Below are 60051 nucleotides of genomic sequence, written 5' to 3'. Positions count from 1 at the left end.
AATTGGCACCTGGGGATTCAATAGGGGGATTGTTGGACGCTCCATGATCGGCCCCGACGAAGTAAAAGCAAACAATCCAACTAGTGTCCTCCGCTTGTTAAGCCGTTTTTCTGGAAAAGGAAATGGTCCCCTTCAGTTTAAAAGCAAACCATCATTGCTTATCTTATCGTTTTCACCTTATTGCTAGTCATTTTGGCGTTTCGGGTATGTGATGACATCTTGTATGGTCCTGGAATGGTTGCGTGAGAGCAACCATTCTGCGATGTAGCAGTCTTCTCTCACCGCACCCCTGTAGGCTTAGGTCTGGGCACGGGTATTTCACCTTACCTGTGCTCAATGCAAGGAATTTTATGAACTCAAAAAATAGTGGTTTTGGTAAATGGGGGGCGGCTGGTCCTGGAACGTTCGACGCTTAAAAGACCGATCATGATCACACTGATCGATCTGACTTAGCCACTTACATTAGATCCCAATCCCGTTTTTCAAATGTTGAATTTAGCTACCATTGTGCGGCAATAATGAGCATCCATGGCCACCCTTACTGATGCCTGGTTGCTGTCTTCTGTTTTTTTTCATGTGTAGGTATATTAAAGGGATAATGAATCAGCTTGGCCTTGCAGTTCGAGAAGATGCTGTTGGTAACATATTTGGCCGCTGGTAAGTTGGTTTTTGACAGCTCTAGGATTCTGCTGAAAACATCCAAGGATGCTGGTGTAACATAGCACTACCTTTGATTCGAAGTCTCTTCTTTTTGTTTAAAATTTGTATGTCTTGGAATTCTCATTCCGATTTTAACATTTTGAATTTTACAGGGAGGGTTCAGAAGCTGGACTAGGAGCAGTTGGAACTGGTTCTCATGTTGATGCCATTCCATTCTCAGGAAAATATGACGGTGTTGTTGGTGTTCTTGGTGCTCTTGAGGCAATTAGCTTGCTAAAAAGGTAAATATAATACTGCCTAAAAGCATCTTTCACCTTTTCCTAAAACAAAACTGTGCCTCATCTCATTCTCACATGCATTAGAAATGTGCTCTAGACCTGAGATATAATAGGTTCAAAGCATAGTCCATAACCTGTATGCTACATTGTTATTGAGCATTGGCCGCTTTACACTTCTTTGGATTTCAACAAATTGATGCTTTACATTTTTTTTCTTTATCAATAAAACTGACATCTTTCGCTGTTTCATCTGAAAAGTAGACTTAGATATATTATTCACATAACCTTACATATTTTTGTTTAGGTTGTCACACATTTTGTGGTCGCAACTCTGGTCCATGTAAACATTGGATTGGCTTTGTTTTTCATCTTGAAACGAACCTTACCTGTTTGGCCTGCATGTGTTATACAGATCTGGTTTCCAGCCAAAAAGATCTTTGGAGGTCATTATGTTTACATCAGAGGAGCCTACACGATTTGGAATTAGCTGCTTGGGAAGGTGCACCTTTATAACTAATAAGATTCGTTTTGCTTGTGTGAATCACTGCATGACTCTGTTTTGTTGGTTCTTATCTTTTCCCTCCTTTAAAATATGCAGCCGCTTAATGGCAGGGATTGAAGAACTAGCTCAATCCCTCAGAATGGTAGTTGACAATCAGAATGTGTCATTTTTAGATGCTGCAGAATCTGCTGGCTATAAGATGGGCCCAGAAGACCTGCATAGTGTGTTCTTAAAGAAAGACAGCTACTCTGCTTTTATAGAATTGCACATCGAACAGGGTCCCATCTTGGAGAAGGAAGGTAGATTTCAAGAAAATTAGTATGTCTGCGGTTTAAAATTGCTCTTACTCATCTATTCTTACAACAGGTATCCCCATTGGCATTGTTACTGCTATTGCTGCTCCTGCAAGCATTACTGTGGAATTTGAAGGGAATGGAGGTCATGCAGGGGCAGTGCTCATGCCTGCAAGGTTAGCATTTCCATTCATTTGATTACATTCATGAGGAAGGATCTCCACGTATATGTATGTAAAAAGTGTCTTTTACAGAAATGATGCTGGACTGGCAGCAGCTGAGTTAGCATTAGCAATTGAGAAACACGTCCTGGAATCAGGATCAATTGACACTGTTGGCACTACTGGTATGTTTTATGAATCATATTTAACTTCTTATACCAAACCTATAACTCCTTCATGCTTGTGACATCATATTTTCCTGCAGTACATTTAGACTAAATATGTATTGCTCAGCGCATTGTTTTCTACATGAAGTTTGTGGTTTTCCTGCTGCACTTGTGCGTCCATCCTTGTTAGATTATATCTTATCTGCGTGTCAAACAAAATGTATCATATTTAGCCAAGGCAATAGGCATGCAACTTAGATATTCTGAACTTTAAATAATGAAGATACTGTAAGCACAATTTTTCAATGTTTTATCCAATTATAGGCTAGGTGCTTAATTAGACAAGTTGAGTTCTATTTCAAATTTTAAAGGATATTTATGATGCTAATGGTAAACCAACATACCAACAGGATTTCTTCCAAAAAGAAAAGGTCGAACATTTGAAGCAAACTGTCAAGATATGCTCACCTTGCATTAATTTGACTAAACTATTCTTCTCCAGGTATTCTGCAGCTACATCCAGGAGCAATCAATAGCATCCCAAGTAAATCACACCTAGAAATTGGTAGGAGCCTATTTCCTTTCAAACAAATATGATTGTTCAGGAAACTATGATAATTTTTCCATTAACAAAGTCATGGTATCTTTGATACAGATGTAAGAGATATTGATGAGAAGAGAAGGAATGATGTCATTGAGAAGATACGCCGATCTGCAACAGAGATATCAAAGAACCGTGGAGTCATGCTTTCAGAATTCAAGATCATCAATCAGGATCCACCTGCTCTATCTGACAAATCAGTTATTGACGCTATGGAATTTGCTGTGAAACAGTTGAACCTGGAGTATAAAAAGATGATTAGCAGAGCTTACCACGATTCACTCTTCATGGCCAGGTGAATTACTAGCCCCCAACAGTGAAACAATACCATTATCATTCCCATCGCTGAATTTTTCTTGTTCATTTCAAACTGAAACAATACCATTATATGTTCCTTTAAAAAAATACCAGTTTTTGCATCGACTTTCTTCATGTGTACTAGATGCTTTAGTCCCATGTTTGCATAGAATAAATAGGAAAAATAAAATAATGAAAATTCTTACCAGGGAAAGGTAGGATAAATATTTAGAAGGAAAAAAATAACCTCAGAACGTGTCACAGTTCCATTTTCTGATTCTATTGATCCCTCAACTGTCCAACTGAGACAGCCTCCATCATTTCTAACATTTATCTGCTCATGATTTGTTGGAGATGTAGTTGCATAGGAAATAAAATTAGAGTAGCTGTTTATAGTTTTACACAGAACAAACTAATAGAAACGATGGAACTGAACAATTACAAAATGTTCAGAATACCAGATTAAAATTCCATAACTTTCATGCAGAAAGTAAACACTTGACATATTTCTCTGAACTATCTATAGCTCTATTTAGGCTATTTCTTTCTGGAACTAAATTTCCAGTGGTAACAGTTTACATTAGCTCAGGAAAGCCGAAACCCATGCTTCCTACAATTGTTTCCTATGGACTACACTGTTCAAGCAGAAGATCATAAATTCCTTTTCATCTCCATCACCTATCATAAGAGAATGGACATCACAAAATTTTCGTCCAAAAACATGAAAAATTGAAAAAAAACATGATGACGAGTTCATCTTGATTCTGGCATTCACTACACTGCCTTCGAATCTTCGATGGTTTCATCTGCTGAAGCCTGAAAATGTTGCCGTCACACGTCAGGGAGGGGAATTTCTTAGTTTGGCAGTTCAGTTGTCCCATGATCTAAACATTCTTGTTCACTTCAATGCCAAAGAGGTATTTTAGCACATTTCAATTGAGCTATATCTCAACCCATGGATGACCATTGTACTTGAGGACTTGAGGTCATAGGCAAACATGTTGAGATTCAGATGTTAGGAGCTGCCATTTTTTTTCTATCTATGTTACATATATTTCTGGCTTAGTGACTTGCATCATCATACTAGCGTATTTATTATCAACTAACATGTCTTATGTTTTTGATCTGCAGAGTATCACCGATGGGTATGATCTTCATCCCTTGTTACAAAGGTTTGTAGTTCATCTTTTCAATGAGTCAAAATAATAACATTACCTTTCATACATACAGAGAAGTAAATGTGCTAAATAAAAAATTCTTATAAATATTTGTTTAGGTGATGTAGGAGCACTATGTCATTATAGTGATGTAGGAGTAATATTCCAGTTTTAATACACAAACAGCTTGCAAATGAACAGGCTGGTAAAAAATGAATGGCTACTGAAATCATCTATCCTCCTGCAGGTTACAGCCACAAGCCTGAGGAGTATGCCTCGCAGGAGGACATGGCAAATGGGGTCAAAGTTCTAGCCTTGACAATGGCTAAGCTATCCCTGGAGTGACTATTGAGCATGCGGAGGAATCAATTCATCCGGTGCCAAAACAAACACCTGTATACTTGCCAATAATAAGCTGCACGGCAGCAGCACCATCATCCCTGCACAAGACCTGCATATAAACATTCATCAGGTTTTATTAGGAATAAGGTTTGTCATCTGGTTGATCTGGAAAAGGCGGTCCTCCAAACTGTTTCCACAAGGATATGCAATCTGGCTGACTCCATCCATCCATCGATCATAGTGTGCCACTTGTCCTAGATGGTTGATTGGTGAACGATTCACTGATAATGGGGACAGAGATCTGTAAGGAGCACTGTATCTGAAATGAATGTGCCATGTACTGCTGGCAGCATGCTCTGAAAATTCTGAAACGATAACCAGCTGGGGGCTGTTTCAGATTTTTACAGTACAACATTCTCCTGGGTTTACAATGCTCTACGGCTCCATGCAAAGTCTCGTTAACATTAGCTGTGCGCGTCCGTCGTTGACGCATTTGGTTTAAAAATCAGATCCATCCAATATGAGATGGCAGCTCAATTTTCTGATTCTATTGATCCCTCAACTGTCCAACTCAGATAGAGCCTCCATCATTTCCAACAGATATCCATCCATGAATTGTTGGACGATGTGGTTGCGTATAGGAAATAGAATAGAGTAGCTGTTTATAGTTTGTACACAGCAAAACTAATAGAGACGATGGTACTGAACAATTAGAAATGGTTCAGAATACAGATTAAATTTCATAACTTTCATACAGAAAGTAAACACTTGACACATTTATTTGAACTATCTATCGCCCTATTTAGGCTATTTAATTTCTTTCTGGAACTAAAATTTCAATCTACATCCTCAGCGATGACAGTTTACATGCTTCTTGCAATTGTTACCTTTATGTTTGAGAACGTTCATTCAATTGTTTCCTAGGAACTAGGACTATGCTGTTCAACCAAAAGATCGTAAATTCCCTTCTCATCCTCATCCCCTGTCATAACAGAATGGATAGCAAATTTCGTCCAAAAACTTTATGATGACAAAACATGATGATGACTTGATGAGCTAAAGACTGAAGAACAGCAACCCACATTGCAGCGCTAGAACCTTTCCCCTTGGTGGTGCCAATATGTGCGCTAGAACCCACATGGCAAACACAGCTCATCTTGACTCCCGCACTCACTGCAGTACTGCACTGCTTTCGAATCTTCGATGGTGTCATCTGCTGAAGCCTGAAAATGTTGGCGTCAGGCAGGGGAAGAGCAGGTAATGGCCTAGGTTGAAGCAGCTGTCAGAGTTCCGGCAAGAATCCGTCGAGCCTCCATTCCGAGCTTGCTTTCAGTTTCCCTTTTGGTTGTGTTGTTCATTTTCAAATGTAACTAAGTGTGTTGGACTTTCCGTGTGCGAGTGCTCGTTTGGTCCGCGTTGTAACGTTTCTAACCGTTGATGCTTTTTTGGGCCAACACACAAACAACACTCGAACGTGTGGCGCGCAGAGGAGCTCCTTGCAGCACATCTGCACGGGTCGGTCAGACCAATTAGGGTGACCAGTCAGACCGGTTTTCGCTGGCGATGCCCGACAATGTAAACCAAAAAATGCTCGCCCGGGAGGGACCATCAGGGCAGGCGCACCTTGGGTTGGCACTGGAGTGGCAGCGCTCCCTGCCAGGCCTGTGCCTGGGCGGCTGCCTGCAGTTGGAGGCCTGGAACGCCTGGAGTTGAGCCTTCTGTGCGGGCGCGGAGAATTGGGCAAGCATGGTGTGAGGAGGCACCCCGACCTGCTGAACGCACGAACCGGGCCACATCTAGATGGCCCCGGTCCACGGGTTCTGGAAGGAGGGCCAGGGGGGCTGGGAGGCGCCCTGCTTGGCGTCGCTGGAGGGGCGCCGTCCGATGCCTCCCCCACCGCCATTGCAGCTGCCGGAGTTGCGCTTGCTGCGACGAGGCTTGGAGGAGCCGCCCCCAGAATGGTGCTATGGCGATGGCTGGGACAGCAGGTTCAAGTGCGTGGGGGCGCACGAGCCAGCGGTGAGGAGAGCGGTGGAGTGCTCCGAGGACGGCTGCACAGAGGTGGGCTCCTCAAGCAGCAGGTCGTTGCGGGCCTCTAGGAACGTCGGGAATGGGCGCCTGCGACGAAGATGGAAGAACACAAGAACTCCGCCCAACCTTCAAATCTAAAATCCTCCCTCAAAAGTTGTGGATTTTGGAGAAAAATGAAACCCTACCAAAAACACGGTTTTTAGGAAAGCTTCAAATTCACACCGAATCCGTGAGGGATTTGATGGAGGATCATACCAAAGTTGCTCACTAGGATCCTAGCAACAAAACCCACCAACAAATTTCACCGGATTTGGAGCCAAACATGAAGAAGTTATTATTGTAATTATTATGCAGTAATTTGGAGATAGAAGTTTGAATTGTCTGTAGAAGACAATTGAATTATTTTATATATCTCCAAGGCATGGGCTAGCATTTAACATAAGCCTAAATATAATTTTTATGCATTTTTTTAATCTTATTGGAGGTACATATAGTTCAACTTGGAATTACTTTCGATAAGCACGTAGAAATTCATTTAAATGATAGAAAATACTAAATCTGTTAAAAAATTCTTGAAACTCCTACATGAAAATTTAGATGTTGTCTATTACATGTAAAAATGTAATTAGGGGTATATAAAATAATTATTTTGCAAGTTAAGTCACAAGGGTGTATTAATTAGTTAGTTAAAAAATAAAAAAATAACTTTTCGCACAACAAGTGGCAATGTAAATTCACAAATGTCACGAAAAAGGTAAATGTAAGGTTGTGTCCAATTTTGAGGTGCATACGAGTTCGAACATGTAAAATGCTACTTAAGTCTCAAAGTTTGACTTGAGTTAGTAGAAACTATGTGAGAGATGTATCCATTTGTAAATAATATATAGTACATTTTTAATAAAATCTTGTAAAACTTTTATGACAAGCTTATAGACCCAAAATATGTTGTCATGTCAATTCGTAGAATTTTCTAACCAAATTTAGATATTATTGTAATTATTATGTTGTAATTTGGAGATAGAAATTTAAATTTTTCCTAGAAGACAATTGAATTTTTTATCTACCACCAAGACATGGGCTATAATGAAACATATGAGCCTAAGTATATTTTTTTTGTAATTTTCAAATCGTACCGGAGATACGCATAGTTGAACTTGGAATTACTTCCAATAAGCACGTAGAAAATCATTTAAATGGTAAAAAATACTAATTCTATTCAAAAATTAATAAAACTCCTACATGAAAACTTAGATGTTGTTTATTACTTCCTCCGTTCCTTAATATAAGTCATATATAACGCACAGCTTGGGAGGAAAAAAATTCGTTGCTTTTGTACGTGAATGGCCCTTGGGGAAAGACGTGAGATCGAGGAAAAAAAGGAACTCAGGCCATCTTCTCTCTCCTGATCAGATTGCTTCCTAACATATCGTAACAAACCCCACAATTTAACTAAACATACCTATATTTTGGAATTTTCCTTAGATATCTATATGGCTTATATTAAGGAACGGAGGGAGTACATTTTAAAAATATATTGGTGTATTTAAGATAATTATTTTTGTGTGTTACTCATGTAGCACCTCATGTAGTACTATGACCCCATCTAAAATATATCTTCCTGGTGTAAAAGCGGTTTGGTTTTTATTGATCAGCTTGTCTGCAAATGGAGTCAATCTTAGGGTCACAACTTTGGTGAACCATTTATAGTCCACATTGAGAAGACAGATTGGCCCATACTGGTTGATATTATTTGTTTCCTTCAATTTTGGGATCAAGGATATCATCATTCCATAATTTAGTCTACGCAAATTTAACTCTCCTCTATGCAAGTCTTGAAACATCTCTAACATAGTGTCTTTGATTTCATTCCAAAACTCTCTATAGAAACCTAGCTACTGGAAGTCCATCAGGGCCCGGCGAGGATCCTGGATCCATATCCTGTAATGCATTTTCCAGCTCTTTCATTGTGAAAGGTTTAATTAGCTCATTAGCTTCCTCATCAGATAGTCTACCTTTTTGATCTCTCCAAAAACTCTCCCCGACATTTTCTTCTCTTCCAAATAGACTTTTGTAGTACTCCTCGGCATGTTGTTCTTCATGGTTATATCTCTCCTGCCACTGTACTGGTAAAAGTGTGCCACTGCCCGCCTGTTGGTCTATGTGTTGTAATTTGTTTAGCAGCTCTTTCTTATTATCCTTGTTGAGTTGACTGTTCAAGTTGGCGCTCCAGCCTTTGCAAAATCTCCTGATCGCAGCTTTGAAATCCTTCCTTTCATTTTGTTTCTTGTAAAGTCTACCGTTATTGTTTCTTGTAAACAAATTACATGGGCCTTAATAGTATCTTCATTTTGTTGTTTATGAACTGCGGCGCTTTCCTCTGTGCTTTAACACTTGTTACATTCTGTTCCTTCGTTTTGAGATTTGACAGCTTCCACTCTCAATTTTGCAGCTAACAGCGCTGCTTTCCTGCCTGTTCCCAGCCCAGCTCGCAAAGCCGGCCCACGCGGCCTGCTCCTCCTCCACCACGCCCCTTTTTTACCGCGGGAATTGCATGCATACCCGACCCGTTTGGCCATTTTGCTGATCGATCAAAGCAGCCTAGGTTGATGCCGATGGGAGATGGCAAGCAACTCCAACTCGATCGATCTAGCTAGCTGTGCACGCGTGTCGATCGGTCGAGCGCCGGCTGAATGGAACGTGCATGCATGTGTGGTCGGTTGCATCGCATTAGCCGATTGATGATCCATCGACGATATCGTATAGATAGCTAGAGCTAGCTATCCATTATTAGGTGGGATCGTAGCTAGGGTTCGGTCGGAGCCTAACTATAAATTTGCATCGCCGGCCGTTTACCGCAAGAAATTGATTGAAACGTACTGACGTGCCTCGCTTGAGCAAATTATTCGTTTCCTCCTACGTTTGCCACTGTGCTTTCCGTCGCCCACGTTTCGACGCTGCAGTGGGCGGGCCTCCTCGCGGGGCGCTGCCGCGCGGTGCATGCAACCAAACACGCTTCATGCCCAACAATATACCGTAATTATGAAATTTCAAGCATGCAAGCTATATGCCTCTATTTTGCTCGCCGATCCACGTACCCCAAGTCAAGTCGATCTAGGTGCGCATGCATAGCCTATACAAAGTGAAAGATATATGTGTGTGGGTGGGAGAGGGCGGAGGCACATGCATGGCAGCTAAACGTGCTTGGTCTGTTTGCATATTGGGCGATTGGTGATGATCCATCTTATAGGCATGAAATGGATGGATGCCTAATAGTTAATAACGTAGGTGGAATTAGGATCGCAAGACTCTGTATGTGTCTCTCATTTGATGCATGGGAACGGATTATTGAACAATACGATGCAAGCTAAGACGGCGATCATTATCTCATCGATTTGCACGGGCCCTGGGTCCACAGGTCCACGCGGCCATATATGAGAAAACGGCGCCGTCCTGCACCATCCCTGTTAACACCCTTCTCTCCTTGATTTGGGATCCAGGAAGCTAAGTTCGGTGGCGCGGGGACCTCTTGGTTCGATCTGGGTGGCCACAACCACAAGTCCTGTTGCGGATTCTCAATTAGGGAGGTGCATAGTTCAATTTTGGTGTCGATTTGTGCAGCACCAACGCCAATTCTTGTTGCATGCATGAATTTCGATTTGGATTGCCAGGGTTCAAGACCTTGATTTTAACTTTTTTTCTGCATATATAGTTCAATTTTGCCGTCGTTGAATGGTTAAAATCCTCCATAGCTCTCCATGTACACGCGTACAAAGATAAGCACTTTTAATTGATCTCTAAAAATGGTGGACAGCTGTATATATCTTCGTGGGGATGTATATAGCCATCCTTCCAGCTGGCCACCCATTTGGGTCTATATATACGGCGGGCGGGCGGGCGGTCACCACGAGTACGTCCATCCAACTAGCAAAGCAAAGGTAGCAGCAGCTAGTAGCTAGTGCGCGAGCTGAGAGTGAGAGAGCTGAGAGTAGTGAAGCGCGCGCATGGCGCCGGCGGGAGTGATTGCGCTGACGAGCGGAGGAGGCGGCCGCCATGCTGCGGCCGAGCAGGAGGAGGCCGGCCGGCATGCCGCGGTGGGTGGAGCCGCGTCTCCGCCGCCTCGTGGGCACCCGGCGTCACAAGGTGGACGCCGTCGTGTCCAACGGCGGCGGCAACCACTACGCCACAATCAACGAGGCGTTGGCCGCCGCGCCGCCCCCAGCTGCCGGTGCAGCGTCCGCTCGCCGCTACGTAATCCATGTACGCTCCGGAACCTACGACGAGATTGTCAACATCACGCGGAGCGACGTCACGCTCATCGGGGACGGGATGGGGCGCACCATCATCACCGGTAACCGCTGCAATCACACCGGCCACGACATGCCCCATTCAGCAACCTTAAGTCCTGCTCATCACTCTAGCCTTCCTGCATATGCCTGCAATTAACTACATTAGACATGACACTGTTTAATTTGTTTATTTGCAGGCGTTGGTGGAACTGGTTTCATGGCTCGAGATCTGACGACCAAGAACACCCACCGGGTGGATGCGGGTCCAGCGGTCGCCCTCATGATCACGGCGGATAGATCCATCTGCTACAGGTGTGAGATTGACGGTTACCAGGACACCCTCAACGCAGACTGCAGACTACAACCGCTAATTTTATCACACTTGTAACATTTCAGGGACAGTGGACTTTATTTTTGGGTATGCAAAAGCTGTTTTTAAGCAATGCAACCTTCTGGTCCGCCTTCCGGCGGCGCGTGGCCACTGCGTCGTCACGGTCCAGGGCCGTGACGCGCCCGATGACCATTCCGGTCTTGTGTTCCAGGATAGCACCGTGGCGGCGCTGCCGGGCGTCAACCTTGCCGGGGTGCCCACCTATCTTGGGAGGCCGTGGAAGAACCATTCCCACGTCATATTCATGAACTGGTTCCTCGAGGGAATCATCCATCCTGCTGGCTGGAAGAGGTGGGGAGACAACGACCACCTGGACACCATATTCTACGGTGAATTCCAGAATTGGGGGGACGGCGCCAACACCCAAGGGCGCATCAACTGGCCGGGATTCCACATAATCAAGGATGCTGCGGAGGCGGCGAACTTCACCGTCCAGAGGTTTATCCAGGGCGACGAGTGGCTTCCTGAGTTCGGTGTAAGTACAAGGGAGGCCTGTAGTAGCATGCAGCAGCTTATGCGTGTGTTCGTCGTCTGTGTGTACTCCCGTCCATGTATACTCCCATCTCATGTATCGCCGACGCGCGCCGCTATAATAGGCATACCATGTACTCGATGACCATCAAGTTAACCAAAACTTGCTGCTACTACTATGGGACTCCGGCCGGCAGCACGTGCCCATGGCTCACTCAGTGCCTCTAAAATTAGGGGGTGTTTGGTTGACTAGGATCTCCTAAAATTCCTATCACATCAAAGGTTTAGATACTAATTAGAAGTATTAAACATAGACTAATTATAAAACTAATTGCACAGATGGAGACTAATTTGCGAGACGAATCTATTAAGCCTAATTAGTACATGGCAATATGATGCTATAGTAAACATGTGCTAATGATGGATTAATTAGACTTAATAGATTCATCTTGTGAATTAGCCTCCATCTGTGTAACTAGTTTTATAATTAGCTCATATTTAGTCCTTCTAATTAACATCCAAATATTCAATGTGATATAAATTTTGGTCCGGACTAAGGAACCAAATATCCCCTGACCTGCCGGAAACCGAGTAACACGAAGTGAGGCATCAGGGCCACCTGCCGGCACCAAAGATCGCATGGTGACACGAAGAGGAGGGGGGGACACGAAGATTAGCGAGGCGAGTCGCCCAATTAGGCTTTTTAGTAGTAGAGATACATTTAGCTGGTTTAGGGTGCCTTTGGTTGGATTTTCCAACCTGTTTTTCTTTTGCGAAAGTCAAAAGCTAACCAAAAGGTCTAAAAGTCACATGTGCTTAAGCCAAAAACAGCTTTTGTTCTAGTACAAAACCAAAAGCACTTTCTCCCCTACTTTCAGCTGCTTTTGGGGTAAAAAATTTACCCAACTACCACTAATTATGAAAGATACCGGTTCGTTTCTATTTCCCGTCACCCTTCTCGTGCGCACCGCCGCTCGCCGCACCGCCATGGGCGGACCCACGACATACTTAGGGCATAGGCCCTGTTTGTATTTGCTTATTTCCCGCTTATCAGTGGAAATAAGCTATAAGCCCACCCAAACACCTTGCTTATTTTTTGCTTACCACCCAAGCTGCTTCTCCCACAATCTAGAATACTACTAGCAGTTCGCTTTTCCTCTAAGCGGTCTCGGAGGCGCTTCTCCCGCAAGCCATCCGATTTTCCCCGATACCCCTCACCCCCGCACCATCTACCGCGTCCGCCGCCGGCCCCGTCCGCCGCCCACCACCCTCCACTGGCTCCCTTCCCTCCGACGGGCGACTCCGTCCTCCCTGCCACCCACCGGCCATCTTCCCCAAGAAGGCCGGCCATGGTGCCGCAGCTCCCGCCGGCCCCCTCTGCGGCCAGCACCTTCCGCAGCCGGCCTCGCCGCCGCTGCTCCCGCCAGCTCCCTCCGCGGCCGTCTTCTTCCGCGACGCGGCCGGCCATGCCGCCACAACTCCCGTCGGCCCCCTCCGCGGCTGTCTTCTTCCCCTCCGCGGCCGGCCACGCCGTCGTAGCTCCCGTCAGCCCTCTCCACGGTCGGCAGCTTCCGCGGCCGCCCACGCCGCCACAGGTCCCGCCGGCCTTCCGCGGCCCCCCACGGTGCCGCAGCCCGGCAGGCCCCTTTGCGACCGTCCCACGCTGCCACAGGCATTGGTTCACGAACAAGCAACTCTACCAACTCTACCGAGAAATTCACTGAGAGAAGATAAACCTGAAAAAAAATAAAGGAAAAGAAAAAATACTTACTATCAGCCTAAAATGAGCTTATTAGCCTAAAATAAGTGGATGATATTAGAATTATTATCTTCTCCTCAGATTCACAACAAAAATGGGCTATTATCAGCCTCAGGGGTATTCAGGTCATTTCATCAGTCAGGATAGACAATCGATACATAATAATTAGGATTGCCAAATACCTAGCTTATTTAGACAGCAGATTCTCCAGACAGCAGCAGGCTTATCAGATAAGCCTGCTTGCCAGATAACCGAGTTCCAGAAAAACGTATACAGGGCCATACTCGTCCTCAGCTCTAGTCTTTGCGAGTTGTGCCACGCGGTCGCCGCCTCGTGCTTCGCGTCGCCGCCTTCGCCGCCTCAACTCTACCGATGCACGTCGGCGGCCGACCGGCTCCGTTCCTCATGCTCCTCTGCTCATGCAGCCCTGCCCACACGCGCCGCTGCGCCAGCTGGAAGGAAGCAGGCAGGTTGCAGGCAGCCACAGCCGGCCGGATGGAGGCTGCCAAGCAAGCGCCTCTCAGGTGTTTATCTAATTATCTTCGAACCTCTCTCTAATCTCCAACGATTTGTAGTTTCAAGTTTCTATTCAATACATTGATTGACATTTTGGTAGTGCAATTTCAGACCTACAGTCCTAGACTTGCAATTGGTAATGCAAATTGCAAAATGAAGAGGAGCGGGACTTTAGCATGTTATTTCCCTTGTGTTCCTGTTAGGTATTTATTTTTGCGTGTTTTCTTAACAAGCCATTTTTCGTGGACGAGAGCTCCGCCGTGGGGTGGACTGACCAGCGGGAGGAAGAAGAAGGGGCTCGTCGGTGAGAGAGGAAGAGAGTTGAGTGGGGTGACCGTGAATGACATGTAGGGTCCACTCGACAGTTTATTCAAAAATTACAAAAACGGCCTTCTACTTTTTTCCACAACTACTTTCTCACAGCTGCTTTTCAACGGCCCATAGCTCACAACACTTTTTCAAAAGCCACAGCCCAACCAAACACACCCTTATCTGGGTCCAAAAGTTACGAGAGGTTAAGCTAGTTCTCTAGCTCAGTTAAATTACGTAGATAAAATTTTGTTGGTCGATTCAAACAAAACTAATTAGAACTTGCTGCCGACTTTTTTTTTCGTTTCATTTACAGTTGAACTTGTCCTGTTTGAATAAACTAGAAAAAAAATAAATGAACGAGAGCCAGAGGTATTTTTCCGGTTTATTTACAGTCGAACTTGTCCTGTTTGAATAAACTAGAAAAAATAAATGAAAGAGAGCCAGCGGTGAATTGTGTTCGTTTTTTGAAAACTTTTTTGCCTCGGCATGTCTCACCGGCTCGAGAGACCATCCATCAACACGTGGCAAAACCTGCCCCGTCCGCTTGCACCAGCCCCGCATCGGATCCAAATCCAACGGCCACGGTTAAAGCCCAGGGCGCACTCGGCTGGCCGGGCACGGGAGTGGGTGGAGGGCTTGGAGGCAGCTTTTGCCGACTTCCGGTTCCAGAAGAGGAGGGGCGGGGGAGGTTCTTCTTGGAGAAGGGGGCGGGGAGCCGAGGAGGAATGATTCGAGAAGAGGCGGCTTGCTGGCCGTGCAAGCGGGGGTCGGCGCCTCCGGGACTGCGAGGTGGGTTGGATTCTTCGACGCACGCACACGTCTTGACCTTGAGGGTTTTATTTTGCTGGAATCAGTTCCGAGAGGGGGATGGGGTTAAGTTTGATCGGTGTTCTCACGAATGCAGTGCGTTGCGGTCGTCTCGGGGAGGGATTTTTTTTTCCTGCGGTGGGTTGAATTCTTTGACGCACGCACACGCGATGAGGATTTTATTTTGCCTCGGGTTGTCGTGGAATCCTGTTCCGAGAGTGGGATGATAGGGTTCGGTTGTGGAATCTAGTTCCAAGAGGGGGGATGGGGGATGGGGGTTCGGTTTCATCGGTACTCTCACAAATGCATTGCGTTGCGGTCGTCGTGGGGAGGGATTTTTCTCTTCATACGTGTTTCTATCCTTTTCCCGTGTTCATTGGCCTATTTTTTTTTCGTATTCGTCCATTGTGTAGGGAGCGGATTGTTGGCACACTTATTGGCCTATTTTTCCCGTGTTCGTCCGTCGTGGGGAGCAAATTGTTGGCATGTTTATTGGCCTGTTTTTTCCCGTTTTCGTCCGTCGTGGGGAGCGGATTGTTTGGCATGTTTATTGGCATGTTTCTAGTGAATTCAAGTTCGGTTTTGTGCATGCCATTAAGCTATTTTTTGTTTATGTTTCAGTGCCAGCTGCCAGGTCCCAGCTTCGCCGACCAACCGACCTATTTCAGTGAAGAAGCTTCAAGGTATAATGCTTATTTTGCAAGTCACTGCAATCATTGGAGCTAATCGCCTTTCCCTGCATCATCAAGCGCATTTTGATGTTTGCGGGCCTCAAAGCAACAAGTTGTTGCCTTCTATGATCTAAAGTTGATGAAACTAGAACTCCATCTGTTTGTTGGTTCGTATATTTAGTAAATCACACACACGTTATGGACCCGGCATGGCTCCCCATGTTCTACAGCAGAGATCCTTGTGAGCTTCCCATCCCAAACCTAGCTGCTGCTGAAGAACTCTTGAAGTATGCTCGTGAAGAGGATAACAGGAAGAGAAGGTTTAAGAAGAGCCAGCGGGAGCATCCAGGACCAGCACCTCGCATAGAAATTTTCGACGCTCTGGTTCGCAGATTACGGGCCGCCAGAGGTGAAGCTAGAGTATGGACGACCTGAGTGCATACTTCAATATGTATATGTGTAAAAATTCATGTCTAACCTATACAATGACAAAACGGTAACGGTAAAAATGCTTACTAAAATAATGTATCTGACCAAATATGTACTTGACTAAAGTTTATCTTAACTAATACTTTTACATCTTTTTTGACTTAACTAAAGTTTATCCTAGCTGATGCTTTTACAGTTTTTTAGGTTTAACTAAAGTTTAGTCCACCGATTAACTCTCTTGTTTGGTTGAATTAGTGCTAAACTTTAGCCTTTGAATGCAAATATAGTGATAAACCCAAAGGCTTTTGGTGGGTCCTGTCTCTCAGCTGACTGTTCGGTCTTTATTAATTATACTACGTTCTGCATGTATATGTTAATAATTGGTCTCGCTCACTGTTGAGAAATCAGCTAGGAGGGAGGGGAGCACCTCTATTTATATGTGCTCATGATCATTGTGGTGTTGCCATGTGGCAACTTCCACACTCTTCAATACAAAATATCCTAACTCTAGAACCATCCTCATATTTACCTAATTTCTTATATTTCTAACATACTAAAATATCTAGTTTTAAAGTATTCTACACTTCACCATGAAGCATGACAATTATACCTCATGCATTATTTCCAATTTTCTAGAACCTTCTTACTTTGCCATGATCTTATCCTTATACATGGAAAAGTTAGTTTCTTGAGATCTCCACAATCTTCTAGAATGTTTCAAGTATGCATTGCATATTTCAACACTCACCTCCTGCATACACTGCATTGAATTAGCTGCGTGCAGCAAAAAAACTTGTTGGATCATATATTTATTTCGTGTCTGACTCTGTAGCAGCTACGAGCTCCCAACCCGCACCCCGTGCCGACCCCAGCGACATCGTGGCATTAGTGGCCATGACACCAAAAGGAGGTATGCAATTGTTTCTATTCCTGGCCAATAAACAAGATGGAGTGTGTAGGATCGGTATGCAATTGTTCATTACAGTAGTAGTTTATTCTTTTTGCCATGGATCAATAAAAGTAGCTAGAGTAGTCGGTCTGCAGTTAGTTGATTTCATTTGATTTAACTGTTACCCACAAATAAAACACATCTATCTAATTAATGTAAATGGTAATGACATGCATGGGCAAGAATGGCGTCGAAATGCAACAGCTCTACTCTTGTGGCAAGGCTGGTGGAGCAGTGTACATTCTTGACAACCGTTGCTCCTCCAGGCTGCTACTCGGCGTTGCTGGACACTGTAGACAACCCGGACTCGGACCGCGGCTGTTTCTGCAGCGTCGGCGAGTACGTCACCTTCGCCGAAGCCAACCTCGGCATCGATTCGGTGTGGATGCTTTAAGGCACGTGCGGGGGCCGCAAGGAGGCGGTTCAACCGCCGGCTGCTGCCCCTCTCCCCCCTCCGCCGCCATCATCCCAACTCCTCCGCTCCGCCAGCCGCCATCGCCTAGCCCTCCGCCGCCCGAGGCGCAGCGGCCTACTGGACTGTCTGGTGGGGTGTTGGTTGGGATCGTGGTGGGGAGCATCGTCGGAGGCACCCTTACGATTGGTGGCGTGATGTGTTTGGTGTACAAGTGCCGGGTAATAGGTGAAGCAGTTAATTTTATTATGTATACTCTACTGTATTCACTTGCATTGTTTTACTTTACTTTGTGGTGCGTGCAGAGGAGGTGACGCCCACTGTCGAGTGCAAAGCTAGAACATGGATGACCTGAGTGTGCACTTCAATATGTATACGTATAAAAATCTATGTCTAACCTATACAATGATAAAACGGTAATGGTAAAAATACTTACTAAAATGATGTATCTGATCAAATATTGTAGGAAAAAGTGTTAGGACGTGGATGATTAGTGCATCGATACAATAATATTAAGGGATCGATTTGCACCAATTAAAATATGAGGGACACTTCCAAAATACTTGAGAGATGAAAAATACATATTTCCAATATTATTACACCAATTCCCCAATTCGATGATTTTGTATATTACTCCAATACCTCAAGTCTCAAATATCGATGGATCTTTTCTTAGTTGCTTATTTGTTGCAATTTGCAAAAGCAAAACCTCTAAATGCAGACCCTAATATTGCAATTTACATGAATGAATCAGAATTGGTGACCAAAGAAATTGAAACACTACCCTATTACTTCAAATAAATTGATTTGCACTCAAAACATTCGTGAGGAAAATCAGTTACATACCATTGAAATTTGGAGCAAAACAAGATTCCGAAAGGATGCTGTAGCGGAGAGAAATAGAAAAGAAAGTTTATGAGCAGCTCGAAGCCGTGGGTACCGATTTGGCGAGTAGGCGTGCTGCAGCGACCGGCGATGAGCGAATGATGCCTCCCCATCTTTTGCGACTTGCAATTTGGAACCTGGACGATGAAGTTTTTGCGTTTTGAGCAACCGCAATTTCGCGGGTGTCGTTTTCCCAACCGGGACTAATTAATCAGGACTAAAGGTCTCCATCTTAGTCGCGTATCTTTCACTCGGGACTAAAAACCTCCTTTAATCGCGGTGGGTAACACCAACTGGGACTAAAGGTGTCTCCACGGACTACAAAATTTAGACCAGAACTATCTTTAGTCCCGGTTTCAAAAACAACCGAGATTTTTGTTGAGAATGGAATGTCGTTTTTCTATTGGTGAAACTCTTACTTGTCATGCGCGTGACACACTTAGGCTTGTTAGCAAACGACCATTGGCCAGTTCGCGTAGGTTTTTTCTAATACAATGCTTTGAACTACCCCGTTTATTTATTGCGCTATCCTGCCTGAAAAAAAAAGTATGCAAGCGCAGCAAGCGTGGGTTGCTGAGCTGGATGGTGGTGCACACATCAGAGTTTAGGAAGTACACAGTGGTGGAAATTAAGTTCTAATCTCTAAAATTTTATTTTTTTCATGAGCTGGCCGGAGCGGCTGCTCCAAGGTCGAGGGCGCTAGCGGGAGCAGCCGGGTGGTGTCCCTGCCTGGGCGCGACGGCGTCGACGGTGTGATCATCATCGATGGCGTCGACGGTGTGATCATCCTCAGCGCTCCCACGCGTACCATCTCCGACGGGACCATCCGGTTCGACCCACCTCGCCGCGAGGGAGTCGGCCTCCTCGGCGTGATCTGGCGTGGCGCCGCACAAGGTGCTGGCGAGGGAAGGCTGGATCCGCTCCACCAAGATGGCATGTTCGGCAGCACGGCGGGGCTCGACACCTACGAGGTCCTTGGCTTCACCGAGACCGAGCCCTGCGGCTGCGGGCTCCCTCAAGCCCGCCCCCCGCTTTGCTTCAGCTGCGAGCAGAGTTCCTCTGCGGCTGCTTCCTCTCCTCTGCGCCACCACCTCACCGCCACGATCAACTGGCTTCATTCACTTCTCCAGCGAGTGAGCGCGAGAAACCAGGGGCCCGGCTTCACCGCGCACGAGGACGCTGTCTGGAGCAGCCGGGCACCCCAGCCTGAGCGCGATGGCGTTGCCGGCTACGAGGTCAGCGCCGACGCCGACCTACTCGATGCTGGTTCGCGCAAGGACCTGCTCACTGGCGTCGCATCCTCAGCCCACCACCCCGCGCACGCCATGAGGACGACACCGTATCACTATCATCAAAGGAGGTTGATGTCATCTGGGAGTGGGAGAGGGGGGCACGCCCCGCCGCCCCAAGGTCCGTACTGGAAGCATGGCCGCATCATACTGAAGCGGCCGACATTCCAACCCACCCATGTCCCTGGTCACCAGGCTAGCCTGTGAGTATCCAAGCATCCATTTCACAAAGCTAATGACATTGCTTACTTGCGTTTTTATGCGTGAATTGGAACTCATTAGTTCAATCCAGTATCATACATGGGTGAATAAATGTTGGTAGGATCAATTGGCATAATGGCATTTTAACTACGAGGTCAAAGCTTTGAGGTCATAATGATAATATTGTATTCAGAGTGAAAATTCATGAAACTTTGGCCAATTTGCCACTACTGTCCTATTCTGTCATTATTGTGTTTTGTCAGATTTAGTCCAGGTTATCGCAATTTACATGTATCTCCTTGCATATTTGTTCAGTTACACATTAGAAACATCAGTATTATTTAAGTGTCTTTCTTCATTTTTAATCCCCATGCATTCTTGAAATAAAATAGTAAAGCCATCAAGAATATATACGATCAGTACTCACTAGTATGCTTTTGCCATTCAAGTTTTTGCAAAATTAGTGAGAGGTGGCAAGTAGTGTATAGTATGTAGTACTGGTCTGAGATCATTAAGCAAAGAATATAACAATGGCATTGCATTTGTAATTCATTAGCATGCATTTGCCAGTCAAGTCTCTGCAAATTTAGTTAGAGGTGGCAAGTACTCCTTTGTTCCAAAACGTAGGACATTTTAGTTTTGTCCTAAGTCAAATTCCTTTAACTTTGATCAAGTTTGTAGGAAAATATATCACATCTGCGATACCAAATAAATGTACTATCAAGGTGGATTTAATGGCAGCAATTTGATAAGTGTTAATTCTTGTGGTCTTGTTCTGTTGTTCATACACTCAGAAATTTCAATGCCAAATTCAGACTATTGACTATAGATTATCTTATTCCATGAAGAATGATCAACTACTGAAAATAATATACTTCCATGCCTAAAATTGGATCTAATTATCACTATGCAAAACATGAAAACACAGAAAGAATAGTTCACTCAGATAAAAACATTTCAAACAAGGCAAATGCAGCCTACTCTCTAATTCCAAAATTGATCATTTATTTTGTCTTTCGTCTATACTATCAGGTGATAGAAGCGATAGGCAGATGCATTTGCATCTTCTTGCATCTCAAAACAACGCAATGTTGAAGCATCACAGCTTTCAGCTATCACAAAGCAAATGAATATACCTTGCAGTCATTCCGTCGAGCAGGTTGTGTGCATCCTTCACTCTAGAGTTGGTGAAGGCAGTGGCTGCTGCTTGCGGGAGCTACAGGTTGCACAAAAGAGGATGCTGGGGTTGATGCCGGCTTCATGGCGTTCAGCACCTTCCTGCAGGCCACGCCAGTGGGGGCATCGAGCTCGCAGCATCATGTCGTGCTAGAGCCATAGCGGCAGGCGACGTCGTGGCCGTGCTCGCAGGCGGCGGTCGGCCTGGAGGTGGCGCCGCGGGACGGGCAGGGCGCCAGCAGGGAGCTGTGAGGGCGCCGGAGACAAGGACAGCCGCGTAGGCGCGGCTGCTTGTGGACGGTCGGATTGCGAATTCAGACCGACGTGTCCTGTGTCATTGGGCGTGACAAACGCCCCGAAATACCTAGTCTCGATGTGTGGCCCAGGAAGGCACTGCTCTGCTCGAGCAATAATCGTGCAGGAGGTGCCAACCAAGATATACCTTCGACTGGTCGAGTGCAATTTTTTGTGGCCTTTTCTTCTGTGAGATCAAAACTTCATCATCTCAAGATATAAGAAGCCTATCAAGTTCCTATCTTCAGTACAATGTTTCATTCCATCAGCGCAGAGCAGTTTTGCATCAGTGCCTTCTGATATACCAATGATTCAGCGACGAGACTAGCGTAAAGAAACCCAACACGAAGAAAAACAACAATCTTGAGCAGTGCAGAAATTATGTTACCGCCCTTTGAGGATATTAATCTTAGTTATCAGTAACGACTCAAAGGGCACAGTAGAAAAGAAGGAAGGCATGCCTGGAGGCTGGAGGAGTAGAACTTGCTTTGTGGCTTATGATCATATTGGACCCCCAATGGATGAGCAGGAAGGCATCTGTGGGTTACAGGCTTGAGCATAGAAGCAGCAGTACGAGTCTTGCGAACCATGTAGCATTCCCTTTGCTCTTTCTTAGAAGTTAGAACATTGTGCGTTTACACAACTCTGGACGCTATGTTACCAGTGACCAGTCCAAAATCATCAGCGCCAGTTCAATACTGTTAATTACACCCTGGTCAAATTTTGTTCTTTTAATGCAGACAGCTGACTGCTTGCGCTTGGTGAGTCGTGGTGTGGAGATAATCAACCTGAAGTTCTGAAGGGTTTGCAGTGGATTACTTTTGAGTTTTAACCAAGTTCAAGGTCATTATATCTGCCAGTTTCCCGGGTTAGACTTTCAGAAGCCAGCAGTAGCTGAAAGTCAGCTGATGCTGAGCCTACAATGAACTCCAGTTGATGATTTTGCAGCGATCGTCGACGAATCTTGTAAATGATGAGCTATTGAGCTGGGTTTTGTTCCCAGCAGTTGGTATATTTCTGTTACCTGCATAATGTACATGCACCATTGATGTATTAGTAGTTTTGCTACAAGCTATGGTTATACTTCTCTCCATTTGAAGTTTATCGGTCCGCATGATCTTAATTTCATCGTGCATACAAAGTTTGATGATATGAAGAAAATACAGCATAATAGCAATCAGGGCTATATGAAACATCACTAGATTACACAAAACGTGGCAGTGATGCTGTTTTTTATGAAGAAAAAATAGAGCATTAGCTATGTGAAAGACAAGGATCAGTGTCTCAGAAAATTGGTGATACTGTTCACCAGGCAAAGCAACAGCTCATACTTGGCAAGGTAATATCATGACTGTTAATTCATATATTCTTCTGAATTAATAAGGCAACTAAATTAATGCTACGTCACCAGAAGATTACAAGTGATTTTCCCCTCAGCTGAATTTGGAAATTCCCTTCCTAATGTGTCACGGCGTCACGGGCACGGGCACAACCGGGCGTGTTCGAAATTTCAAAACCCTTCCGCGATTCGCTTCCTCAATTTTGCTTTCCACTTCGCAATTAATGGCGCCGCTGCCCGCCGACGACGCCCCGTCGCTCACGTCCGCGCTGCTCATCACCGGTGGCGTGCTCCTGCTTGCCATCGCCGCGATCGTGCTGTTCCGCTACCTCCTCCGCCGCTGGGCAGCTTCGTCGTCGTCGCGTCCACGGCGCGCGCCGTCCGAAGCGGAGGCGGGGGAGGGGGCGGCGGGGAGGGAGCAAGCGGAGGCAGGGGAGCCCACGAGGGCTACCGCTGCGGGGAGGGAGCAGGTGGAAGCGGTAGGGGCGGCGCGGAGGATCGCTGCGGCGGTGAGGCGGGCGGAGGCGCGTCCGGCGACGGAGCGGGTGGAGGTGGAGGGGGAGCGGCGGGAGGCTGGCGCGGACGAGGACATGGAGCTCCTGATCGCGTCTCTGCCGTTGTTCACCATGGCGTCGGCGCTGGCGGCGCTGCCGAAGAACTCCCCCGACTGCGCGGTCTGCCTGTCGCCGTTCGAGCCCGACGCCGGGCTGCGGCTGCTCCCGACGTGCCGCCACGCGTTCCACGCCGCCTGCATCGACGCGTGGCTCCGCACCAACCCGGTCTGCCCGATCTGCCGCAGCGCCGTCTCGTTCCCGCTCCCGCCGCTCCCCGCCCCCGCCGCCGCGGCGGGACAGGAGCCGCTCGGCTCGCGGACGAGCAGCAGGAGCTTCCGCGTCGAGCTCGGCAGCGTCAGCAACCGCCTCTCCTGCTCGGCCGCGGGCGGCGACGGCGACCACCGCCGCACCTACTCGCTCGGCGGCTCCTTCAACTACCGCGTCGACGAGGAGGTCGAGGCCATCGTATCCCGCATCGTCCGCCCCGCGGCGGCGCCCAGGCTGAGGCCGGCGGCCCCTGCGGCGCCGGCAACGGCAGCCCACATCGAAGCTCTGGCGGAGGCGGTGGGGTCCCGCGGGTGGCTGGGCGAGTACCTGGACCGCGTCGCCGCCTCGGCGTCGTCCCTCTCCGGGCGGTGGAGCGGGCGTCTGAGCCAGGGCCGCCGCAGCCACAGCCGCCGGCACGACGACTCGTGGCGGTGGGACCCGGAGGCCGCGGTGGCCAAGACGGCGACGCCAGCCGCGGTGACAACCCCCGGCGAAGAAGAAGCCCCCGCGGAGGCTGCGAGGTCCCGCGGGATGGGGGAATCCCGGGACCGCCGCGACAACCTCGCCTCCTCGGCGTCGTCCCTCTCCGGGCGGTGGAGCTGGCGCTGGAGCCTGGGCCACCACGGCCAGCGGCGCGACGAGTCCTGGCGGTGGGACCTGGAGGCGGCGTGCCGCGCGCCGCGGGAGGAGGAGGAGGAGGAGCGGGAGCCGGCGGTCGTGGCCCTGGGCCGGTGGTGGATTTTGGGCTTCTAGCCGAGATCATGACTTGCACGACTGTTAAAGCACTCGCTCGAGTTAGGTTACTAAACCCAACGGCTAAGCCCTGTTTAAACTTTGTTTAGCTTGCCTCTTTGCTTAATTGAGTTTTAGCTCAACACCTGTTACTGTAAAGCCTCTCTCATGCTTTGTAACTAATTACTCTCTCCCTACCCGTAGAACGGTACATCTGCAAATTTAACAGAATAAATTTGCAGCCATTTTATATTTTATATAAAACATAACAACCTGCTTGATCGGTAGTTAGCACTTAGCACTAGAGTTCGTTACGGTTGAAGAAATAAAAGCCATCACATGTATCCTAAACAATTTCTAAAAAAATCCGTGTGATTCTTTAGAGATTAACCTGTAAATTTCAAGCTATGGATCTTAAAAAGATACAGTGATGACCAAGTCGTTAATAACGTTATTGTACCGAAGATAGCAGGTATTGATTTTATTGAAGCATGGTTTTTATTGAAGCATGGTCCTGACCTAAGCGTATCTTTTTGTTAAGAAGAAAAATGAACAAGTTCTTGCAACGCGGGTCTTCCCGAGCACACGCACACGGATGTTTTACATATTGGATGCTACATTGCGCAAACCAAACACAACTAAGGAAAGGGCAGGGGTACTAGCATGGAGCTAAGGTGGTCGCGCTCCATCAGCTGCAGCCGGCCATCCTAGGACTGCCATCAGTGTAGCACCGTCTTCAATCCAGAGCTGTGAAGTCTAATGAAATGGATATCACACTTAAAATAAAAATCGGACTACAAACCATTACCTTGGTATCTCTACCTCTCTTGCATCTGAAGGCCGGCTAACACATGGTCGCGTGGATTCGGTCACGCGTGGCCACCGCCTTGACTTTGCGTCTCCCTCCCATCGCATCATCATCCTACCACACTGACGGGTCGCATCGGTGTCCTGTCGTGTCAGCCTGGCGGACTAGCCTTCCTTTGCACTAGATGCCGGAGAGAAGGGAGAGGAAAAAAAGGAAAAAATAGATTACTCACCGACGGTGGGACCTACATAATTCGGTGGAAGGGAAGGGAAACAGAGAAGTCACTTGTCTTCTTGGGAACGTCTACGGAAACCATCTACCATGTGTAACTTTAGAAACTATCAAGATCACAAGATGCTAACTAATGGTGTGATTATTTTGCGCTTAACTCCCGCCGGCCGGCCACTTTTCTTAATCCTAGCGAGGCGTCCGTTTCCCCTGCACCTCACCAAATATGTTCCCTATCTTCTCTGTGTTGAAAACGTGTTTCTCACTCTCCTTTAACCAGTAATAGGGAACAATTGTTTTTTAAATAGGAATAGGGAACAATTGTTTCTTAAATACATGTGGAATATGCTCTAGGGCCAATTAGGTTGGAAAACCGAAAGAAAAAATAAGTAAAATTTTTGAGAAGTTCGATTAGAGTTGGATGCTGTCCGCTTGGTACAATGGGGTTCATATTTTTTTCACTTTTCTGTCGATTGAAGAATAACAGAAATCCAACCCCGTAATCAGATAACGGTCCGGTTCGCGGTCTCGCATTTCGTCGAGCAAGCTGTGATGCCGCCGTCTCCTCTCCTCGCCCCTGCCACCGCGCTCCCGGCGGCCCGCCTCGCCAGGGTGGTGGCCGCTTCCTCCGGCAGCGGAGGAGCGACGCAGAGGGGACCCCCGCGACGGGGCCGGCGCGGGAAGCCCGGCTTCTCGCGGCAGTCGGCCATCAAGAAGAGCTTCCACCAGGAGCAGGTGGTGTTCTCCACCCCTGTCCCCGCCGACCCCACCGTCGCCGTCATCGGCGGCGGCGCCTCAGGCCTCGCCTGCGCGTCCGCCCTCGCCGCACGCGGCGTCCGCTCCGTCGTCTTCGACACGGTTCGACCCGCCCCCACTTACCTTCCCTCCCCTCCCCTCACTCCCATCCAGCGCGCGAGGCTCACCGCACAGGCTCGCTGCTGATGCAGGGGATGCATGGCTTAGGGGGTAGGATGGCGACCCGGTTCGTCGAGGGCGGCGAGCAGCTGGTGTTCGACCACGCGGCACAGTTCTTCACCGCGAGCGACGAGAGGTTCCAAAGGCTGGTCGACGAGTGGCTCGATAGAGGGCTGGTCCGTGAGTGGAGTGGCTTGATCGGGGAGCTCGAAGCCGGTGGCCGTTTCAAGCCCATACCTTCGTCAACGCCAAGGTACATCGGCGTGAATGGGATGCGCTCACTTGCAGATGCCATGCTGCCTGAGGTATATCCAACTCCACCTTATGCAAGCTCCGGGGAATGTAGTTTGAACTTTGAAGTGATTCGTAATTATCCAGTTTCCTGAGCTATGATTCAGTAAATATTGCACCCATCATATCCTGCCAAAGAGGTTTGTTCTGATTTTATTTTCTTATAGTTCAATCCAATTAGCATGAAGTACAACTCAATTGTCTGCTGAACATTGGCTGATGAATGCCCATTCAATTGCTGAATCGCATGTCACATTGTGCAGTCTGATATGATTAAAGTTGTGCGGCCTTGTTGGATAAGCAAACTTGAGCCATTCAATGGCCTGTGGCGCTTGTTTGAGAATGAAAAGCCTCGTGGTGAATATGATGCAATTGTGATAGCTCATAATGGTCAGTACAGATTCCTTTCTAATAGGAAAAATATTGTTTCTTTAGGCAAAGCACAATTGCATAATTTTGCTCATTTTCTAAAATTAGGTGGTAAACTTCTGCAGCTCAGCCTTTTCCACTCAGTCTTTGTTTATACTCTACATGTTTTGGGCAACCCTGATGGCTCACATTATTAAATAAAGTAGCTCGATGTATAAAGAGAATAGCATTGCTTAAGTATCACATTTGCATTATAACATATATATATATATATATATATATATATATATATATATATATATATATATTATTTCACACGTCCATAGACCATAGTTATGCCCTCCCCTGACTTCATTGCAGGAAATGTGTGTCTTTTTTGGCAAACCAAATTTCTAATCTTTTTAGTGGCATCGTATTCCTAGCTGATCCTTCTGTTACACTGATCAGGGAAATGTGCGAACCGTCTGCTCTCTACATCAGGATTGCCATTGCTAACAAAACAAATGAAGGTATTGTGGTTCACTATTGCACAAATTTTGGAATCACGAGACATATACTTATCTTCCATTTCTTACTGAGTCTTATACCTTCAATGATCAGAGACTAGAGCTCAGTTCTGTCTGGGCACTCCTTGCGGCATTTGAAGATCCTCTTCCGATCCCACATGATGATTCTCATGGAGCATTTGAAGGAGCGTTTGTGAGAGATGTTGATTCCCTCTCTTGGATGGGCAACAATACCCTTAAACTTTTTCCAGCGCAGACGGGCACACCTGAGTGCTGGACATTTTTCAGCACTGCTGCTTATGGAAAGAGAAACAAAGTCCCGCAGGTGGCTTATTTGCTGAAATCTGTTAGTCGTATAATTTGGTTGCACCACCCAATATTATAATTACTTGACAGACAGCAGATTAAAAGCCTAGAGATTCCAAGATTATTTCAGCTTTATATGTTTTGAGCTCTCTAATGGATTAAACTTTTAATTTCAGGAAAATATCCCAAAAGTCACAGCAGAAAAAGTGAAGGAAGACATGCTTGAAGGAGTAGAACATGCTTTGGGGTTATCCAAAGGATCTCTTCATCAACCAATTTACACAAGGGTGCAGTTGTGGTATAACAAAATGCATTTCTTGAATCTCTTCTACTTCTCCACTAAGTTGAAACACAGTGACAAACTAATGTTGAAATCGCAGGGGTGCAGCTCTGCCCATGAACACTCCAGGAGTATCTTGCATATTTGATCCCCTTGGACGAGCAGGCATTTGCGGTGATTGGCTTACAGGTTCGAGCATAGAAGCTGCAGTTTTAAGTGGAATGTCTCTTGCAAACCATGTAAGATTCAGATGTCCTTTGCTATATAGAACATTCTACAGCACATATTTATCATTAATGAGAAGCTAACTAGTGCTACGGCTGACTAAAAGAAAATAATATGAATTACATTGGTAATGCAGATAGCTAACTACTTTATGAGTCAAGGTGAAAGGCCTGAAGAGTTTGCGATCGGTTTGCATGAAAACCTAAGCCAAGTTGAAGGGCATGATATTGGTCAGTTTCCCGGGTTAGACTCTCAGAAGCCACAAGTAGCACAAGCGAAGCTACTAGTAGCACAAGCTCAGTTGATGCCGAGCATATGATGAACATTGATTGGCAATTTTGTACTGATAGTCTGATGTAGTTTGTAAATGATGAGTTGATTTTTATTTCTTCTTTTTTTGTTACAAGGAACTTATATATCGTAACATGCAGAATGTACATGTATCATTGATGTAGAAAATTTGTTTGAAATTTTATCTGGCTAACGCATAATTCCTCATCATGAGAAAATACAGCATAACAGCACCACATACATGTAAGAGCCAGAGAAATCGAGTACAATTCACATCTACCACATAATTTGTAGTTTTGTGAAATGGCTGGTAGGAGTCGTAGTTTTGTTACAATTAGGGCAAGAATGTTGTATTTTAGTGAAATTTACTTAAATATTTGAAAAAGATATTTGGAGATAAAATTAACTGAGAAAGCATCAACTCATTCTTGGCGATAAAACAAGTATCTCATTACTCATATACAACAATTCGAGAAAGTAGACACACTATTTCCCTCGATTTGGCAAGAGATATATATAACTGAAATTAACATTATAATCCAATGCTAGAACGGCAGCAGTAAGTATATAGCCGAAGACGCCCACCTGCAAGCAAGAAGTTTGCACAATAGACACTAAGTTCTAACTTGTCTCAGTAATACTGCAGCTATTTGGGATTTCAACACTGCATGTATGATGACATTGTTCATATTGGAGCAGCACATGTAGTTCTGAAGTGTCCTATCTGGTTGCAGCGACTGCAGTGAACGACTCGCTTGACTCGCCCACGGTCCTCCGCGCGGACCCTCTTCTTCCTTGGCCTCCCTAGGGGCCTCAATGACTTTGGTGGGTTGATGATTATCTCCAACTTGTTCTCTTCAGCCTGGCCTTGGCCTGCGGTTTCATTCCAGAGGGTCTTGTCTGGGATTGGGTGTATGGTCTGCGAGTATGTCTTGCGGTATGTTGCTACGGTGAAGCAGCTCTCAGTGTAGCGGTGGACGTTCTGTCTGCAGGAGAGGAGCGCCGCCACACCATGAGCACAGGGTACCCCGTAGAGCTGCCATCCCCGGCACAAGCAGCATCTGTTGCGGATGTCCACGATATTTGTTCCCTCGTGAGCCGAGATGACCTCGAATTCCGCCTCATTGGCTCGGGCCACCTGGTAGCCCCGCGCACGCTCAATGGCCTCTTGGACACGGCGCTCAGCCAGGGGCACAAGGATTGTTGTCCACTGCATGCTTGCTTCACGCCGTTCGTTGAACCACGTCATTAGCTGGCGACGGATGCATTCCATCATCTGAATTATAGGAAGGCTAGATGCATCCAGTATCCAGGAATTTAGTGACTCGGTGATGTTTGCTGTTAGGTGTCCGTACCTTGTCCCCTCAAAGTAAGCTGTGGCCCAAAGACGAGGTGGAAGATGCCTTATCCAAACAACAGCTTCTGGTGAGGTGTCCTCTATCTCCAGCAGCTTAGTTTCAAACTCTATCACAGTCAGTGCATGAGCAGCTTCCCAGAGAAGGTTGACAAGCTGCGGATTGCTGAACTCCTTTTTGAAGGTTTCACTAACATGGCGCATACAGAACCCATGGAATGCAGTTGGAAAGTTGAATTCAACCCCATCAATAATACCCTTCCGTCTATCTGATAAGATGGTGAGCCTTGGCATGTTCTCTGTGTTCTTCTCCAGCAACTCATGCAGCTCAGACAAGAACCATACCCAGTTCTCATCAGTTTCCTCATCAACCACGCCAAATGCCAAAGGAAAGAGAGCACCATCGCCATCAAAGCCAGTTGCAAGAAGCAAGGTACCAAGATACTTGTTTTTCAGAAGGACCCTGTCAAGCCCAATGAGTGGACGACATGCATTCACAAAACCAAATATTGAAGCATTGAATGATATGAAGAGCCTCCTGAAGCAATTGTCATCTGGGTTTCCATAGACTCGAGCAATACTTCCTGGATTTGTTCTTTCCACCTGCTTACAGTACTCAGGCAGGAGACGATAGCCTTCCTCAAAAGACCCTCGAACTGCAGCCATGATGCGCTCCTTCCCTCTCCAAGCTTGCTTGTAGGATAGTGTGATCCCATGGGCCTTGTGTATTTCTTCCAGAATTTCCTTGGGCTTGCATTGTGGGTTCTCACGTAGCCTTTCTTCAACAGTGTTTGCAACCCACTGAACAGATGCCTGTTGATGGCCAAGATGGTTGATCCCCACGCAGCTGTGGTTGTCATGTATGGTTCTGATGGAGAAGGTAGGCACACCAGGGAGCTTTGCAGCATGTATGCGCCACGGGCAGCCCTCAGCAGCACACTTAGCAGTGAACCTTGTCTTGTCAGACTTCACTGTCTGTATCTCAAAGTGGCAGGCGATGGCAGTGTTGCGGATGGCCCTGCGGCAGCTCATAACTTCCGGAAACTCCTGCCCCACTGCAAGCTGAAACTCGGGGCTCACAACCATGGTCCGTGACTGGACAACAGGAGCAACTGCGAGAGGAGCCTGGGAGAGGTCATGTGGATGCAGTGCGAGTTCATGAGCCTGCTCAAGTGTGAGCTGGTCATCCAGATTCTGATCGACGCCAAGGTGGTGCGTCTCAGCAAGAGTCAACTCGTGGCTGTCCGACAACTCAAGCTCATCGTGGTGGTGGCCCTGCACATCCAGTGCTCCGGAGTCCCCCTCATGGCCCTGCCTCAGAGCCAGCTCCCCACCATGGTGGTGGTGGTCGTGCCCGAGTACCAGCTGGTGATCGTCGTCATGGTGCCCCAACCCCAGGTCATGGTCGTGCGACTGGCCAAGTACAAGTTCATGGTCGTGTTCATGGGACTGGCCCAAGACAAGGTCGTGGTCGTGGTGGTGGCTGCCGAGATCGAGCTCGTGGCCATGGCCGAGGCCCAGCCCATGGTCCTGGCCGAAGTCGTGGTGGTTCTGCCCCAGCGCAAGCTCCGCGTTCTGCCCGTGCCCGAGGACGAGCTCGTGGTTCGCCATCGCCGATCAACGCGCCAGCAAAGACGCAGCTTTTGAGTGATTCCTGACAAAGCTGCCAAGTCAAATCGACCCGAATCAGTGACGAAACACATGGATAAACAGTGAATCCCACGGACAGGATCCAAGAACAAGCTCAAATCGCAGAGACCAAAGTCAAGAACTCACCGGAAATCGCAGCGGCGGCGACTATCCAGTCCCGGCGGACACAGCGGCGTCGCAATCCGGCCTCCTGCAACTCCGCCAAGATCCAATCCCCTCTGCCGGGAAAACCAATCCAACCTTTTACGCAGCCATCAGCTCGGGACTAGCCACAGTCATCACCCCCCAGCAAGCAGCCCGAATCGCCAGGAGACGCCGAGACCAAGGCAACCAGGCAGGCAGACACCCCGCGAGATCCAAGAAGCGTGACCCGCCCACCGAACGGCGCCCCGCCGCGCCGGCGCGGCGTGGTGAGGGAGCTGCGCGCGAAGGGAAACAGCGGGCGGATTTGAAGGCCGTGCAGGGGCAGGGGGTGGTGGCAGCGCGGAGGGCAAAGAGAGGAAGAAATTGGGGGACGGAGAGACGAGGGGCAATGGTGGAAGACGGGGGCGGCGGGGTGGAGGGGATGAGACGGGAGGGGAGGGGCATTTAGGTCAAAGCCGGGGCCGGAGGGATGCGGAGGGTTGGGTGATTTCCCGATTTGCCATTGGCGGAGTTGGGCCTTTTTGGGAACCCAATTTGTGTTGGGTAACTCGGTACAAAAGGAAGAAAATTGACAAGTTCTCCATCCATTCTCCACTCAAACAAAAACGTTCGGCTAATTGACGCTATTCTAACATGCCAATGGTACTTGGTTTCATGCTTTTTTTTTCTACTGTAGGAAGACATTACATTTTACCGGTAAAATGTAATTACCGTCCACTTCCCTTATGTTTTGATTTTGCCACCACGTGGTGCATTGTTTGTGGAACGATATGGATAGCCAATTCATATTTGAAATTCACCTCGAAATTTCCGATTCAAAAAAATGAAATTCAAAATGCCTGAACTCAAAATGATATATAATTTGCTTTGTCGGTAACATATGTAGTAGTACTAATAATGATAACAAATAGCCAGGAGTTTATCGGGGTCAGCTGACCCGATGAACTTTGGTTAATTCAGTGGAAAATCATTGTTTAGCACCGAAAATCTCATCTGGGTTTGCCACTGCAAATAGCATCGCCCCAAGCATATTTAAAGCTGGCAAAGAAATCATGTCATGCAAATACATTTTCGAAGATAGAAGAATTTGCGAATATCATGTGACTGCAGTATATGGTACAACCATAAAACAAAATCGCAACTAGCCAAACAGAAAAGGAGAGGAGGGATTTGAAGTCGTTTTATATCATGTTTTAGCGCTCCTCCGATAATCTGTTTCTTAATTCGCATTAATCTATTTTTTTTTAACTTCCATGAAATTTGTGTTCAAAAAAAAATCTCGTAACAAAGTTTTTCAATTTGCCCGGCCGCCGCCTTCTTCCCCACCTCCGACTCCTCCTCCCGCCAGTGCCACCAGCCGCCGCAGCCCTCGCCCCTTCTCCCCTCCACGACGTGCTCCTCCCACCCGCCACAGCTCCCATCCCCCCGCGTGCCGCCGCTGCTCCGCTCAACCCAACCGTCGCCCCGGCCACCTTCTCGCGCCGCCGCACGCTCCATTCCCCAGCCGGGATCCGTCGACCGACCTCCACCACCTTCGTAGGCGCCTTTTCCTCCTCCTCCCCTGCAGACCTCCTCACCGCGGCCTTCGCCTAATGGCTTGGACTGGATTCGAGTAGAGTGGAGTGGAGTGGGGAGAGATCCATCCGGGCCTGATTTTCCATGCTGGTAAGCCCTAACTTGCTCCGATTCCTTCCCCATTCCGCCTAATTTTCCCTCTCTTCCTTGATTTAAGCAATCGATTCAGAATCCCTACTTTTGGAAACTTGCAGAATCCGCGGCACTAGCCGTCGTCGGGCGATCCCGTGCGGCCAGTAGTGGAACCAAGCATGGTTCTCCCACAACGAACCACGAGATTGGTGGATGGCGATGATGCCCAAAGCTTCGTGCAGAAGCTTCAGCTCAGCATCTCGAAGGGCCTTCCTCATGCGGTGCCAGTGCCAGCATTGAGAACAGATGAGCATGGACTGGTAGGTATTCCATGGCTTTGCAATATGATTGTTCGGTTCCGTGCTACACTTCGGCAAGTTGATGACCATCTGCTCATGCTGTGTCCTTGTGCCATTCGCAGGTTAAGGCTGTTTTCCAGGTGCTGCAAGGTTTCGAGACGTCCTTGCTCTATTGGGACTGTAATGTGCCTGGGTACCGTGAGAAGGCGGGGATATATGTGGCGCACCTGTCGCTAACTGGCCTCAGGTCTGTGCTGAGTCCACTCCTGTTTGCGGCGACATGCTTGAAGGAAGTGGAGCTCTTTGTTGGGAAGGTTAGGATGCGCAGTCATGGGATCCCGACGTTGGATGCGTTTGGTAGCTCAGTTGATTCTTGGCTTAAGGTGAGTTTTCATTTCAGGATGTGCATAGATTTCTTGAGGTTTGATTTTGTGTCATCTGAATAGATGGTATCTGTCCAGTCCAAAATTCCAATGACTGTTGCCATGTTAACGTCAGAGGCTCCGTGAAGCAGCTCTGAAGGAGGAAGAGCAGCAATTTATTTCGCTCAACAGGACTATAACGTTACTGGGATTAACCGATTCTATGTCAAGGTCGTACTTCACCGTGACACTTTGCTAAATTTCTTCCTCATTTGTATGTTCTCAGAGCTTTGTATACAAGTTTGTAATGTTTTACTAAACTAATGACTAGGTTAACTAGTGATGAAATACACATTGTTTTTAAAGAGGTCAACAATTGCGTGTAATGTGTGCTGGTGACAATTTTTATGTTGAATATAGCACATGGGTTTCTGATGTGCGTAGCACATTTTGTAACAATCAGTCACTCACTAAATAAAATCTCTTGCAGTTTATCTTCTGGAGCAGAACATTTGTATCAAGTTGTGCACGGAGCTGTGCCAGATGGCTTTTGGGATTCTGGTGCACAGATGGCATCTAGTGAAGTTTCAGTACATATTCTCAACCATCTCTTCAAGAAGTTAAATGAAGTCTGCCTTGTGGAAGATGGCGAGGTTGCAGCAAGATCCAGTTGTCTCAATATCTGTTTCTTTTTCAATCATTATTATTATAATGCTCACTACTTTGAATTTTTAACCCTTATACAATCCAGGGCGAACCATATCATATGCTGCTGGTGCTATTCGTTGGAAGCTTGCTACCTTATCTTCAGTGTCTTGATTCCTGGCTTTATGATGGTATCCTTGATGACCCTTATGAAGAGGTATTGAAGAAACAGTCCTTTATTACTTGTTTTTCATAGGAATTCATGTTACTGTGCTAAACACTACAAAAGTAGCTTGTCTGGTTTGATTGACTTTCTAGCTAAGTCCAATTTCATGATTATGTTGTGTGCCTTGAAGAGCTTAAGCATATATGACCATGATTATTTGGTGGGCAGGCAGAGATCCTGATCCTGTTCCATGTATATCTTGAAATCACACTTTCCATAGTTTTGCCAGAATAAGATGCTATTTGCATACCAAGTGGTCAGTTCTTTGCAGTATAAGGTTGTTGCTCTTGCAAGTTTGAAACGACCATTTCCTTCCCTATTATTTAGTTCTTCAACTGTTATAAACCCTTTGATTTATATCACACAGTTCTACATTGCCTTAATTATTACCAGCTTAACATAATCCTGTCGGGATTTGACGATGGATTCTGTTTAGTTTTTCTGATGTGTACCTTAATTTTTAAAGGTTCAACCTTTTCTAATTCAGTCATTTTTCTGTTCTCTAGATGTTCTTTTATGCAAATAGTGCAGTTACAATAGATCAGCCGGCGTTTTGGGAAATGAGCTATATGCTCAGAATAAGAGGTTCAAGAGCCGACAGTTCAACAGCTTCAGCTGATAATGAATCTATCAGGAAAAAAGAATCAAGCAACCAGGAATCAACTACTGCAGGAACTTGCTTGAAAGTGAACAATCAAGGTTGTCTGGATATATTATGCCCAGTGTTCTTGAAGGATATTGCAAGGGCCATTGTTTCTGCTGGAAAATCCTTTCAACTTGTTCAGCATGTTCAAGACGTGCATCAGATTCAAACTCATAAAGTTACATATGGGTCCAATGTTTGTCAGAATACTGATTGCAGTAGTCAACAGAAATTCTGGCCAGATACCTCAAGTTTAAGAATCCAAGATGGTCATCCAAAAAGTGAAGATGCTCTCGAAGAATCCACAAGTCAGTTCGGAAATGATTCTCGTGAAATGGGACTCTTAACCTTGTCTGAGATTTTCTTGATATGTCTATCTGGCCTGTTAGAAAATGGTGACCATGTTTATGAATATTTAAGAAGACCGCATGCTGATAATGTTCCAAATAATAAAACTTCTGTGGAAAGTGAGAGCAATGTACATGAAGCAAAGGATATATGTGCAGAGAACAGCACTGAGAAGAATTGGGTAAAGCTCCTTAAACATGCTACATCAGGAAGGAAATATGATGGTATGGAGAACAACATATCCAGAAACACTGTTATGGATAAGCCAATATTTGTCCCTGGTGACCCACAAGATGCATCTTCCAATGCAATAGAAGGGTGTTCCACTTTATCTTGTTATGAAAATCCAGCCATCACTGCTTGCAGAGAAGTGCTACTGAGCAATCCAAATTCTTGGAGTGAACTGAATATCTCTGAAAGCTTTCATCTCCCTCCATTGAATGACGGAGACATGCGAAGAGCTATATTTGCTGATGGACATTCTGTAGGAACTAGCACCAGTGGTGATACACAACCTACAACCTCTTTCCCCAGACTAGATGGCACTGATTATAAGTTTGGTTTCCATTTTGATGATTTGGAATATGTCCGCCAAGAAGATGACAGAAGGACCTTGGAGGACCTTTATGCATTTCCAACTCTTCTTCCTTGTGCAAAAGTAAGTCTTACATCTAGATTATAGTTTGTTATTCGTATTCCTAGTTATATCTCTAATCACATTCCCTTCAGGAAAATGTCCCTCTGTCGGAGATCTTACCAATGCAGAAAGATAGTACATTAGCGTCGAGAGTTCTGAAGTTTATTCAGAATATGAGTTTGAAAGATCCTCTTCAGCCAGTGAGTATCATCCAAGAATGCCTTTCCCAATGCATAAAGAGACAGGTTTGCTCAAAAATTATATTATATTCGTTTTCTTGTTAATCCATATTATAAAGGGCTTTTGCTTTTGTTCCCCTTTTAGGTGGATCACATTGGCAAGCAAATCCTGTTCAAGCTAATGGGTGAATGGAGATTAATGGATGAACTGTTTGTGTTACGTGCTATTTATTTGCTAGGATCAGGTGTGTCATCATTCAGCTTAAAAAAACCACCAAAAAAATGCTTACTTATGTTTCCCTCAAACTGCTGAAAATGAGTAAATAAATGAAATGTGATTATACTAATCCACTTGAGCCTTCAGGTGACCTGCTGCAGCAGTTTCTGATAACAATTTTTGATAAGCTTGATCGAGGGAGTTCCTGGGATGATGATTTTGAGTTGAATAATTTGTTGCAGGTGATTTGTGTGGCAAATTTACTATCTCATTGATAGTTTGGCTTCATCACTATTCAGTTTTCTTATATTAATCCTTTCGTGCAGGAATCCTTAAGAAACTCAGCTGACAAAATGCTTCTGACAGCACCAGATTCTTTAGTAGTTTCATTAGCAACACACAATGGTGAGGAAGGTGCATCAACTTCCAAAAAAGGCCGTGCACTTGGTTTTGGCATCGATGCTCTTGACATGCTTAATTTTACATATAAGGTATGCACCAAATGTGAACAAGCTTTATGTGCATTATTCTTGTATTTTTATGTATTTTTGTAATGGCAGGTGTCTTGGCCTCTTGATTTAATTGTTAATACAGAGGCACTGAAGAAGTATAATCAGGTAATGTCTTACTTTCTACTGTAAGTATCAGGCAGGGTCCCATATTTACTAATGCCTTTGGTCATTTTGCTGTTTTCTAGGTTATGGGATTCTTACTGAAGGTCAAGCGGGCAAAGTTTGTTTTGGATGAAACCCGAAAGTGGATGTGGAAGGTACTGGTCCATATGAGTTTTGTGTGTTTTGCTTATCATGCCATAGTACCCTTTGTTGTAAATTCTCTTTTGATGAAGTTGGAGAAGTTATAGATTGATATGTTGTTGTCTAGAATGACAACTTAATTGCCACAAAATCAATCATTTTTCTGTTGGCAGGCCAGAGGCAGAACTGCACATAATTTCAAACAACACTTGATTGTAGCACAGAAGCTCCTCCATTTTGTCGAAGCGTTCCATCAGTACGTCATGGACCGAGTGAGTTTGAAATATGTTTGGTTACTCCGTTCAACCATTGTATGTCTTGTACTCATGGCAATCTTTGAGTAGGTATATCATAGTGCATGGACCGAACTTTGTGATGGCATGGCATCTGCTACTACGTTGGATGAAGTTATGGAAGTTCATGAGGCATATCTTTCATCTATTCAGCGACAATGCTTTGTGGCCTCTGATAAATTGGTAAGCATCTTGCCATTCTAATATGAATCAATACATCATTCCATTATTTAAATTTGGATAAGAATGCTTGTTGCCTGTGTTTTTCAGTGGGCCCTCATTGCCAGTCGAGTTAAGACTATTCTTGGATTAGCTCTCGATTTTCACAACGTAGAACAGACTCTCAGTACTGGTGGGACTGCTCCAGCTGTGAGGACACGATGCGAGATGGAAATCGATCGGATTGAGAAGCAATTTGATGAGTGTGTCGTATTTCTCCTGAGGGTAGGTTTCTAAATCCTCTTGCTACGTTAGTAAAAGATTGATCGTCTGTAATGGCAGCTATACAGGATCTTTACCTTTAGATGCACTAATTCTGATTTTTATGTCCGTTGCAGATCCTTTCTTTCAAGCTGAATGTGGGTCATTTTCCCCATCTTGCGGATCTAGTGACAAGAATCAATTACAATCACTATTTCATGTCAGATAATGGGAGCTTCTCAGCTATTCCTGGGTCCCGGCCACGGTAGCAGTTGAGCAGCACGTACACGGATGGTGGTACTCTCCATTAGTGAAGAATGTATATTCCAGAGTTTTGTGTCTTAAAGAGTTGTTTTTTAGAGGGGGATACCAGAGTTGTGTTTTGTTAAACTCAAGATTTGGATTTTCGAGTGCTATTGTTTAGAGAGGCAAAGATACGTCTCCCAGTTTGGGTTCAAATCCTTTACACAAGTTTAGGTTCAAAGTGAAAAAAAAAGTGTTGTCAGAACATTGCTTTCGTATTTCCTTCAAAAATTGAAAGCACGAAAATTTTGATCCTATAACATTCTACTACTTCACAGCTTGTCCATGTTTATATCATCAACCATATCTCCAAAATCTTCAGAAGCTCAGATATTAGCAAGGACAAAGAATCAGCATGCGAGATTTAAGGGTTTATGTCGCTATGTCCATAGGATGGTTCCAGAATGTACAGAATAATTGAAGAGACATATTCCCTATCATTAATGCATCAGCTTAAGCACTGGCATTGCTTTAAAAAGCCGCTCTACCATTGCTTGCATCGTCCACATTTCGCAAATGCGATTGACTAGATTTACCAGACCATTTTAACCTACTTAGATTCATTACCATCGGGCAAAACTGATCTATAGAAAGTAAGGGGAAAAGATATAACTATTGAATAAGGAAACTGAGGAACCATCTTTATATGACTGCTATGGGAACTATTACAATTACACTCAGCTCAGAAGCGAACAGCATGGACTCACCACACATTATTACCAATGCAATCACTAAAATTCTCAGTGCCCATTGGCAGGGCGATAGGATGGGTATCTGCTTACTCCATTCACCGGGAAATCCTGCGGCTGATAGGTGTAGCCACTTGCGTCCGACATGAAACTAGTCATGGAGATGTCAGAGCTGTATTGCCACTGGTTCATCATCAGATCATCAAACTGGCTGCTGTTGGAGTAAGAAGGGAGATCGAAGTGTGAATAACTCCGGTCCCTAAGCCCTCGAGGAGCACTGCTCAATGGGCTATAAAACCTTGGAGGCTCGTCATCAAAGTATGGCTCGGACTGATCCAACAGGTATGGCTCACCAAACAAGCCATAATCAGGTGTGCTGGCATCATTGGGCATAGAGAATTGTTGAGCGAATCCAGGTCGAAGAACCCTTCTCCTTTCGCTCTGCTCCTCGTCCAGCAAGTCATTGATGATGTCTAGGTGTGGGAACTCATCAGCAACCAGGCCTTGCGGTTGATAAGGAGTAAATCTGGTAGAAATTTCTGACAACAGCTGCCTGCTTCGTGATCTACCATTCAAATTGAGCTTCGCAATCTCACTTCTGATGTTTGAACTCGACGGAGCACAATCACTACTGTTACTGATGCTGCTGCTGCTTGTTGCTTGCTGTGAGCTCTGTTCTCTGCACTGATACTGGTTCAGTGACTCGGGCTTGACAGTGCCAAATGTGAACCCAGGTTTCAATGATGTTTCCTCTTTACCAGACAAGGTTTCTGATGACAGAATGGAAGGTTGTGATGTAAATATTGGTTGCGAATGTGCAACTCCTTGCTCCGATGAACCTGGCTGGTGTGTGAAACTGCTTCCACCAGCAGAACTTGTCTGCATCATGGCATTGCGATATGTTCGTGACCGGGGAATGAAGCTAGGAGCATTAGCCGAGGGCTCATTTCCCAACCGTCCGACCGCACTCATTGAACGAGAAAGAAGTGGTACACTCTGAGATGTTGAAGTAACTGGTGTACTTTGTTTTCCTGCAGGGACTTGCGGGGCACTCAAGGGCCTTGATACTGTAACGGCCTGGGTTGTTGCACTGCCATCCAGGGAAGCCTGTTTCTGCGCTTCCGATTTGGATTGTATAGGCACCTGCAGGGGTCTACTTGCAATTGGAAACGACTTCTCATGGTGGGTCGCAGGACTGGACAGAGGTCCTTTATTTGATAGTGACTGAGCTGCCGGGGTTGGACTGACACCTGCTGTCGTAGTGCCAGTCACAGCACCCGAAGCTTGGCTTGCACGGTAATTCGAACTATTGGTGCTTTGCTGGGATACGTTAGGTTGCTTCTTAGCAGGGCTCACAGATGAAAAGGAAGACTCTGCCATTCTTGACTTGGAGGGGCTCATGACATCAACATGCCGTTGTGCATGTTGCTTCCTCTGCGAGACAACTTTATCATCCTGCAATGAATCAACTTTCATGCTTATTCAATCAAGTGGAACACACAAAAAGATTCATGCAAAAATCAAGAGAAGGCTATTTTTAACACCTTTATCTTAGAATTGATTGCTTTATGGTGCATTTCCCAGTAAAGACACGAACATCATAAAGTAAAAGGTCTGGAGGCCGGTATTATCTGAGACATCCAAGAAAGTCATGTACCTCAGATTCATGTCTAGCATCCTTGGAGTTGACAGAAGCATTGCTGCCAGATCCTACAAAACCATTATACACTGAGTTTGGTCCGCCTTGTCCAAGTCCTGCCCGTGTATCAGTATCCTTATTCCTCCGGTTGTTTCCCCTGAATCACAATGCAGCATGATAAATACCAAGTAACAGTATGATAGGTGAAAATACAAGTGAAATATACCTATTTGATGAGGATCTGACATTTGTCCAGGCACCTCCTGATCCATTCAAGATAACTGAAGGAACTGAGTCTGACGAACAAGTTGATGAGCTATCATCCACAAAAGAGGTCCGCTTCCCTGCTTGGTCATTTTGCACCTCACCACTTCCAGGTACAGTGGCTTGAGTTTCTGAAGCATCTGTCTCCCAATTAACAGGGCTAGATTCACGCTCTTCAATATCAACATGAAGTGCATCTGAATTATCATCTCTGTTATCAGACATATCAGAGACTTCTTCAGGGTTGTCAGCATTCGAGGACATTTCTTCTGCTTGTCCAGAGAAATCATCCAGAATCCTATCATCAGATGGACTGCTGTCCATAAGTATTTCCTTGATGTCAGACTTGCCATTTTTTCCTTTATTACTTTTTCGACTGTTTTTCTTCTGTTTTGCCTGGAGAATGGAGTACACTTAACATTATAGAAGTCCACAACAAGTGCAAAGAGGATAACACAGAATCATGTCAAACACACTGGTATCAGCAGTGAGGACACAGAAGACAACACACCATCTATAATTTCATATAATAAACAAATGAAACAAACAAGAAAGGAGAGCATGACAGGAGAATTTTTTTCAATAGATATTAACCTGCTTTTTCTTGGCACGTTTTTCCTTTTCAGCGGCACTACGCTTTGCCTTAAGTTCAATTTCAGCTAGCCCAGCAGCTTCTTCTTCACGAATCAGCTCCTCTTGGCGTTTCAAAGCCACTGCCTCTTGGTATGCTACTTCTATTCGGCTGTTTCAAGACATTACATGAAGATGAGCATGCAAGGCCATAGCAAAAGTGGGATTTGAATTTACGTATTTCATCAGAAGATTTATGTTTTTCCAAATAAAAGAATTCTAAAACATATTCATCAAAAGATGAAAAAAAAAGGTTTGGCAGCGCACATATGGGAAATACAACTTGTGCAGTGATGTGATAACATATTAAAAAAGCAACATCTGAAAAGGCATATACATCAAGCGATGCATGAAAAATTTTGGGAACCACCATTTACGTTGTTGACCCATGCTATGTATTTGTCAAGCAAAATAACATTGAAGTAGAAAGTTTGATACCTGAATATATGAGCTAAGGCAAAAAGCTCCAATGTCTTCCAGCCTAGTTCTATAAGCCGTCTATCATCACGCTCAATAGAATCTTTGTTGAATTCCTCACCTGAGCTGCCATCCTGTAATATGAATATTATTAGGGATCCATACATAAAAGTAGAATGAAGTCAATGAAGACATACACTGTGTACTGCATATAGCATCTCTTCATTTTTTGGGTTAGTACCTCACTAAGACACAAGTCATATCAAAGCATTATAACATAGGAATGTTTAGTTCATTTTGTGCAAGTAACTTTGCATTTAATATGGAAAAAACACAAACTTTAATTTTTAATTAAATGTGAAAAAATATATCTGTAGTTAGCTATATTCTAGTGAACTGCCCATAAGACGAGACATTATAGGATAGATATTAACATCACAAACCAATGTCTAAATGGTCAAAAATAAAATGCACACCTTTGTACGGTTCTGTGAACTTTTATCATCTTTTGTGGGCAACGGTTGATGTGGCAGTGTGTCCAATGCAGCTCTTTCAAGCAAAACTATCACATCATCAGCCAAAACAAACATGTCCTGATCAATAAGTACCATTGGAGTGCTTCGAGCATCTGTCTCTGTTAGTTTCGGTATCCCCTTTTTGTTCTTGCTCTGGTATTCAAGAGCCTTCAGTCCACTATATAGCGAGTCAATTACCAAGGTTGATGTAACTTCTTTCTCTATAAAGAAGTGCTTCACTAGAACTTTCAATATAGTGTCAGTCTTTTCCCTTGTCATGTGTCGCCGCACACTTGGATCCATCGCTAGCCAGAATGCGCTGAAACTGCAATTTTCACCAAAAACAAGTATTAAAAAAAGGTATTGGAAATGAGCCTGGTCGTAGAACACCAATGTGCCATTTGGAGGTTTATCTAACCTGGACCACCTCAGTTTATCCTCAATCAACCTACTAAGCTTGCTTCTTCTTTCATCAATAAAGCGTCGGCAAATTTGTTCCACATTTGATAGATACACCCTAATTAGTTCCCTTCGGTACTGGCCGTCAAGGCAACGGAATGGACGGTCTGCCTTCTCCCTCAAATATTAGAATGCAGAAGCAGAAATGGTTATGCAAAGTAAATAGATACTTCCTGCTTGCAATTGACTGATAGTAGCATTAAATGTATGACCCACAGGAAACAGATACCTGATAACTTGAACTTGAGCTTTGATGGTAAGAACATCCTCAACAACGAAGCCATCATTTAACTTTGATAGCTCCATAAACTTTTTCCACCCCCAATCATGTTCTTTCTTCCAAAATCGGTGCAGTGTATCTGAAATACTACTTCCTTTAAACTCCAATGGCAGAGAAGCCAAGCAAAAAGATTGCTATTTTAGCTCTAGGCACTAGCCAAACCAGATAATAGTTCATCGAACTCACCAGAATACTTGGACTTCTTAGGGTCTCTATTAATTACAGCTATTGTAAATTGTGCGAAGTGACTCCATCCTGAATAAAAGCAAATCATATTGAAGATCATGATAGCCACGAAGTGAAGTGTGTCAAACACAATGCATCCAACTTTGCATCTACCTGGGAGTAGTTTATCATGGTTCGCAACACAAAGAAAGAGAGAGAGGTGATTGCAAACATCACATCCTTGTGGATAGATTAAGATATACCTGAAAATCAACTAACAGATCTCAAGACATGGTGCAGAAGAAAGGTTTTGAGCATATAAATCGAAAGAAAATAATGCATCAGATTCAAAAGGACATATAGCAAACAAAAAATAGCAAAAATTAAAATAAACAATAGCTCAGTCCTACTCCATGTGGTTGTTCAATAAAAAACAGGGCAAACACTGACATTTTTCTTCTTCTCAGTGTGTAAGAAGACATGAAATAGAAGCTCATAAAAGGAAATTAAAAGCATATTGAATACAGTATGCTCCAGATTCCAGAAACTAAGTAATTTTAGCTTCAGTGAAGCCAGAAGTATTTATATTTACATAAGAAACATGCCAAGAGAATTGGATACAAATAGCTTTTTTTTTTTTGAAAAAGAGATGCAACAGTCTCTCCATGGCAATAAAAGCCAGTACTACTACTATTTGCTGACCAAAACACAGATTGCCATGGTCAGGCAGAACAATGATTACTGCTAAATTGATCTGCTACCATTAAGTTCAACTGCTGAAGGATGCAGGGTCACTGTGGTACCTAATAAACTTAGTATTCACAAGGTCATCCGTGCTCAAGACTATAGTCTCTTTTCAAATCACTTCTCAAATGGCCACCATTCAGAATTTGCAGTTCAAACAGAACATGTTGTGCTCTCTCAATAGATTCATTTGTGCCCACACCTTTTCTACTTAATAGAAATTGTTGCAAAATCATTTGGAAACTAACAGCCAAATCACACCTAGCAGGCTAGTAAGAAGCACAGATACAGGACAATAGATATATGTTTGCAGTATAAGAAAGTATAAAAAAGGAAATAGTGAGTCCAATAAATGCTCATACGAAGACCTACCACTTAAATCCACCAACATCAAAGGAATTACTCCTTAGCTCTCTCTTGTTGATTTGAGAGAAATTATCAATTCTCCATGTAAACTTCCCATAAAGTTCAGAAGGCCTTGGTCCTACACAAGACAATTGAATTGACAGGTAAAGCGCCAATTGATGCCAAAATCTTTAAATATGATGACATATCACACAAATCAGCTTATCGGAATCATGTAACCCAGCAGAATGTTCAAAAAGCTATGTAATAATCATCTCACCTTAATTACAAGGCGAGTCAAGAAATAACATGTCCAACTCAGTGATGTCAACACATAAAAAAGCCACGTAGTTTTATACTGCAAGTCTATTTTAAAATAAGCACCGCCTAGATTCCAGCTTTTTAGAGCAGTGAACTACAATGCCTTGACTGCAACAGAACTAGTTGGCAGCATGACCCCCATAGCAGCCATGATTTGTAGCAGGAGCAGCAACCATTCATCTGGTAAAGTAATGGCTTGAGCATAACGTTGGTAGATTAGGCCTAGGTATAGTGTTACGTGCCACGACTTTTCTCAAGTAAGAAATATGCACTTCCCAAAGAGCAGTTTATTAAAAGTAAAACGGATTAACCTCAGATTGTCACTAGCTTTGTTTTTTCCCTGGCTAAGCTTATCTAGATTTTTTTTCCCTTTTGCATAGGGAAACTATCCCTAATGTTATTGCCTCCCTTCAGATAAAACGGATTAACCTTCATATTGTCATTAGCTTTGTTTTTTTCCCTGGCTAAGCTTATCTAGATTTTTTTCCCATTTTGTATAGGGAAACTATCCCTAATGTTATTACCTCCCTTCAGATGAGACAGGAGGGAACAAATCCCCGTTTCTGTCTCAAGGGAAGGGCAGTGACCGGGATTCAAACTTACATATTCAGCATGGTGCTAACTAGTTTTAAAGAAAAAGGTTCGGGAAGGGCGTTGAAGCACTTGTTCGACATGTAAAATACATAGTTTCACAGTTAGCCAAACCTATTTCCAACGTCCAGGTTCAGCAAGCAGCTAGTTATCCTAAGCCTAAAATAAATAACCCAAATGACTGTAGTGACCACTGTACTCCCCGAAGACAATACAAGTATCTAAGTCATCATTCATACTACTGCATGGGCAATTAATAAGACTGCAATGAATCATATCATACGTACATAGTTTAAGTAGTACTGTAACCAAATTAGTTGAGACCCTTTTATGGAACAGTGTAATTAAAAATGGAGAGTTTTTAGCTGGTTTACAGAGGACCGTAACATCAGGAGGAAGACTAGAAAGACCTAGCTTAAAAGCATTTGCAAAGCAGAAATACAAACAAATGTGAGATGAGTTGGACAACATACCACAATCATCATCATCAGTGTCTGAGTAAGCTGGTGAGGTGGATGGCGTCCCATTCTCAACTTGTTCACTTGACCTCCACTCAGCTAAAGAATCCCCGGAATGGCTCTGCTGATCACTTGGCATCTCTTCAGTTGATGAGGATCTACCATCCCCAGCATTGTCCTCAATCAAAGTGCCAGCCATTACTCTATCACCTCAAGAAGTGCAGATATTTTCACACTCAACCTTTTCCTTCCTGCAGTGTCATGAAACTAGATCATAAGTCTTGGTTTCGGTAGATGACCAAAAATACAAGAAAGGGATATTCAAAAGTGAGGCTAGTCGATGGGTTCCCAAGACAGAAAGTTTTTAGACAGGACAAGCAATTGCTAACTAGTCGGTCTGTAGAACCCATGCCTCATGCATCTCGTGCCCAGTGGCCGCAAAAGCGTGCATGGTACCAAGCAGCCATTGGAGAAAACAATAGAAACGGTGATTGAACCACTCGAATCACATGGGCACTCCAGACGCCACCGAAGCAAAAACTAACATCCAGAATAGCAAAATCCTGTCACAGGAATTATGTCCAGATCCCAGGAACACCATTCTCAACCCGTACAACCTCTAATTCCCAGCTGAAGTAACGACGCTAATCCCAAAGTAGTAATAATCCAGTGCCGCGCGGACTGTAGGCCTTCGCGGTATTAAATCATATATATACATCGAAGGTGGATTATTTTCCTACGCAAGGAAAACAAAAAAACTGCAGCTCCCTCCTAAGACTATCACGAAGGGAACGAATTGACTGGAAGTCTGGAACCAGACCCAACCAACCCAACCCAATCCATTTCAATCCAATCTAAGCGCACGCCGGAACCGTCACGCGCGGGACCCCGGCCTACCGGACCGAAGGAACCGTCGCCGCCTCCGTCCAACTAGATCGGTGAGGAACCGCGCCGCAATGCTCACCTGCCCGGGAAATCCCCCGATTCAGCTCGGATCTGACCCCCCACGGGGGAGGCCGCCCCTCGCGTCGCGCGTGCGTCGCCCGCGCCCGGCGCGGAGATCGAGCGCTCCGTCCTCCCTCCCGCTCGTCGTCGGCGGCGGCGGCGGAGGCGGTGGAGGGGGCGGCGGCGTGCGCGTGCGCCCTAGTCGAGTCGGAGAGGGTGGAAGGGGGGGAGGTGTGGTGGAATGGAGTCGGGGAGGCTGGCTGTTGAATAATCGGATCGGGTTTAGGTTTAGCCCCCTTCCCTCTCCGTAGGCTGCTAGCCTAGGCTTACTTCGCCTCATTCGTCATTTCGTCTTGGCTGTGCCAGAGTTATTTATAGGGGGCAGTTATTTAAAACGGTGGATAATTATCTACCTGGTGTTTTAGCAGTGACTAATATAACTTGATATATATATACATTTCTGATTAGTACTGGACAATAAAGGATATCATGGATAGATCCAATGATAATATACGATTTAGATGACACGTGGCATAACCCGATACAATAAGTGTCCATCGTTAACGTATATTGCTTGTAACGTCAAACCCACGTACTTACATATGTGGAAGAAGGAAGTAGTTAGCAGTTTTCCCTTTTTTTTCACTTTTGCATCATTGTCCTTAGTGTTCCTTAAACGTCGTTTAAGGGACAATGGTGCATGCAAAACAAGTTATTTCTTAAAGTAGGGTACTGGAGTAAGTATCTTTGCATGACATAAATAAATGGTAATAGGTTCATCATGAAAAAATATTTTATAGTACATACTATCTCTATTCGCTAATAGTTATTCACTAATATATAATACCTAATGAATCAATGTTTTTTCCATGATGATAGTTATTGACATGGTAATAAATAACATTGCTTCGCCCTTAAATAGTGGCGAGGAGGCAAATAATGGCAAACGTGATGCTATCCTTTGGTGAAAAACAGGAAACAAACAAAGTAAGATTGACAACTGAGAATAAACGGGAGAATAGATGTAAATCATGATGAAGCAATCTTTCAATTTATTAAAACATACCGGGTCAGTTCATTGGTATATTTCTTAAATCGTGATCTTTCGGTGTTTGAAACCATTTTTTTCATTTGTTTTCATGAGGTAATATAGGGAAGTTGTGCAATTATCTTTATAAAGATATAAAATTAATGTTACTAGATTAATCGTGATAATTATTATATATAATACATACATCTTCTACTTACTGGTGATGGGATCATCAGAGTTGGAGTAATAATTTCTTTCAATAACTACTCCCTCCATCCCAAATTACTATTCGTTTTGGCTTTTCCAAGTATATAACTTTTGTGATGCATCTAGATATACGAAATGTCTATATACGTAGCAAATGCTATGCACCTAGAAAAGCCAAAAATGAATAGTAATTTAGGACAAAGAAAATAGTTGAGTAGGATATCCCAATATCTCATTTATTATTTTTGGAAGAGTTAATTTTGCAATTCCCCAATAATCTTATCCCAGTCCAACTACCGTATTGGGAGAGTCACAACTCCCCCTTTATTTTAGAAGAGTTGGGAGTGGATTATTGATTTATCCCAATAATTATTAGGAAAAAGGAAAGAGGATCTGCTGGAGCACTAATTTTTTACGAACACTACCAATCATCTAGTTACGAACACTCCCAATCATCTAGTTAGATTGGGAAGGCAGCACTAATTTTTTTTACGAACACTCCCAATCATCTAGTTACGAACACTCCCAATCATCTAGTTAGATTGGGAAGGCAGCACTAATTTTTTACGAACACTCCCAATCATCTAGTTAGGTTGGGAAAGGAAGGATACTCAAGGGCAGCGCAGCGCTAGGGTTTGTCTTTTTTTCTCTCGCTACTAGGTGTCTCCTACTCTTTTTTCTAATATATGTTGTTTATATGATGTTTACTAGCTCGCTCAAAACTCGGCAAATACCTATAAAGTCGGCAAAAGCAGGGCACTCATAAAAAAAATCCGGTGAAAGCATGATAGAATCTATTTCGTGAAGCATCACAAGCATATTATGAAGAAAAAAAAATGAAAGCAGACATCCTTCACCCAAAAACTTTCTGCCCCAGGTACTGCATTGCAAACTAGAACTGAGAACAACTTAAATCCTTAAAGCACTGTTTCTATCCTGTACAGAAGCTCCAGAGAACCGGATCCGATTGCGGGCCAGCCAAAAGACCAAAAAGGAAAATTCGGACGATGCTACATCTTATCCAAGCGCATCAAGACATCCAAATGAACGAAACAAGGTTGACGAAAGATTCGAGTTCTCGAATCCCACATGCAACATCCTTAGCACTACAATCTCTGTCAATACAACAACCCAACATTGCAAACCATATCAAAATCCCTCCAGCATAGCTTCTGATGTTCATTTTGGAAACTCCAACAATCTCAGTTGTCATCAACTTGAGAATGAAAGACAAAGCTTGGAAATGTAGTGGTGATGTCCCTGTCCAAATATGTCAATACATGCTTGTGAGATACTTCAAGAAAAGACAAGGGAACTAGGCTATGAATTGGCAGAGAATCATATATTATTCGTGGGAGCCCGAAAGGGAAATCCAAAAATAATGTACAAATAAACCAATTTAAAGCACAATGCATTTCTGGACCTAACACTATTAAACTAAAGCTTCAGCATATTTTCTAAGAGAAATTGAAACAATCCAGAAGCACATCAACAAATAAGGCATGGATTTCCAAGTACATCAACTACGACACAACTACTAAGATCCACTAGAGGGATGGGATGGATCCCACTACCTCTCCGTACAGGCAGCAAATTTGTGTACCACAAATCTTACCACTACTTAGAAAAAAATCACGTCATTTAATAACACCAGTAAACTATTTGATGATCTCAATTATCAAGTTGAAAATGTCAAGTTTGGAAAATTAGTTAAGTGCATTGTGACCAAACTTTTAAGGTAAACATAAGTCACAAACTACACCAAAAAAAGGAAAGAGAGAATAGTTTGATAAGCACAGCAAAGAAGGTTTCTTACTTAAGGTACTGGAGTGTCATGTTCTTCAGCAAAGAAGGATGCCTAACAACAAGATTGCGCCACTCTTCTTTGTCAATCCTTCCATCATGCTTTGTGTCAGCCTCCTCAAATGTCTTATAATAAGAAAAGAAAAGAAAATTGAGCAGTGGAAGTTAAAATCAGCAAGCAACAAGATGGCAATCTGATTATGTGTTATGCTATGCCAAACCCATTGAAGCCATCACAACAGCAGGGTACAGAGCAGCAAGAAAGCAATAGGGAATATCCACTATCAAATTGATATATTGAAGCATGTAACCGTACACAATAAATAATGAATGCTAATGCATTTCCACCGAGGATGTAACATTCAACCACAACAATAACTATAATATTAAATATGGTAGAATGTGCACATTCAATTTGATTTGCCTACTCCTGCACCATCTTGTGGACTCAAACAAATAGGAAAGACAGTAGATCTTGACCATTGTGCCATCACATATTATTCAATATATGCTTGCCATCAAGGCTCTTGGTTTACCACAATGCTCGCATACGCTCAATTGAAAATGAAAAGTATGAAACAGTATTTTGTAGTTGAACACAGGAAGGTTCATAACATTCCAGGGCATGAAAAAATTGACTCTATAGCAGACATACTAGACTCTATAGCCAAAGTGGATATACGTAAAATGCTAAACATTAGCAGACCTTGTCAATTATGCTCTCTACAATTTCATCAGAAAGATTCATTCCTGACTCAGCAAGTGTTGCAACAACCATCTGCTTAACCTGATAGACAAACACAATAAATTATTAAGGCCATGACTACAAAAGAAAGAATAACTTAACCAAAAGGAAACATTTCTTAAGCAAAAAAGGTATTTCAACAAAAAGGGAAAGAATTCAACCAAGACAGCAATTCTTGAAAATTGAATGCATTTGCGTTTTCACTTGGTTAATCCTCAAGAAAAAAATCTCATAAAATATGCCAAAAAGACAACCGAAATTCTCCTGTATCCTGTTATTAAACAAACTAGCATTATTTAACCTGCTACCCCATGATATGAGGTTTTAATGATGTACCATGTTTAAGCTGACCTCTACATAATAGCTAACTCCTAAAATGCAAAACCCAATCCACAGTTTCATACCTCTTGTCTCTCAATGTACCCTTGTTGCTTGAGATCATATAGTCGGAATGAAACTGCAACAATGATATGAGCTTTTTCAGATTTTTTTAAAAAAACAATAGTGGAAAAGCAAGAGTTTCAAGTAAAAAGTAGATTGTTACCTCGACTCTAACATAAATTCAATTCATTATTAAGAAATTGTTGATTAGATTAGGCATCGGTGAATCCTTGTATATCCAATATTTGAATAAGTATTTCATATAAGCTTTAAGTTATTGTGGTTAATTATGTGATTTAGAGCTTGGATTGAATACTTGTAGTCAAGAACCAAATTGCTATCTACAAGACATCGGAACTCACAATCAATTTTCTCATCAAGGGGGGCATTAGGATGAAATACTGAGAGAGCACGGGCAAATTCTTCAAATCCTAGAATTCCATTGTGCTTTGTGTCAAACAAGTCAAAGACCTGCAAAAAAATCCAGGAAAATATTAAGGACAAGATAAACAATTACGTCAGCAGCTGAAAGCAAGATTACGGCAGTTTTTCGTGCATCGTATTTTTATACACAGAACATGGTTATAAACATCTGTAGCTTCCATTGATAGATATTCCACATAAGTTCCCATGTCTAACATTCAATAGCATGAATTGATTTGAATGACTTTCGAGTTTCAAGTGATATGCACAAATGTTTCACAAGATGCACATGAATCATGAAAGACAAGAACCCAAATGGTAGATACAACTCCGAAGAAGAAAGAAGCATGCCAGGTAAATTAGTAGACATACATACAAAAATATTTTATTCAGGACACCATGCTGAATTAAATAAACCATCTAAATGTATATGCATGGTCTGGCACACAGCACACTAGGTATTGCATTGCATAAGATATTCCTGTAGATAGCAACATAGACAAAGTCATAACACAAGCTATCCAGTTAAGGAACACATTTGTTCAGCTTCCATTTAGATATACAGCTACAGTGCATTTTGTGACACACATGCGTTGAATGAGGATACTGGGGAAAGTTTCACTTCGCAACATCAGAAGGTGCTATTAAATAGGCACAATATGCAAGAAAAGGAGCATCTAGAAATTACTGCTAAAATTTTTGGAATTAGATCTATATGGAAATAGGCACAATGTGTTGAATTCATGATGATTTAAAGGGGAAAAAGTGAAGATTAGGCAACCACAAACTGAAACATAGAACATGGTCATTTTGGTTAAAGGAAAGGGTGGCAAACGACACGGATGTGGGGCCCAGGATTAAGCAGGCACTAAATCACGACTCACGTGCGGCGGACCCTAAACCGAATATAGATAAAAAGTATATATCATCCATAGATGACTAACCGTTGGCTGAGCTCATTTAGGAAGATGATTGGCGGGAAAGCACAAGTAACGGTAAACCCTTAAACCAAAACAGATAACTGAGGATAAGACCGCATGACCCTGAGTAGGCAAAACTATTCCACAGGAGTCAACTATATACACCCATAAGCATTCCACAGTGTTCATCACCCACGCAGCATTAGCTATCCAACAACAATTCCCAAAAATGCAAGCGCAGAACATACAAAGCATGTAATGGTAACACGGAGCAGCACACAATAGTGAACGATGTGCAATTAATGAAGACTTACGCGGTCGGCGAAGAGGCTCTCCTTCTTGCTAGTCTTGAACAATGCCAACTGAAACTCCTCCTGTGCAGAGGCGGCCGACAAGAACAGCGTCTCAGCATTGTTACATACATATGAACTAAGCTAAGCAGCAAATCGAGCTCGCGGCACAACTGACCTTGTTAATCAGGCCGTCATCGATGACGGCGCTGCTAATCTTCTTGAACAGCTCGTACAGCGCCTCGACCTCGCTCACGCTGACTGCAGGGGAAGAGCACAGCCAACCCAAACCCACCCAGGCGCGGGCGTCAATTCCCACCCCGTACGCAGGTGCGAAATGGAACAACGAGAGCAAGGGAGAAGCGGGCTTACAGACGGTCTCCCTCGCGAGGACCTGGGGGTCCTCGAGCCCCCGCGGCTGCTTGAGCTCGACGTCGCAGCACTTGAGCAGGACCGCGAGCAGCTGCCTCACCCCGTCCAGGCACTGCACCATGATATTGCCCCCCACCCTCGCCGCCGGCTCCCACCCGCACGCCGCCTCCTCCGCACGCTACTCAACGCGCCCCATCTCGCGGGCCCGCGCGGAGGGTTCGGTCCTGCGGCGAGAATCGAGCACCACCGGATCAACCAATCGACCGAGTAATCGCCCAACCAACCAGCCAGTCCCGAACCCGGATCGCCCACGCGCGGGATTGCGGGAGGGAGAGAATTCCGAGGGGCGTACCTCGAGGGAGAGTGTGGGAATGGGGGAGCGCGATCCTCTCCGGCGGCGGCGCGGGGGTTGGGGGCCAGGGCGCGGCGGGGATCGGAGGGGGAGGGCAATGCAATCGCGACGGGGAGGGGGGAATGGGCTCTGGCTGGGCTCGGCTCCTCTCTTCTCTTCGTCGTCGGTGTCGTGCCGCGCGCGAGGGATATGCGGTGTGCGCTCGTGCCGCGCGTGTTCCACCCCGCTCTCTCCCTCTCCCTCCCTCTCTCGTCTCGGGGGCTTGGCGTTCCCGTTTCGGGCTCATCATTGGGGCGTGGGCCCGGTCGTCGCGAGCGATGGCGAGGTGGGCCCCACCAGGTGCCTCTCACGGCGACCCGCCGCTCTGCGTACGCCGTACGGGACGAATGGGGAGGTCCGGTTGTCCATCCGTCCACCGCTGGCAGCTCCTCTGCTCCTCACCCGTGGAGTGCTGTTTTTTCTCTTCTTTTTTTTTCCATTTTACTCGGAAAATAGATGGATGAAATTTACTAGAAATGAGCGTAGAATGGGTATGTGGATTTACACGTGCTTGCAACCTGCGGTTCTGTAACAGTTGTCTAGCCGGATTGTGTAATCGAAAAGTATAAGTGTTGTCTAGAGAAACCATCATAAATGACGCATGTATAACAGCTTTTTAACTTTGGACGTCGTGTTATCTTTTGTCGTATCAAGTCTAGCTATATTCATCCATGCATAGCCTTTACAATTACAACAAAGATATATGCAAGTTGGGAGAGAAAAATTAATAGATCAACCATCCCGGATGTTAAGATTAGCTTCCTACATATTCAAACCCCATTAAATTCTACTACATGAATCTAATGATTCAAATAATATTTCCTTCCCAGTAAAAAGCATGTCACCGAATAAACTTTGGCATCTTGTTAATTTGTTTTAAAAAAGGTTATATTGTAGCAAGAAAAGAAAGAGGGAAGAGCAATGCTACAACCATTGACCATAGATGACTTCATTTAACCTCAAAAAATCGAGGCTTACGAGCGTAACAACAAAATATGTTACAAAATAAGGTTCATACCACTTTCATGTACGTATAGCCTTGTTTTGTCTTGTTTTGTGCACAACAGAATTTCTAACTTTTATGCACGTCAACCTTTCCATTTCCATGTTTATTTCCAAATTCCAATATACCTTTCTTTCGCTGTCAAACCGCGCTACTCAGACGGCCCTGACATCACATGTATTGGCCGCGGCAAAAAAAAAAATGGAGCCGATTGATTCAGGCCACACAAACACGGACTAGATAGCCATTGGCAGGGCGAGGTCACGGTCAGCCATGTGGAAAGACAAGGACGGATTTCATTTGGCGAGCAAATGAAAGAGCCTGACCTTCCATTTGCTCAGCAGGGCGATTAGTGTGCGATTGTCAAGGCTCAGCAGGGCCATGGAATGTACAAAGACCAGTCATTTGTTTAGTGACCGTGAGAGATCCATGTCACGAGTCCAAAATCTGTAACATGGATAGGCGATGGATCGTAAGCCAACTACACAACATTTGTTTTAGCTAGGGAAGTTTATACATACTCTCTCTATTTTTGTATTGCAAGATATGTTTCATAAATCATAACACATTTTGGTGGGGCAAAATCCTGCTATGATATTCAGAATTATAATAAGTATTCTGAATACGAAACTAGTTACACTAGTTTTATATCACAAGCATTACGTATTACAATAGAGTCATTGTTCGTCAAAGGTTGTCTCTTGCAAAACATACATCTTATAATTTTAAACGGAACGAGTAGTTATGACAGAAGCCAATGGTTTCAAAGTTACTGGAAATTAGCAAAAACCAATTTAAATAAATATCACGCCTCACTTTTTAGAAGAAAAAAGAAAAGAAAAGGAGGAATTAGCAAAGGATGCAGCAAAAATATATCATGATAATATTTCTGTCAATCGACCACTCGAGCAATCATGTTATCGACAGAGACTAAGAGAGTTCCTTTCCAGCAGATCCAGACTGTCAGAAAGAAGACTACAAGTGCTCTCGCCTGACACGCATGGAGATAGCATGCATGCTGCAATCAACTGGAAGCGAACAAAGCCGCCATGGAATTTTCTAAGCCCGGGACGATTGCATGAGTGATCCGCCAGCCAGTGAGGCGTGCCAGGACACGAAGGCAAGAGGAATTGTTTACACTGTGGCTTGCAACTGGTGCTTCATCTCTTGGCTTCTTCGTGTTCCTCCAAGATGATTGAGAACTGCAGCTTCTGATTCAGATCGGCTCATGAGCATGAACTGCACCTGACTCAAAGGAAAATGTTTTCTTCTGGTGTTATTTTTTTTTAATGTTGCAAATGAGAAATCCTGCTGGTCGGTCTTTATAAGTGACTGCAAGTTGGCTACTTCACTTTGAGGAACTTGTACTTGCAAAGGTTACCCGCTAATCGTGCTCTAAGATGACGGATGAGAGAATTGCATTGCCATTCGTAACTGTGCGTGGATACACCGACAAGATAAAAGTTTAGAGCATACGAATAAGCATCAGTAGTCAACTGAGGTTTTTCTTCTATCTTTCCGTGGCAGAGTTTGTAGATTATATTGCTTTAATTTCTACGTTGGTTTCTACCCAATTTAGAGAGGTAGACAACAAAAAACTGAAATATATATACGCAAATGGACGGTTATTTTCATAGCAGGGTTACTAGTATTCATCTGCTGGTTTGTACTATCTCCGTCACTAAAACTTGTTGTTTGAGACAAGTAGAATAGTTTATTTTGTTGCTAATTCTCCTTGTTTGAACGCCACCACCACCACCATCATCATCATCATCATCATTTCAATGTTCTTCTTATTACTACTGGGAACAGGGGACAGTGTGATCCTAATTCTCCTATCTCCCGGTTCACTTTTTACGATGAAGTTAATAGTTCATCCTACGTTCATGTGCCGGAATTTCATTCCCTTAAGGTTGATTGGCATGCACACAAGGAATGCTCAATAGCAATTCTAATAGTCAACTTTCAATGATCCATACTTAGCAACCGGGAACGTGGCCACGCTCCTCGTTCCGGAAATGTCGTCCCGGGAACGAAAACAATTTAGTGTAAAAACCTTTCATAAATACCGTACCATGTTCTCATTTCCATCGTTCTGGGAATATAGTTGCTAAGGATCCACATTGTAAAGCTGGTGAAGCTGCAGAGTGAAAGGCATGACCTCCAGAAGATCAGCCGCGAGCTACGGAAGGAGATGGAGGCTCGTAACCACAAAGTGGATGAGCTGAAATCCGAGGCAAAGTTCTTGGTTCGACAACTCACAGAGCTACAAGAATCACGGCAATCATTGCAAGCAGAGATTATCAAGTTGATAGAAGAGCACCTCACTGTCTTAGCAAAGTCGTCTATGGCTCTTGGAGAAGGAAAAGTCATTTGATGATGATTTCAACACTCTTGTTGGTGAAACAGTCAGGACAGATATCCTTGGTGTCATTTTTAGAAGCCTTCATGTTAGAGGACATCATAAATGTAGTGTTTGCGTGAGGATTTTGGGTCTCTACATGCAGCAGGAAATGAGCTTTATCAGGAAATCAAGCTGATGAACAAGAAGTTTGGAGACCTACAACTCGAGAACAACTATCTTGAGAAGGAACTCAGTAGAATGTTGAGTATTTGTGACGGCTCTGCTGCAGAAATTTTGACTGGGTCTAGAAGGATACCAAGCTATTGAAATCCGGCAGAAAAGGCCAAGAGAGTTGTAACAACTCTAATCTTATTTAGGCTAAGCATGTCATCATATGCATCATTAAGCATTAATTAAGGTTTAGCTATTAATTAAAACTTGCCTTTGTTGAGGTCAATTTTTGACACGCGGACGGTTCGCTGCACACCTCGGTGCATGTCACGGGCGCAGAACTTTTGCACCACGTCGTTCCCACGGATCCCACACGTCAGCCCACGCCCCCCACCCAACTAGAGCACCTTGCAGCCCTCTCTCTCCTATCTCATCCACTCTCTAACACTCTCTCTCTTCCACCCAAGCTATGGAGCAGCCCCTAAGGTCCCTCCACCCTCGAAGCCCCTCAACCTCGCCGGAGCTTCACCGGAGGACCGTCGGAGTTCAACATCGACGAGCTACACCACCTCGACGTCATCTTCTTCCTTGGGCTTGGAGCTTGGAGCTTTCCCAAGCCTTTCTTCCTCCATCCTCCCTCCATCCTCAAGACCTTTCTCAAGCTTCAAGTGAAGGACGACCCCAAGCTTCTCCAACACCGCCCTACACCAACCTGCGGCACCTCACCGGAGTTCTACCCATCACCGGTGAGCCATCCCCATCCCAATCTGTTCCCCATCGCCCTAGGTTTTGAATCCATCAAACCCTTTAGAAGAAAATCATCATTGATGGCCTAGAGCTTTGGATCCTTAATGTATGTCAAATCTATCTCCCTAGATGAACTCTATACACTGCTAGGAACCCATAGAAACAACCGCACCCTAAACTAATGTTGGAGTCGCCGTCGCCGACGCCGAACTCGCCAGTGAGCCACGATGGCGATGCGGACAGTCCGCCCCTCACCAGCGGACGGTCTGCTATTTGCACACAAAAAACAATAGAGCCTTTACATTTCTGGTTGCCAGGTATTTTTTTACTGTAGACGATCCACCCTTGATGATATACTTACATTTCTTGATGGCCGGACGATCCGCCGTTCAACCACGCGACCAAATGAGCCTCTGTACATTTTTTCAACATATGCTGATTTTTTACTGTGGACGGTCCGCCATTAGGAAAGGACGGTTTGCCATTCATTTTTGAAAACCACCCCAAATCTGTCTACTTTTACCAAAATGGTCGGCTGTTCAAACCGGACAGTCTGCCTTTCCCAAGCCGAACGATCCGCCACTTCTTGTCCAACACCTATATACTTGCACATGTTTTACTTGCTTGTATATGCTACAACCAACTCTTGTATGATCATCTAGCATTATTAAAACATGCTTAATCATGTCATACTCATATCATTGCAATTATTCATGGCATATTTACTTATCAAACATCATTGCACTCGTGTAGAGAATGAAATACCGGAGCAAGAGGAGGGTGAGCCTGAGCCGGAGCCCGTCGCCGACGACGCTTCCTTTGTGAACTAAGGCAGGCACTTAAGCATCTCTTAACCCTATTTTGGATCAATGATGTATATGTGTCTTGTATTCGCATGAGTTAATAATTATGTATATGTTTGCTTAGCTCCTACCTGATGCATTATCCATCCTTGATCTAGAACAACTCCTTCTAGGCGAGTATGCTTGTGTAGGTGTCACGAATTTAAATTGCTTATCCACGCTTAACTTCGGTAGAAGTCGAGAGGTGGCAAGGTCACCACTACTCGTGAGTGATAGGATGCTTATTTAAATAATACTTGGTTAGCTATGAATGAATTAAAATTGAGCAACTATGAATGATGAATCAAACTTGAGCAAGAATGGTATGGTCATGTTCAAATTGGAGCTTACTTGACTTAATCTTGTTTAAGTGGTTAAGGCCCAATCGTTATCGCTTTGATGCTTGAGCACTTTTTCGTACAAACCACATGCTTAATATGGAATGGTAAGCCAAGTAGCATAAGTCGCACCTTGCCTTCGGTGCAGGATGGGATGAGGTGTGATTGGTCATGTCCGGTGCATCTATCCATTCCGACCATTTGTTCATAGCCGAGTGTGGATATGTGGACGGTAGGGGGTATGAATCAACGCTTATCCTCGGTCGTGGGTATGATCGTTGGTCTTACGTCTCGTGTGGAAAAAGTTGTACACCCCTGCAGGGTTATAATCTACTGCAATAGCCACACTCCCGGTCAAAAAGCACACTCTTGTACTTGAACTTTAATGTAGAGTTTCCGACTGGAGTTCATGGAAGATTGAGCTCATGCTCATGACACATCTTAAGGACGACAAGAGTTATTCTTATTTAGTTCGGTTGATCAAAGGATGATGACTTGATTAAACGGGTGTAACTTGAAGGCTCCTCATAAGAGTGGCCAGAACATGAAACAGTGAAAAGAAGTTGACAATGCTGGCCTTGAGAAATTGAACAAAATACTAAGGGAGGAGCTCCAGAAGTTGAAAAATGAACTGCAGGTGCTTATGAGCAAAGAACAGCCTGTGATTGATGTGAAATCTTGCGATGCAGAGATCACTAAACTGCTGGCTAGCATGCAATTGGCCACTGCCAATGCGTCTCTCTTCAAGGAGAAGGTCCTTGAGTTTCGAAAAAAAAGAAGGTCCTTGAGCTCATTGTAACATGCGAGAGTTTTGAGATCAGTGACATGATGCAGAATGAGGTGTTGAAGGAGAAGATCACTCATAGGAACTCTTACATGGATGAGCTGAAGGATAAGCTAAATGCCGTTGAGATTGAGAACAGAAGGCTGAAGGTTGATCTGAATGGAGACTTCACATTGCTCGGAGCACTCGAAACTGAAGTTGATGCCCTGAAGAAGCAAACCTTGTATC

The 60051-nt window shown here is 44.6% G+C and overlaps 8 protein-coding genes across 10 annotated transcripts; 5 read left to right on the top strand and 3 right to left on the bottom strand.

Moving 5' to 3' along the window:
* The first annotated feature begins 584 nt into the window (after nt 1-584).
* On the top strand, nt 585-4904 carry LOC101760265 (probable ureidoglycolate hydrolase). The gene is made up of 10 exons (XM_014804798.2): nt 585-657; nt 813-941; nt 1351-1437; nt 1537-1739; nt 1807-1909; nt 1988-2079; nt 2564-2626; nt 2717-2957; nt 4091-4131; nt 4364-4904. Exons 1-10 carry the CDS (start codon nt 599-601, stop codon nt 4459-4461), a joined length of 1116 nt encoding a protein of 371 aa, XP_014660284.1. The 5' UTR covers nt 585-598; the 3' UTR covers nt 4462-4904.
* A 5635-nt stretch (nt 4905-10539) lies between these two features.
* On the top strand, nt 10540-16137 carry LOC111256780 (probable pectinesterase/pectinesterase inhibitor 17). Its single transcript, XM_022825318.1, has 5 exons — nt 10540-10837; nt 10973-11089; nt 11172-11641; nt 15653-15714; nt 15933-16137. The coding sequence occupies exons 1-5, from the start codon at nt 10540-10542 to the stop codon at nt 16135-16137; spliced, it is 1152 nt and encodes a 383-aa protein (XP_022681053.1).
* Nucleotides 16138-23251: 7114 nt separating this feature from the next.
* LOC101755673 (E3 ubiquitin-protein ligase ATL4-like) lies at nt 23252-24250 on the top strand. The gene has a single exon (XM_022825317.1). It carries the CDS (start codon nt 23267-23269, stop codon nt 24248-24250), a length of 984 nt encoding a protein of 327 aa, XP_022681052.1. The 5' UTR covers nt 23252-23266.
* A 1511-nt stretch (nt 24251-25761) lies between these two features.
* Nucleotides 25762-28655, top strand: LOC101759856 (renalase). Its single transcript, XM_014804811.2, is given in 8 exon segments — nt 25762-26123; nt 26213-26485; nt 26735-26861; nt 27288-27360; nt 27362-27671; nt 27829-27950; nt 28033-28171; nt 28294-28655. Coding segments are annotated over 8 exon segments (1533 nt in total). The 5' UTR covers nt 25762-25817; the 3' UTR covers nt 28477-28655.
* A 190-nt stretch (nt 28656-28845) lies between these two features.
* On the bottom strand, nt 28846-32005 carry LOC101759449. The gene is made up of 2 exons (XM_004963024.4): nt 31579-32005; nt 28846-31465 (listed from the first exon to the last, which is right to left on the bottom strand). The coding sequence occupies exon 2, from the start codon at nt 31411-31413 to the stop codon at nt 29134-29136; it is 2280 nt and encodes a 759-aa protein (XP_004963081.1). The 5' UTR covers nt 31414-31465; nt 31579-32005; the 3' UTR covers nt 28846-29133.
* Nucleotides 32006-32892: 887 nt separating this feature from the next.
* Nucleotides 32893-38825, top strand: LOC101758765 (gamma-tubulin complex component 5). 3 transcript variants are annotated; one of them, XM_004963023.4, is made up of 17 exons: nt 32893-33261; nt 33366-33563; nt 33665-33925; nt 34041-34135; nt 34395-34557; nt 34656-34766; nt 35282-36424; nt 36496-36603; nt 36728-36827; nt 36947-37041; nt 37126-37290; nt 37360-37416; nt 37497-37568; nt 37728-37826; nt 37899-38030; nt 38118-38291; nt 38405-38825. In XM_004963023.4, exons 2-17 carry the CDS (start codon nt 33423-33425, stop codon nt 38534-38536), a joined length of 3048 nt encoding a protein of 1015 aa, XP_004963080.1. In that variant the 5' UTR covers nt 32893-33261; nt 33366-33422; the 3' UTR covers nt 38537-38825. The 3 variants fall into 3 exon arrangements, with proteins under 3 accessions (XP_004963080.1, XP_004963079.1, XP_022681154.1); XM_004963022.4 differs by having other exon boundaries at nt 36496-36648; XM_022825419.1 differs by lacking the exons at nt 32893-33261; nt 33366-33563 and having other exon boundaries at nt 33787-33925; nt 34004-34135; nt 36496-36648.
* Nucleotides 38826-38987: 162 nt separating this feature from the next.
* Nucleotides 38988-47338, bottom strand: LOC101758358 (MATH domain-containing protein At5g43560). The gene is made up of 13 exons (XM_004963021.3): nt 47052-47338; nt 46103-46338; nt 44745-44856; nt 43803-43891; nt 43650-43718; nt 43413-43542; nt 43143-43301; nt 42686-43049; nt 42231-42343; nt 41757-41904; nt 41125-41558; nt 40917-41055; nt 38988-40714 (listed from the first exon to the last, which is right to left on the bottom strand). The coding sequence occupies exons 2-13, from the start codon at nt 46284-46286 to the stop codon at nt 39311-39313; spliced, it is 3345 nt and encodes a 1114-aa protein (XP_004963078.1). The 5' UTR covers nt 46287-46338; nt 47052-47338; the 3' UTR covers nt 38988-39310.
* Nucleotides 47339-49121: 1783 nt separating this feature from the next.
* On the bottom strand, nt 49122-53783 carry LOC101757667 (calcineurin B-like protein 2). Its single transcript, XM_004963020.3, has 9 exons — nt 53556-53783; nt 53204-53427; nt 53010-53092; nt 52856-52915; nt 51561-51669; nt 51222-51274; nt 50779-50859; nt 50086-50198; nt 49122-49529 (listed from the first exon to the last, which is right to left on the bottom strand). Exons 2-9 carry the CDS (start codon nt 53322-53324, stop codon nt 49472-49474), a joined length of 678 nt encoding a protein of 225 aa, XP_004963077.1. The 5' UTR covers nt 53325-53427; nt 53556-53783; the 3' UTR covers nt 49122-49471.
* Between the last annotated feature and the right edge of the window lie 6268 nt (nt 53784-60051).

This window comes from Setaria italica, chromosome III (assembly GCF_000263155.2).
Source record: "Setaria italica strain Yugu1 chromosome III, Setaria_italica_v2.0, whole genome shotgun sequence".
Classification (NCBI taxonomy): domain Eukaryota; kingdom Viridiplantae; phylum Streptophyta; class Magnoliopsida; order Poales; family Poaceae; genus Setaria; species Setaria italica.
This window is presented reverse-complemented; position numbering and strand designations above follow the sequence as displayed.

What these genes read in the sequence shown, in the direction of transcription:
- LOC101760265 (XM_014804798.2), top strand. Translation starts at nt 599, where the DNA reads ATGAATCAGCTTGGCCTTGCAGTTCGAGAAGATGCTGTTGGTAACATA. An exon ending in TAAATCACACCTAGAAATTG is followed by an intron (nt 2,627 to 2,716) that starts GTAGGAGCCTAT and finishes TCTTTGATACAG; the next exon opens with ATGTAAGAGATATTGATGAG. An exon ending in CTTCATCCCTTGTTACAAAG is followed by an intron (nt 4,132 to 4,363) that starts GTTTGTAGTTCA and finishes ATCCTCCTGCAG; the next exon opens with GTTACAGCCACAAGCCTGAG.
- LOC111256780 (XM_022825318.1), top strand. Translation starts at nt 10,540, where the DNA reads ATGCTGCGGCCGAGCAGGAGGAGGCCGGCCGGCATGCCGCGGTGGGTG. An exon ending in TAGATCCATCTGCTACAGGT is followed by an intron (nt 11,090 to 11,171) that starts GTGAGATTGACG and finishes GTAACATTTCAG; the next exon opens with GGACAGTGGACTTTATTTTT. An exon ending in TTCAGTGAAGAAGCTTCAAG is followed by an intron (nt 15,715 to 15,932) that starts GTATAATGCTTA and finishes CATGTTCTACAG; the next exon opens with CAGAGATCCTTGTGAGCTTC.
- LOC101755673 (XM_022825317.1), top strand. Translation starts at nt 23,267, where the DNA reads ATGGAGCTCCTGATCGCGTCTCTGCCGTTGTTCACCATGGCGTCGGCG.
- LOC101759449 (XM_004963024.4), bottom strand. Translation starts at nt 31,413, where the DNA reads ATGGCGAACCACGAGCTCGTCCTCGGGCACGGGCAGAACGCGGAGCTT.
- LOC101758765 (XM_004963022.4), top strand. Translation starts at nt 33,423, where the DNA reads ATGGTTCTCCCACAACGAACCACGAGATTGGTGGATGGCGATGATGCC. An exon ending in GAACAGATGAGCATGGACTG is followed by an intron (nt 33,564 to 33,664) that starts GTAGGTATTCCA and finishes TGCCATTCGCAG; the next exon opens with GTTAAGGCTGTTTTCCAGGT. An exon ending in GTGTCGTATTTCTCCTGAGG is followed by an intron (nt 38,292 to 38,404) that starts GTAGGTTTCTAA and finishes TGTCCGTTGCAG; the next exon opens with ATCCTTTCTTTCAAGCTGAA.
- LOC101758358 (XM_004963021.3), bottom strand. Translation starts at nt 46,286, where the DNA reads ATGGCTGGCACTTTGATTGAGGACAATGCTGGGGATGGTAGATCCTCA. An exon ending in CACTGATGATGATGATTGTG is followed by an intron (nt 44,857 to 46,102) that starts GTATGTTGTCCA and finishes TGTCTTGTGTAG; the next exon opens with GACCAAGGCCTTCTGAACTT. An exon ending in TAAGAAGTCCAAGTATTCTG is followed by an intron (nt 43,543 to 43,649) that starts GTGAGTTCGATG and finishes GTAGTATTTCAG; the next exon opens with ATACACTGCACCGATTTTGG.
- LOC101757667 (XM_004963020.3), bottom strand. Translation starts at nt 53,324, where the DNA reads ATGGTGCAGTGCCTGGACGGGGTGAGGCAGCTGCTCGCGGTCCTGCTC. An exon ending in AGAGCCTCTTCGCCGACCGC is followed by an intron (nt 51,670 to 52,855) that starts GTAAGTCTTCAT and finishes ATTTTTTTGCAG; the next exon opens with GTCTTTGACTTGTTTGACAC. An exon ending in GGTACATTGAGAGACAAGAG is followed by an intron (nt 50,860 to 51,221) that starts GTATGAAACTGT and finishes TTTGTCTATCAG; the next exon opens with GTTAAGCAGATGGTTGTTGC.